The 72,089-nt window shown below is 36.8% G+C and overlaps 2 protein-coding genes, 1 long non-coding RNA gene and 1 other non-coding gene across 4 annotated transcripts; 3 read left to right on the top strand and 1 right to left on the bottom strand.

The window, feature by feature from the left end:
* The first annotated feature begins 8,541 nt into the window (after positions 1 to 8,541).
* Positions 8,542 to 10,322, top strand: LOC113311378. The gene is made up of 3 exons (XM_026560217.1): positions 8,542 to 8,908; positions 10,140 to 10,177; positions 10,296 to 10,322. Exons 1-3 carry the CDS (start codon positions 8,542 to 8,544, stop codon positions 10,320 to 10,322), a joined length of 432 nt encoding a protein of 143 aa, XP_026416002.1.
* A 24,179-nt stretch (positions 10,323 to 34,501) lies between these two features.
* On the top strand, positions 34,502 to 37,273 carry LOC113307608. The gene is made up of 5 exons (XR_003339210.1): positions 34,502 to 34,883; positions 35,559 to 35,629; positions 35,724 to 35,918; positions 36,086 to 36,123; positions 36,758 to 37,273. It is a non-coding gene; the product is annotated as an uncharacterized LOC113307608 (long non-coding RNA).
* A 9,421-nt stretch (positions 37,274 to 46,694) lies between these two features.
* Positions 46,695 to 51,001, bottom strand: LOC113314200 (type I inositol polyphosphate 5-phosphatase 8-like). The gene is made up of 10 exons (XM_026562979.1): positions 50,341 to 51,001; positions 50,160 to 50,244; positions 49,962 to 50,021; positions 49,687 to 49,780; positions 48,991 to 49,095; positions 48,427 to 48,883; positions 48,112 to 48,314; positions 47,918 to 48,026; positions 47,642 to 47,796; positions 46,695 to 47,504 (listed from the first exon to the last, which is right to left on the bottom strand). The coding sequence occupies exons 1-10, from the start codon at positions 50,374 to 50,376 to the stop codon at positions 47,129 to 47,131; spliced, it is 1,680 nt and encodes a 559-aa protein (XP_026418764.1). The 5' UTR covers positions 50,377 to 51,001; the 3' UTR covers positions 46,695 to 47,128.
* A 10,430-nt stretch (positions 51,002 to 61,431) lies between these two features.
* TRNAK-UUU lies at positions 61,432 to 61,503 on the top strand. Its single transcript has one exon. It is a non-coding gene; the product is annotated as a tRNA-Lys (tRNA).
* Positions 61,504 to 72,089: the final 10,586 nt, after the last annotated feature.

Genomic DNA, 72,089 nt, shown 5'->3' with positions numbered 1-72,089 from the left:
AATTTTAAAAGTGGTAAATAAGATGTTTGTCATTCGAACTTGTGAAGATTGATTTTTTGACTTAATTTTTAAAACTAAGAATAAAATCTAAATAAAAGTTGATTCCAGAATTGTTGGGAGGACTGGGGCTAAGGATTCCACCGAAAACCAAAATTAAGAGATTTAATTTAAAATAAATTGTGTAACTCTGGGGCTCAAGTTGATCTTAATCTTTCCTTAGATAATTTAATTTTCAAAGTTTTAATCGTAGATCTTAAGAATCGAACATAAAAAATCCATAGACCAAGCATGTACAATCAAATTAAATTAAATCATGACTAATCAATAAAAATCATAGAAATAAATTAACATAAATATTAAAAATAATGCCTCTTTGTTATGAAAATTCGGCTTCCTCTGTCGTCCTGGAAGTTGGACTTTAGCTCTTCATTATTACAAAGAATGAAAGCTAAAAAGAATAAAGAAAAAAATAAATTAAATTCTAAGATAATTTCCCTCCATACTAGATAGCTACCTCCGGTTTTCATCTTCTTCCACCACTATTTATATAGCATTTGAAGGTAACCACTTTCTTTTTCCATATCCACTACCACATTATCATTTAATGAGAATGTGCCACGCATCAAATAATATAAACCACATGCAGTCAAAATATTCTTTATTTGGGAAATATATCACTCTTTATTAATTCCAACCATAAAGAATAATATTTGTCCATAATCTTGAATTCCTTCTTTTTTTTGCTGATTTTCTTCATTAAACCAAATATCCTGAAATATTGTTTTATCATAATTAATATTTTGCAAATGGTTTCCAGTTTTCTACACACGACGCGACATGCTTGCCACAATCCTATGATGTCCAAATAATTGAGCCAATAAAATAATTCTTCATGTTTGTTTTTTTGGTCCTAGCCCGTTAAATCAGTATATTTCCTCCATTTACTAGCGAAATTCTGCATTTTAGCCCTTAGAGCTTTATTTCCTAAAAACTGCAAAAATAACAAAAATTATCAAATATGTAAAACAATAGAGAGCTAATAAATAGGTAACAATTAAGCACTTATCATATGGGTATCACGTGTTAAGATCAAGGAAAACGACTTTGCTACTGATTCTCAACTCAACGTAAAGAATCCGTGAATTAAGGTTTTTAAAATAAATTGGGAAGTTGATTAGTAATGGATAAGAAGAAATTAGAGGATGGGTTTTGTTGATTTGACGACTTGAATGGATGTCTTGTGATCGAGTAAAAGGTAAAGGAATTTGGGAATTATTTTTGGGTTTGACTGAGTGTTAATAGTAAAAATGAAGATTGTTGATTAATGGTTGAATTGAACTGATGGGTAGGATTTCTTAAGGTAAATTAAATGGTAGAGATCTGAAGAAGAAGATTACTGAAATTTGTGTGAGGGAATTGAGATGAGTTGCATGTGAAAAACATGAATGAGTTGTTGATGCTTAAGTAAGCCTTTAAATTGTTATAATTGTGGTAATTTGAATTACATTGTTCAAATTGTTGAGTTTATTTGATGGTAAATGAAATGGGATTGTGTTGTATACCTTCTGTAAAGGGCTACCATGTAGTCTGCTTTTATCTTAGAGCTGAGTGCCTCAGTAAGTTAGCTAGGTTAATAATTGGTTAAGTATTAGACCGTTGATTTGTCTCCACGTGTCAGTCATGGATTGAGTGAGATTATGGTTCATTATTTGTTATTAAGTTGTAAGAAGAGTCCATCTCTTCAGTACCTGAACTTTGTTGTTAATGAAATCTCATTTGACTGCGCTTCTGTGCACAGTTTGGCTTGAATCTTCGATTCAAGAGGTGATTCCCATCTTCCTTGTGTGTTAATTATTGTAAGGATACAACAATTGGCATCAGAGCCGTTCTTTTCCACTCAATTCCACCCAATTTTTTTTCCAATGACAATTAAAGATGATAAGGTGGAAGCAAACACTGCTGGCATTGCTAAGTTACAAGAAAACTTCAACAACTTCTCATCCGATCTGACTTCTAAATTCGATTTACTGATTAAGAAATTGGGTACAATACCGGAGACATCTAGTACTTCTCATACAAAAACTAATGGAGACCAGTGATTTTCAAATCCACATCAAAATTATTATCAACATCATCGTCTTCCTAAGCTGGATTTCCCAAGATTCGACGGTGAGAACCCTAGGGCATGGATACAGAATAGTGAAACATGTTTTGATTTGAATGATATTGAAGAACACAAGAAGGTGAATATTGCTGCCATCTATCTTGAGGGTAAGACTGAAACCTGGTTTTTAAATTTTCAGGTCAATAGACATAGAATCACTTGGAAAGATTGAGCTACCCACCTCTGTGCACGCTTTGAAAATCCTATTGAATAAAACTTTGTTGGTATTTTTAATAAATTAGTACAAACTTCATCTGTGGATGACTATTATGAAGAATTTGAGTTGCTCAAAACATTAATGTTGAAAATGAACCCATCTCTTAGTGAAGAATACTTTGTTATGAGTTTCCTTAGTGGATTGAAGGATGATATAGGCAAATTTGTCTCTATGTTTCACCCAAAAACTTAAGCAGATGCCTTTTCCCTTGATATATTACAAGAACATAAACTTACTCTAGCAGCAGCTGCCATTAAATCCTTTATAAAGTCATTCAATTCTAACATGCAATACTCTTATTGTAATTTTCCACCCAAACCCAATTTAACATCTTCTAAATCCTCTTTCACTCTTCCCCACAAACTTAATCCCACACTCCTACCATTAAGAGACTTACACCGGAGGAAATGACTAAAATAAGAGCTTAAGGATTATGTTATAAGTGTGATGAGGTATATAAGGCAAGATACTTTTGTAAAGGAAAACAGAAGATTTTCATGCTTCAGATGGACAATGCTGAATCACCAGATACTAAGGAAGAGGAAGAAGTTTTTGAGAAGACTACTGAATCTCCAGTACATTCTAATGTGGAAATATCAGTACATGCTCTTATAGGGGATACTACTGGTAACACAATTAGAATTCCTGGTATTCTCCATAACCAGAAAGCCTCCATTATGATTGATCCAGGCAGTACTACAAGCTTTATTGATAATGTTAGCAATTTCACTTCAATGCCACATTGAGCCCACTGATCCAATGATAGTCACAGTTGCAAATGGAGAGAGGACAGTAAGTACTAGCATTTGTCCACAGCTTACATGGAGCATGCATGGCTACCAATTTATGGAAATCCTCATGGTATCGCCATTAGAAGGTTGTGACATTTCACTTGGTGCATATTGTATGAGAACTTAGGTGAGGTACTTTTTAACTTCTCCACATTGTCCATTTCTTTTAAGTACAAAGCTAAGAAGATTACACTGCAAGGTACATCTCCAAACTCTTCCTTGTTAATGATGAGTGGTGAGGCAGTCAAGATATTTTTTGCAAGAAATTCTCATGGCCTAGTGGGTCATCTGTTTTCCATTTTTACACCTCCTACACCACCCTCAACACCTCCTAAGATACTTCCTCTACTTCAAGAATTTAATGACATCTTTGCAGAACCAAATAAGCTACCTCCTCAGAGGATTTTAGATCACACAATTCCCTTACAAACAAACTCCACTCCTGTGAATCCAAGATCCTACAAATGCCCCTATATCCAGAAAGGAGTAGTAGAAAAGCTTGTCAGGGAGATGCTAGACACTGTCATCATCCAACCTAGCCATAGTCCTTTTGCTTCACCTATACTCTTAGTCAAAAAGAAAGAAAACACATGGAGATTTTGTGTTGACTATAGAAAGTTGAACAACATTACAGTGAAAGACAAATTTCTAATACCCATTATTGAGAAAATATTGGATGAGTTAAATGGAGCTACTGTCTTCACCAGAATTGATTTGAGACCTGGATACAATCAAATCAGAGTACATGTTTTTGACATTTTCAAGACATCCTTCAGAGTACATCAAGGCCATTATGAGTTTAAAGTAATTCCATTTGGCCTCACTAATGCTCCATATACATTTTAGGCATTAATGAATGAGGTATTTCAACCAGCATTGAGAAAATTTATTCTGGTCTTTTTTGATGATATCTTAATCTATAGCAAGAACATGTCGGAGCACTTGGAGCATCTCAAGTTTACCTTCTCCTTACTCAGACAACACCAACTTTATGCTAAGATATCTAAATGCTCTTTTTGGAAATCAACCTTGGAGTATTTAGGACACATAATCTCAGTTGCGGGAGATTGTCCTGATCTAAATAAAATAGCTTGCATGCAGTGTTGGCCACAACCCACCACTCTCAAAGAATTAAGAGGTTTTCTTGGCCTTACAGTAGGAAATTTGTCAAAAATTATGGAGCCATCAGTAAGCCACTAACTGATCTTTTTAAGAAGAACTCATTTCTTTGGAATTCAGCTGCCACAACAGCTTTTGAACAGCTCAAAATTGCCATGTCAAGCACACCCATCTTAGCTTTACCAGATTTCATTAAACCATTTTTGGTTGAGAGTGATGCTAGTGACCTGTGTATTAGAGCTATATTACTTCAAGAGGGTAAGCCCATTGCTTATTTTAGCAATCCACTAGGCCCAAAATCCAGAGCATTATCCACTTATGAGAAGGAGTTTCTGGCCATTGTCATGGAAGTATAAAGATGGAGACATTACTTGCAGGGGGGGAAAATTCATCATTCAAACTTACCATCAAAGCATTAAATACTTCTTGGAGTAGAGAATTACTAATGTACTACAACAAAAGTGGTTGATCAAGATTCTAGGATTTGATTATGATATCAAATACAAGAAAGGAGATGAGAATATTGTAGTTGATGCACTACTTCAACCACCTGCAACTTATTAGCTGCTTCCACACCAGCTTGGGCTCAAGAGATAATCTCTAGTTATACTAATGATGGCAAAGCACACACCATTATTTCTAAACTTATTCTAAGTCCTTCAAGTATTGAGCATTTCACTTACAAGGAGGGAATCTTAAGATACAACACAAAGCTATACATTGGTACTGGAAATGGTATAAGACAAACTCTCTTGTATTCTCTGCATACTTATGTTGTGGGAGGACATTATGGCATTCAAGCTACTTATGCAAGAGCCAAAAGCCATTTCTATTGGTAAGGACTGAAAATATATGTTTATCTTTTTGTGTCTCAATGTGACACTTTCCAAAGAAACAAAGGTGATCACACAAATGCCGCTAACCTGCTGCAACCTCTACCTATCCCTGATCATGCCTGACAACACATTACCATGGATTTCATTGAGGGTCTGCCAAGGAGAAACAAGAAGAGTGTTATTATTGTCATTATAGACAGACTCAATAAATATGCTCACTTATTGTTCTGCAACACCCATTTACATCTTCCTCTGTAGCACAGGTTTTTCACAATCAGGTTTTCAAATTGCATGGCCTTCTTGCATCTATAGTGTATGACAGAGACAAGATGAAAATACGAGGGTACCCAAATATACCTCAATCTAAAACTTTTCCACCTATAAGTCCTTTCTCCGAAAGTGATTGTCTATAGACCGAGTCGAGACAATACAACTAATCGGTTCATACTTCATGTGATCGTCTATGGATACGAGATCGAGACAATACGACAACAAGATAACTTGCGTGATTGACTATGATACAAGATCGAGACAATACAACCACGAAGTATGTTTACTTGATAAATGGTTCGGACTTAACCAAACAAAATATGATTATTGTCAAGTAAATATGAATTAACGTTTGTGTATTTTACTTCTAATTATTATAAAACAATTATAATTGCTGAAATAGAAAAGTAAATGACACAACAAGATTTTGTTAACGAGGAAACCGCAAATGCAGAAAAACCCCGGGACCTTGTCCAAAATTGAATACTCTCAGGATTAAGCCGCTATACAAAATCAAACCAACTTCGTATAGTTGAGACCAAACAACTAAACCTATAGTTCACCTAGTTTCGTCTGTATCCCTGCGCCTCCAACTTGCGATAAGTCACGCACTTGGAACAATTTCTTTGTTTCATATTCCAAACAGTAAAGGAACAACAAATCTGTTCGGTAACAACTCTTTTCAACCAAGTGATATGATTTCGAAAAAAGGCTCTTCCGTTTATCTCAATAAACTCCTTTGTCAGGACCTTAGATCTATCTAATAACAACTACCAAAGTAATTGTCAATATTTTTCAATCAATAATTTTAATCACAAAGAATTGTATTGATGTTGATCTACTGAACTAATCAATCCAATCTATCACAAGGATAAACCGATTATAGTTGGATCCTCTTTACCCGAAATAAGTATTGTGCACACCAAAGATTATGAACCCAAATCAGAAATCTTCTTCGTTTTTAAATATTCTTAGATCTTCAATAAACACCTGCATACAATCAACTTGAATCTCTTGTGATCAATTACACACAGAACGAAGTCTGTTAACAATGGATTATCACAAGACGTCTTTAGATCTACAAACAGTCTAAATATCCCCGTCGAAATTTCGACCTAGTTTGAGTGAATCTTATATCAGAAGAGAAGATTCTCAATCATAAACAAACTAGGTGCAATCAAAGTTCAACAACCGTTAGTCAATTAAATCAATCGTTAACTAATAATAAACCGCAATTATCTAGTTTCCTACCAACGGTACAAATAGAGCTTCTCAATCCCAAAGAAGCCTTTAAACCGAGCGGCCGTAAGAGATTTCGCCTAATTAGGTTACTTTCCTCTCCAAATAAGCGGCTCCACCGGTAACAACACAACTAGGTAGTTTTGTTGGATTTGAGGATTAGTCTGCTCGAAATGCAAACTTTGATATTTATAGACCAAGGAAGTTTGGACACCAAGGAATTTCCAAAACCGAAAATATTCTCAAGATATGCAATATATTTCCAAATTCAGTTTCCATAATTCCTGGAAATGCCTTGTCCAAATATTGACCGAAATCTCTTAGAAAATATCCAACTAGTAAATGCACATTACTAATTTTTATTTTCTAAATATAAAATTAAAAACCTTAATTAAAAATTCTCAATTTATTTTCGATATGAGATTCTCCTTTAGCTATTAAGGAATATCTTTGAACAATAAAAGATAAGCGTTACTGCACATGTTCAAAGTATGTCGACATCTTTACTTTGTAAGTCCTCTTTCATACTTACAATTTTGAAACCAATTTGCCACACTTCCCAACAAGTTTAGAATTGGTTCATCTAACTTTCAAGAACTATGTGGTTGATTATCCTATCAAATCACCAAACATGGGTTTCACGGTTCTACCAAAACAAGTTTCGGTTCTACCTCCATATGGGTCCTAGAATTAGTCACGCTAGTTACCAAAACTTGGTTGACTAGTTACTAGGATCGGTTCCCACATATATATGGTATCTAACTTGTATTTATTGCACATGTCCATAGGATCGGTTCCCAATGTCTAAAAACGTGTTGCACATGTTCATAGGATCGGTTCTCAATAACTAGAAACTTGCTGCACCTCTTACAAGGATGGATTACCCTCTTGTGATTGGTTGCACCTCTTACTAGGATCGGTTCCCCTTTGCCTAGAGTTGGTCATACCAATGACACTAAATCGATCATACCACCTCAGGTGATTACTTAATTAAGATCGGTTTCACTAATAAAAGTCATACCAATACAAAAGTCAGGCCTTGTGAATAGTTTTACCAAGAACATAAGCAAGTCATGAGAGGTTATACTAATCACACATATTGGTAGTTCAAAAGATATAATGAATAACAATACCAATGAGACTAGCGATTTCCCTTTCGATTAACAAAACAAGTTCATGAATTTACTTCCTTTAAACGAATGTAAAACATTGTTTCCTAGGATATAATCTCCACCTCATACCCATACATAATCACAATAGTATTCAAACGATTATGTCGATGTCTTATATACGAAGTTCAAAACATAAGCGTTATACTTCGTATTGTATTCCTTAATACTACGTCTAACTAGAGTATAATCATTCATAGCTTTGCAGTTATGTTTTCACTATGCACGACTTGAAAGATACGTTAGGGAATGAAACAATTCAAGTCGAATATTACTAACCTCAAGTGGAAGGATGATGTCGTCGTTGTAGCTCCTTACTTCTTCACATTCTTCAAGTCTTCACGTAATACTTGTAATGTCTCATATCCTAATACTTTCAAGATAACCTATACGAAGTTGAATCTAGTATATAATCAAGAAACTCTTTAAATGAGTTTTCGTTCACTAAAATATGAAAACCAAACTTGACATACCAACGCTTGGTGGGTTTAACCGAGTTATGCTCTAACACAAGATATTTACAAGTACCTTTTGGCATGATTCATTCAAAGAACTGGGTACCAGCTTAAATTTAAGCATTGCATACCACCCTCAAAGAGATGGCCAAACTGAGAGGGTTAACGCATGCTTGGAAAACTATTTGAGATGTATCACAGGTCAGAAACCAAGCAGTTGGAGCAATTGGTTATCACTGGTAGAATGGTGGTACAACACCAGCTTTCACAGAGGATTAAAAATGTCTCCTTTCCAGGCATTGTATGGCTATTTACCTCCACATTTGTCCTTCCTATCTAATGATACTACTTCTGTTGCTGCTGTTGAGACTTACTTGAAAACAAGGGACTATATGATTGACATTATCGAAGAATCTCTACAGCAAGCTCAAGATAGAATGAAACTTTATGCAGATTCCACAAGAGTTGAAAGATCATTTGCAGAAGGCGATTTGTTCTATATCGATCTCCAACCTTACAGGCAAGCATCACTGTACTTGAGAAAGAATTTCAAGCTGTCAGCTAAATACTATGGATCCTTCAAAGTTCTGCAAAAGATTGGTGCAGTGGTCTACAACTTCAGCTGCCATCTGATGAGTGCCAAATATTGTATATATTTATCCCGTTTTGTTGGCATTTAACTCATCTTTTGCGCATTAATTCTACATTTTATCCCATATTCTGTATTTTCATTGTTTTCAAGAATAAATATTTTTCTTATTTAATTTTGCATTTTTAGGTAATAAATAAAGTCTGGATGAGTCGCGGAGCGAAAAGAGCAGAAAAGTAGTGAAAAGCCGGGAGAAATTACACAAGGAAGCCGCGAAGAATGGTGCGCACAACCTCATTTTCTACACACAAAAGCGCCTCCGTTCTCAGCCATCAGATCATTTCTCAGAAGCATCCGACGGTCGCTCCTTGCTGAGCATCAAAATCTGATGTCTCTGCCAAGCACCACAGCGCTGAAATTTCAAGCCTTCAGATTAGATGGTAGTTAGATCCTACGGTCGCTCCCTCGCTGTGCATCAAAGTTCGATATCTCCAACTAACACTACAACACCTAACCCCATCTAGAGCCGTTAATTTCGTTGTATCACCTCATCCGACGGTATCTACAAGCTCCACTCCATCTCGCCGTCAGATTGTTCTATCCACTCAACATCCCACGGCCTATCCTCGAAGATCATCCAACTTGATATCCCCGCCTCACACCCTAGCAACCAAATTCCCTCTTCCCAACCAAACACTCCCCAATCCAAAATTCATCGATCTCTTCTCTCTTCTCCCCAAACTCCATCTTCCCCAAATTGCAGAGAACTGCTCCACCACCATTCCCTGCCACTGCAGCCACCACCTCCATCACTGCCACCACCATCTCTTCACCCGACAACACCACCATCTCCCTAGCCTAGTTCTTTTACTCATCTCACAGCCACTGAACCCTAGGTTTGGGGTGAATAAAACAACTCGAGTTAGGGAACAATTAGAGCATCATAGGCGTCAATTGGAGCAGGGGGGAGCAGAGAAGGCATGGGTTAAGCATGGGTCGAGCACAGGGGAAACAAATTCAGAGAATCAGTGAGTGTAATTTCCAGAATTTAAAAATTAGGGTTTCCAATTTAGGGTTTCTGAAAATTTGGGTATTTTGTAATACTATAAAAGGGAAGTGTTAGGGATGCAAAAACTCGTTCTTGGACTAGCCAAGTTACCAATTAGGTTTAATTTTAGTTTGTAAAATTTTAATTTCAATTTCAATTTATGCCTGTTACTGTTTTAATTAGTGTTAATTTCTTGTTTGCATTTTGTTTTAATTCCACTGATAATTCCATGTTAATGTTAGTATCAGTTCATGTTAGTTTACTGTTAGTATCAGTTCATGTTAGTTTACTCACTATTAATTCCTGTTAGTATTGCAATGTTAGTTTAGTTTACTGTTGTTAGTTCACTGTCAATTGCTATGTTTCACTACTGTTAATTGTTAATATTGTCATATTAGCTCACTGTTGATGTGTTATTAGTATAATGCTCCTGTTAAGTTTGTAGAGTTGTTAATGTCCATGTTGTGTTAACCTTTGATGCATTATGCTGATTGAGTAGTGGGAAGAATCTAGTGCTCACTTGTGACAATGAGCAAGCTAGTTCTCTTCCCACTCTAATAGACATGCCTTAGTTTAGCTCCATGTTAGGTTGACCATATCTCCTGCCTTAGGCTAATTGCCTTTGTATCATTTTATCTTTGCTTCACTTTGTTTTGTTTTTGCTGTTAGTTTCTCCATTGTGTTTGCCCTGCATTGCTTCTAATTGCTGTTTTCTTGCCATTTCTTGTACATTCTGCTGTGCAGCACTTGCCCTGCTGCATTGCTACTTCTTATTGGCCCTGCTGTGCAGGCCTGCTGTTGCTGCATTTTCTTCACTGCAGCACTGCTACCAGCTGCTGACAGTTCTTCTGTGCTGTTGTCACTGCTTCTGCAGCTGCAAGGCTGCTGCTTTTCTTTTCTTGCAGCTGCTGCTACTTGTGCTGCTGGAGCTGCTGCAGTGGTTGTTGCTGCTGCCACTACCAAGCTGCAACTCCACTCTGCCCTGCCACTTCTTCTCCTGCAAAAGTCCATCTGAGCCCAAAAAGCCAAAGCCTAGTTCTCTGTTAGGCCCAACTCATAGTTGAACTGCTGAGCCCAAAGCTCAAATCAGCTCACTAAATCAGAGCCCAACTTTCAAAGACCAAGCCCATTTTCTAGGACCATAACCAAGCCCAATTGCTGTGAAAGACCATTTCACTGTTCAGGTGAGATTGAGCCCAAAGCTCAATCAAAAGGCCAAAGCCCAATTTACACTTCAAAGTATAGCTGAGCCCAAGGCTCAGTTCAATACATCTCAAGCCCAAGACCTAAAGTATTTCATTATTAGAAACAAACCCATTAAGCCCAACACTTCCAAAGGGCTTCTAAGCCCAAAGCAAAACTAGGAACCCAATTAGCTAAGACACATTTCCGAAACACACCCGATCTCTGTGGATCGACCCGTACTTGCACGAGCTACAACTGACGACCGTGCACTTGCGGTATTACTGTAGGCCCGTTTCCATCGCATCAATTTCTATACACTTTCCGGACCCAACAAGTTTTTGGCGCCGTTGCCGGGGATTGGTGCTGTGTTTTATATGTGTTATTAGCTATTTGTATTTCATTTCATAGCATTTGCATCTGCATCTGCTTCATTTCATTTGCTGTTGGACCTGCTGATTCTGAACCTGTTTTTCCTCTGCTGGGACGCCACCAAGGAAAAGAACCAAAACCCAACTGGGTTTTTGCAACAATATCAGAGCAGCTGGGCTGTGCTACAAAGGTAAGCCTAAACCCATTCATTTGAGAGAACCCAACCTGTGGGATTCCAAATTTATTTAATTGTGGGCTTGTAATAATTAACCCAATTTTTTTGGGATTTTTATTTTTTTTTTTTTCCTATTGTGGGTTTGTAATAATTTATTTTTGGGCTTGTTGTTTAATTTGTGGGCTTGTATTTATTTTGTGTGGGCGTGTTTAAATTCTTCCATTGGACTTATATTTTGGACTCTGGGTTTAGACCCAGCTGAGCTTATAACTGATTGTGGACTTGTGAGTGGACCTCGAAACCAAAGTTTTAAAACATACGTCGGGCCTTAACCAACTGGGCCAAATTAAACTTTCAAAATTAAAACTTGGATTTTCGTAGGCCGCAGCGTCCATTTCATCAGAGGCTTGCACAGTGGGCTTGCTCCCATTCAAAAACCAAAATTTTCTTAATTTTATTTTCTTGAACCAAATTTTATTTTCTTAATTTTATTTTCTTTTTAAAAAAAAAAATAAAAAAAAAAAAAAAATAATAATAATAAAAAATTTTACTTGCTCCCATCTTAAAACCAAAAAAATTTTCTTTTGCTCCCAATTTTGAACCAAATTTTCAAATGTCTCCCACCAAAACCAAAATTTTCCCATAAACCAAATTTTTAAAATTTTCCCATTTAAAACCAAATAGTGGGCTTTGTGTCATTTCAAAATGGACCAACCTCGTGCTCTCCATGAATACATGTATCCATCAATACAAATTCCATTATCATGTATTGTCTTATCTCAAACCAATAACCCTTTTAAAATAAATGCAAGCATGATACAAATACTTCCTATATTTCGAGGGTTCGATTCTGAGAACCCCTATACTCATGTAAGAGAGTTTGAACAAATTTGTCGGACTATGCAACCTGAACATTTGTCCGAAGACTCTCTGAAATTGCGTTTGTTTACATTTTCTTTAAAGGAAAGGGCCAAAACATGGTTTTACGGTTTGAGACCACAATCAATCACCACTTGGGAACAACTCACTAATCAATTTTTCCAGAAATTTTTTCCACACCATAGGACCATCGCTATTCGTCAAAATATCAATTGTTTTGTCCAATTGGATGAGGAAACTGTTTTTCACTATTTTGAACGTTTTAATGATTTGTTGAGTGAATGTCCGCACCATGGAATTGAGAAGTGGAGACTTGTCGTCATCCTCTATGAGGGACTAGACTTTAAATCTCGAACCATGGTTGAATATATGTGTAATGGTGAATTTATTGATAAATCTGTGGATGATGCATGGAATTTTTTAGCCGAGATTGCAGAAAAAACCCATCAATGGGAATCCGTTAGGGAAACAGGAACAACACCACATGATATGAATCATCCCCATGAATTAGAGTTTTATTCTTGTAATAGAACCGACCTTAGGATTGAAAATTATCCTAGATTGCAAAATGCCTACCATGATGATGATGATGATTATGATGTTATTTTAGAAGAACATGTCTATACTAAAAATGTTATGGAACCTCTGGGTTCAAATACATTAGGCTTCTCTGCCCCGACCTTAATGCATGATATTTCTTCTAGTATTCCATGTGATGTTTCCCCTGATGTGCCGATACACGAAAATAAATCTGTTGATGATGTTAATAATTCTGATTGTGAACTTGCTAAATTGATTGATGATTGTGAGCATGATGTGACATGTGTAGATGATTTAGGAGATTTTGATTTGATCGATAATGATATGCCTTTTCTCCTACATGAGTCACAATCTTGTGGCCTTCCACCCAACCTAGATTTGGTTTGCACCAATATTGTAAAACCAATTTTTCTGAAAATTCCTAACCTAGGTTTGGAACTGTGTGCTTCCCAAGTCCTTTTGGACTATTTTGCTTCCAAATATAATACATTTGAGGAACCACAGTTGGAAATAGCATGTTTACCCGTCCCTAGCACAGTTCAGTTCGAGCTAGACCTTTTGCATGATGAACCCCCAAAACTGCGCGATTTTGTTTTCAAAACCTTATCTTCTGTAAAATCCAGGTTTGGGGGTAGCTCATTTTATTTCACAGTTTCACTTGCATTTCTATCATATTATTATTGTGTGAAGCTGTTGAAATGTCTACACTTCGTCTTTTGGGTTGACCATCAACTCTTTAGATTGTTAGTGTATGGTGAATATTTCTGTACATAATCCAGTAGTTAAAATTTTAAAAACCCTTTTGTTCCTTTTGTATATATTTTTCTAATCCAATATGATCTCGGCTGAAATATGTTGGATTTTTGCCTTGAATAAACGGAGTTTTAATTCTGCTTTCGCCGAAATCGGGTATTCTCTCTCCTTTTACTCTACTCAGCATGTCCTTTTCCATATGTTGCATTTTAATTTTTTCCATATTTTGAAACATTGAGGACAATGTTTAGTTTAGGTTTGGGGGTATAGAGTAGATACCACGATAATTTGCCATAATGAAAAACAAACTCCTTCTTCTTTTTGAAAAAAATTCAAAATTCAAAAAAATTAAAAAATTGTGAAAAAATCATAAAAATGGAGCTCATTTACCTTGAAATGTTGACTCTTGTGCAAATATATATTATTATTAGGAGTCTTAGTCTAGATATTTAGGCACCCTGATTCTAGCACAATTCACATAGTGATAAGAAATTTGCACGCGCACGATCTACCAATACATGTATGGCCTCGATCTTCAAGGTGTTGGATAGGAAGTCACGATTGCCAATCACTTTAGAATACTGAACGAAACTGGACTAGCTTGTTCTTTGGTTGGTTGGGATAGAAGATGGAGGTTACATTAAGAAAAACAACCATGGAATTTAACTGGGTGCATCAAAAAGGGCTACCTCTTGCGAAATGTCATGTAATTTGTATTTCTTGTTGTTCTTGTATCAAAAGTGTGTTCATGCTTAAAAAAAAAAAAATAAAAAATAAAAAAAAAAAAAAAAAAAAAAAAAAAAAAAAAAAAAAAAAAAAAAAAAAAAAAAAAAAAAAAAAAAAAAAATCGATGTATATATTCAGAAAGAAATATCAGAAAAATACAAAAAAATCAAGTATTTATCAATTCCATCATCTCTTGTTCCAAAAATAAAAAGAGATTTGTCAATGTAAATAAGAGTCATGTAAATAGTCATCTTTTGTTGTTTCGTTGTAATAAGCAAGGAGGGTGTAAGCCATTGATGTACAACGCGAGAAATTGTGAAATACCTCCAACTCATTCACAGTTCTCGTAAAGTCCGGACAGCTAGCTAGATTTCGACCTCAGTTCTTAGCCTGAGAAACTATCTCTTGGTGATTAGTAGTCATAACTTCAGATCTTTCTTTACACATGTGTAGATACACTTTACACTCTTATCACATGTCCTTATTTGTTATCAGTGCTAGGATTGTGCCTTCGATAGCTAGATTGACATCTCCATTTTGCTGTGAGCTTTAACTGTTTTGCACATATCACATTTGATGGAATCTGAGCTTATATTTTGTCCTTAGGTTTTGTAGGCACACCTCTGGTAAACCTTCACGAGACTTCACTCGTCCACTAGGGACACTTAGTGGTTTAAAAGGCTTAGTGCATACGCTAAATGCATTCGAGAGACCAGCGACAGTGGTATAGTTAGGATTTCCTTAGTTTTGTTTTACTTGAGGACAAGTAAAATTCAGGTTTGGGGGTATTTGATGAGTGCCAAATATTGTATATATTTATCCCGTTTTGTTGGCATTTAACTCATCTTTTGCGCATTAATTCTACATTTTATCCCATATTCTGTATTTTCATTGTTTTCAAGAATAAATATTTTTCTTATTTAATTTTGCATTTTTAGGTAATAAATAAAGTCTGGATGAGTCGCGGAGCGAAAAGAGCAGAAAAGTAGTGAAAAGCCGGGAGAAATTACACAAGGAAGCCGCGAAGAATGGTGCGCACAACCTCATTTTCTACACACAAAAGCGCCTCCGTTCTCAGCCATCAGATCATTTCTCAGAAGCATCCGACGGTCGCTCCTTGCTGAGCATCAAAATCTGATGTCTCTGCCAAGCACCACAGCGCTGAAATTTCAAGCCTTCAGATTAGATGGTAGTTAGATCCTACGGTCGCTCCCTCGCTGTGCATCAAAGTTCGATATCTCCAACTAACACTACAACACCTAACCCCATCTAGAGCCGTTAATTTCGTTGTATCACCTCATCCGACGGTATCTACAAGCTCCACTCCATCTCGCCGTCAGATTGTTCTATCCACTCAACATCCCACGGCCTATCCTCGAAGATCATCCAACTTGATATCCCCGCCTCACACCCTAGCAACCAAATTCCCTCTTCCCAACCAAACACTCCCCAATCCAAAATTCATCGATCTCTTCTCTCTTCTCCCCAAACTCCATCTTCCCCAAATTGCAGAGAACTGCTCCACCACCATTCCCTGCCACTGCAGCCACCACCTCCATCACTGCCACCACCATCTCTTCACCCGACAACACCACCATCTCCCTAGCCTAGTTCTTTTACTCATCTCACAGCCACTGAACCCTAGGTTTGGGGTGAATAAAACAACTCGAGTTAGGGAACAATTAGAGCATCATAGGCGTCAATTGGAGCAGGGGGGAGCAGAGAAGGCATGGGTTAAGCATGGGTCGAGCACAGGGGAAACAAATTCAGAGAATCAGTGAGTGTAATTTCCAGAATTTAAAAATTAGGGTTTCCAATTTAGGGTTTCTGAAAATTTGGGTATTTTGTAATACTATAAAAGGGAAGTGTTAGGGATGCAAAAACTCGTTCTTGGACTAGCCAAGTTACCAATTAGGTTTAATTTTAGTTTGTAAAATTTTAATTTCAATTTCAATTTATGCCTGTTACTGTTTTAATTAGTGTTAATTTCTTGTTTGCATTTTGTTTTAATTCCACTGATAATTCCATGTTAATGTTAGTATCAGTTCATGTTAGTTTACTGTTAGTATCAGTTCATGTTAGTTTACTCACTATTAATTCCTGTTAGTATTGCAATGTTAGTTTAGTTTACTGTTGTTAGTTCACTGTCAATTGCTATGTTTCACTACTGTTAATTGTTAATATTGTCATATTAGCTCACTGTTGATGTGTTATTAGTATAATGCTCCTGTTAAGTTTGTAGAGTTGTTAATGTCCATGTTGTGTTAACCTTTGATGCATTATGCTGATTGAGTAGTGGGAAGAATCTAGTGCTCACTTGTGACAATGAGCAAGCTAGTTCTCTTCCCACTCTAATAGACATGCCTTAGTTTAGCTCCATGTTAGGTTGACCATATCTCCTGCCTTAGGCTAATTGCCTTTGTATCATTTTATCTTTGCTTCACTTTGTTTTGTTTTTGCTGTTAGTTTCTCCATTGTGTTTGCCCTGCATTGCTTCTAATTGCTGTTTTCTTGCCATTTCTTGTACATTCTGCTGTGCAGCACTTGCCCTGCTGCATTGCTACTTCTTATTGGCCCTGCTGTGCAGGCCTGCTGTTGCTGCATTTTCTTCACTGCAGCACTGCTACCAGCTGCTGACAGTTCTTCTGTGCTGTTGTCACTGCTTCTGCAGCTGCAAGGCTGCTGCTTTTCTTTTCTTGCAGCTGCTGCTACTTGTGCTGCTGGAGCTGCTGCAGTGGTTGTTGCTGCTGCCACTACCAAGCTGCAACTCCACTCTGCCCTGCCACTTCTTCTCCTGCAAAAGTCCATCTGAGCCCAAAAAGCCAAAGCCTAGTTCTCTGTTAGGCCCAACTCATAGTTGAACTGCTGAGCCCAAAGCTCAAATCAGCTCACTAAATCAGAGCCCAACTTTCAAAGACCAAGCCCATTTTCTAGGACCATAACCAAGCCCAATTGCTGTGAAAGACCATTTCACTGTTCAGGTGAGATTGAGCCCAAAGCTCAATCAAAAGGCCAAAGCCCAATTTACACTTCAAAGTATAGCTGAGCCCAAGGCTCAGTTCAATACATCTCAAGCCCAAGACCTAAAGTATTTCATTATTAGAAACAAACCCATTAAGCCCAACACTTCCAAAGGGCTTCTAAGCCCAAAGCAAAACTAGGAACCCAATTAGCTAAGACACATTTCCGAAACACACCCGATCTCTGTGGATCGACCCGTACTTGCACGAGCTACAACTGACGACCGTGCACTTGCGGTATTACTGTAGGCCCGTTTCCATCGCATCAATTTCTATACACTTTCCGGACCCAACACCATCTCACTCCAGGATACACCCAGTGTTTCATGTCTCAACTGAAGAAACATATTGGTATGCAGCACACTCCTTCCACTACTCCACATGTTGTTGACCTACATGGTGAGATCATAATGCATCCAGGGAAGGTGTTGAATGAAAGGTCTATCCTCAGAGGCAACAGTCTACTGCGCCAAGTCCTCATCCAATAGACTAACTCTTTTCTAGATGATGTTACATGGGATCACATCACAAATATTACTCACACTATCCTAGATTTGTCCTTGAGGACAAGGATATTTTTCAGGGGTAGGCAATGTTGTATCCCTTCTGTAAAGGGCTACCATGTAGTCTGATTTTATCTTAGTTAGCTGAGTGCCTCAGTAAGTTAGCTAGGTTAATAATTGGTTAAGTGTTGGACCGTTGATTTGTATCCACACGTCAGTCACGGATTGAGTAAGATTATTGTTCAATGATTCGTCATTAAGTTGTAAGAAGATTTCATCTCTTCAGTACCTGAACTTTGTTGTTAATTAATGAATACTCATTTGGTTGCGCCTCTGAGCACAGATTTGGCTTGACTCTTTGATTCAAGAGGTGATTCTTCACCATTTCTTCCCTATGTGTTAATTGTTGTAAGGATACAACAGATTGAAATGGTATAGGTAATTGTAGTTTAGGGTTGGGTCAAAAATTGCGGGAAGGAGGAACTTATGGAATTCTTGCTGAATATTGAATTAACAGCGTGAGATGAATGCTAAGCTATTGTAGGGAAGAATATATGAAGAAGTATAGCTGATGATGGTGGCCTTAACTGGGGTTATAATCGAAGAACTGAAATGCAAGAGGTAATGTTGTGTAGAATGGAAATGATATAATAAAGATATAGGATTTAGGTATAATGGTGGTGATAGTTAGAACTAATGGTGTTGCGGGCCTTCTTGGAATGATGGTGGAGTGGCTGTGTTATGGCTGAGATGATTTCAGAGGATGAGATTTATAATGATGGCGGAATAGTTACGATGTTGACTGAGTCAACCCTGTTTGGACTAGACTTGACTCCTTGACCCTGTTTAACCTTAACTTAGTCTGGACCTGAGTTGATCAACCAGACTCGTTTGATCAGGACTTGACCACTGACATGACTTTGACTCTGTTGATAGTTGACCAAACGTTGACCGTTAGTTGACCCCATTGATCCTTAGTTTGACTGTTAGTTTATCAATGACCTAAGTTGACATTTCTGGCGACTTTCCGGCCTGTTTCCGACCATTTTTTTCCTATCCCTTTGATGACCATTTGTACATAAAACTATTAACGGAAATTTAGCAAAGAAAGAGCAGCGAAATAATATAAAGAACATGGAGATAAAGCAAAGGATATGGACTGGGTTCTGAAAAACCATTTATGTATCATTGTCATGTTAATTCAGATGATAATCACAAGTTCAAGATGATGAGGATGGTGATGAGCAGTATTTCATACTTGTAGATTGGGAATTCTCGAAGTAGACGTGATTTGTCATCAAATAAGGTGGAAACTTATATACCTTTCTTGCGATCATTAAGTTTACTTTCTATTAGTGAACATGATGTGTCTTTGCTATCTGTAAGGATATTGTGTGCAATTAAATGAGCATGCTTTATAATATGTGTTAGTCTAAATTTCCCCACGAGGAATATCTGTGTTTCACCACAGTTCCTTGCTAAGTCATTATTAGTGGGATTGACAATATTATTATTAGCGGAATTGGAAACTTTATTTTATGGTATTTATTTATTAGACGGATTTTCAATATTACTACTAGCATGTGATGCCATGGAAATATTAGATATACAATATTCCTAAGGGGGAGAGATTAAGATATGCATATTATACTTGTTTATTTGATTACTGTATGCTTTATAGTAATTTTAGAATCATGTTGGTATACGGTGTGATGTGTGTGGTATAGTTTCCCCGTGATCAGTGTTTGTGATTTCTCCATAACTACTCGCTAATTATTATTAGCAGGATTTGCAATATTATTAAATAGCGTGGGAGGCCATATGATGTTATCTATAAGATACGAGCGATATTGACAATATTATTATTAGCGGTATTGGCAATATTATACATACAAAATATATATCTGGGGGAACTACTCGTTTGCACGTTATGTCGGTTGTTTGTGTTATGTGCATATTGTTGGATGCAAAATGTGTTTATTGTTTTCTTTTACTTTTGTACTTTAATTATTTGTATGCTAATAGCATGTTGGTGATTCCTTGGAAGATATGTATGTATGCAATGAGCACTTTTTTGGGATGATGTGCTCACTCGTTTTCACTTCAATTTTTCAGTTACCAGAAAAAATGGTGCATGAGACAGCTTTCATTTCCATAACTTAAAGATTTATCGATGTTAGAGATATTATATATATTTTATGTATGCATATTCTGTTTAATAGTGAAACAATACACTATTTTATTTAAATCAGTTGACAAATTTTCATTCATAAATATCAGAGTGTTTAGGTTTAGCACTTTGAATTGCATATGTAATTATGACTCTTAAAATCGATAATCCAGATTTTGATGCTTCAAGTTTATGTTGTAACTGTTGGGAAATTGGCACCCAGAGCGCAACGGAAATCAGGATCACAAAGGGCAATTGGTGATTTGAACCAAACATTGGAGAAATAATAAGAAAGAGACAGAAGATAAACAAACACACAATCACGACACAAGATATACGTGGTTCACCTTTACATGCTACGTCCACGGCCAACACCACCAGAAAAACTTCCATTAAATCAAAGACCATTATATGCTCTTTCAGCAACTCAAGACAAGCCAAAGAGTTAACAAGACATACCCGAGAGCACCATCGAATAAACCATAGAAACCAATTCTCTAACCATTCCTCGAACCAGCCTCATGCCTTCTCTTCTACACTTTCTTCACAGCTGCTATTAACAAATGAGAAACATGGAGGCACTAGAAACTCGGTGTATCACTAGTGGAAAATGGAAGTTAAACCACTGTCAGGATAGGAGGTAATATCATTAAAAACGACTGTGTTCATCAGCTGTAATCTAGGAGTGGTTTTTTCCGAAACGACTGTGTCTCGCAGAAGTGGAATTCTTTCAAAATAACGACTTCCCCCAGCAGTTACCATCATAACACTGACGATCACAGCTGTATATTTATATTATAATTAATAAAAAAAAAAGATTTTATTCTGCTGAATCTAAAGCTGATTCAACTGAATTTAAGCTGGAATCAGAAGTAACAGCAAAACTAAAGATTTAAATTGAAAGATGGATTCAATGTACAAATTCAACCACTTAAACTCACCCAAATTTAAAATGTGAAAATTTCAACAATAAGAACAATGTTAAACTTCACAACCAAAAACTTCAACAATATTCATACAGTTTAGCATTTAACCCGCAAGACTGGGCTATCTATACCAAGTAACATGAGAGAAATAAAACTGAAGAAAGGTACCCAAGAGACTTGTTACATTGGATAATGGTGTGAAGTTCCACTTTGCAGCTAACCACCATGAATCTTGTCTTGCACCAAGCTTTAACTGCTGTAGTTGTAGTTATCGTTCAACAATGACTGAACCCCTTTGTGGTGCATTCCACATAATATGCTTTGCATTGTAATTCTTTGAGTAATCACTGAAAATAACCATCAACCAGGCATTAAGCTACATATTAGGATGCAATTAGGTTAGCTAACATTTCAAAGCTGAGAGAAATTGATGTTGAAATTAGCATGTAAAATGTCTGCAAGAGCCTGGCCATGTTACTTAGGAGACAGTAAGCATCATTCCAGACAGTGGCGGAACCAGGATTTCAGAATGGGAGGGCTAAAAAAATGTCGCACCTCAGTCAATATTCATCACACACGTGGTCTACATGATAACATATAATAAGACCATGGTCAAAACTTGTATAGTTACTACTGAATAGTGAATGAACACATACATGAGAGAATATGAAAATGATCGTGTTGGTGGGTGCATCTATGAAGCTATATCTAGATTATTCATATTCATTTACAATAAGCATTACTTAATAGTAATGGACGAAAAAAAAATGATAGAAGAAACAACATTAACAATGGATACATGCTTCGGCACATACCTCATTAGAAGCTCAGACGTATGTATACATGAACATCAAATCCTCTGCTGGATTTGACCCACCCGCTGGAGATGTCATGCCAGGAACTTGGTAAACAAAATTGTCCAGTTCTGGGCCAGGATAGCACCAGCTAAGTGATCCCTATTGGATCCAGGTTGCGAGAAATTGGCAAGCATTGGGATACCACCCCTTGGCTTGACTGCAACAGCAACCATTATAGGAGATTGTTAATGCGCTAGCATATCAAGTTGCTACTGATGAGTGGAAATGGTAACAACATATAGTCTATAGAAGTACAAAAGTTTCTCTTAGATAATATGTTTACACTATTAAGAATTATTGAGTTGTTTCATTATAGGCTTGCACAATTACGCATATACACAAACAGTGAGGGGTCAGAAACTTCACTCAAACAGAAACTTTTTTTAAGCCCAAGTAAATTGCATTCGAAATAAACCAAACTAAAATAAGTCTCACGCAAGTTCTTAACTTGCAATATTAGAGTTAGCAAACAGATTGAAGATAAATAACATTTCAGTTGAATTCCTTACCTTCAGTTATAACAACTTTGACTTGTGACTTATAATCCTCCAATTCTTGGGGAACATGAACATCAAATCCTCTGCTCATTGGGCTATAAGTCTCCATGTTGATATGCAGTTTTTCCTGGGGTAACCTGCTTCCAGAGATGGGTTAAGCAGGTAAGCTAATACCTATTTTTGTAAACATCATAAGTAATTTGAAAATGAGTTTAGTAGGTAAGCTATTACCTTTTTTTAGTGCTAAGATTGTATAATTTCTGATAGCTGCAAGTTTAACAATCAGAACTACAAGACTGTAGTGTTTCTAGGTGCACTAAATCCATTGTTCTTTCTGTTGTAGATCCACCAACCGAAGAATGCCATTCACTGTGTTAATTTCAAAAAGACAAAAATTAGCACACCACTGCTCGAACTTGACTGAAAACACAAATAACTCATGCCATCCATCTCAAATCAAGATTAGCTATATATTTATAGTTGGAACAACGATATATAACGATTCAGTTACAATGAAAAAAAATCAACCAGACACTACTCTATTCTAGCAACCAATTACATCCCTGCGAGAGAACTTACCCACTCCTTTCAAACAACAATTTTCCGCCAACGCATAATCAGGGATAGGCTAAAAAATACTATGCCCTGATCATCATAAGTCTAATTGAACCTCCTAGCGACTAGTAGCACTGAGCTCAAGGGTTCACCATCTTCACAACAACAACAAAAAAGACACACTCAAATGACTTAAGGAAGACATGCTGTGATATTTGATTTCAGCAAAATAAATAAAATGAATTAGTATAAGCCCTTTTACCAGTTACGCTGTAAGATGCAACCATTTTTTCTTCCCCTTTAACTTCTTGTTCTCCTGCACATCATCACGTAAATGAATTTAAATCCCTGATCATTGTATCCTCATAAAACTGTAAACATATGTAGGCAAAACTTCATAGGAGCACCTCTTCCTCTATAATAAAGTTCGAACTCAGAGTATAATAAATCATATACAGTCTATTGGATCCTTTGAGAGCAAACACTGAAGCATTATAAGTGAATCATAACTCAATACAGAACCTACAATAGCTAGACACTAAGCATAGCAAAACCAAAACACATTGGTCTCCTTTGATGCTGTGAAGAACTTGGCAATGACAGTTAAACAAACATGTACTGTCTCTAAAGAATTAAGATGAGAAAAATTAAAACTCTATAAAGCTAAACATCTTAATACCATTAATGAGCTTCAGCAAGTAAGGGGCATACAATTTAAAACAAATACCAAACTAAAACATAAACCGAATAATATTCAGAAATGATAGAGAAAAATTGAGATTACTACAAGTACAAACCTAAATTAAAAATTAAAACAAACCTTTTACCAACATATGTGGAAAGGGAATCAATAAATTCAGGTTGTCCTCCTTAGAACAATGACATTAGCTTATCCTGCAGAAAAAACAATAAAATCTCAAAATATAATCGAAATCCTTTAATCAAATCTACAAGGAAAGTACTATCCCCCGAGTACCAACAATATTTGTTCGATCATCAACACCCAAGGCTTCAGTAAAACAAAAGTATATCAAGGCTTTCAAATAGGGAAAACATACTCAAACATTCAAAAAAGTGAAGGGTTTTTAAGATTATCATTACCACCAGTAAGAGAAGATTCAATTTCAGATTTAGGGGACTTATTTCTTATACTAGGAGAAGATATCTTCAACCCACTTGAAGACTTGATGAGTTTTTTTGCAGGGAAAAATGTATAAGGAAACACCTTTCTGCAAAAAGGATAGAAGATGAAGAGAAATTAAATCATTAATCATACTAAAAGTCTATCATATTTAGCAAACAAGGACAAGATAATACCTGATGTTTTCAGGAGCAGAAGACGAATCTAGGGTTACGAAGTTTGCTTTAGATTTCTATTGATACATGTTTTTTGATTTTTTGATCTTTGATATGAGAGCGAGATTCAACTTCGATTTCTAACTTTGATTTCTAATTATTGAGAAACAAACTGGATTTTAAATCTAGGGTTAGTGAATTTTTGTTGAATTTGATTATGAGAACGAAATAATGTTAAAATTGAATGGTTGATTATTGAGAAATAAACTGTATTTTAAATCTAGGGTTCTTGAGTTTTTGTTGAATTTGATTATGAGAACGAAATAATGTTAAAATTGAACTGTTGATGGTGTTGAAAGTAAAGAGTATGATTTGGGGACATGATCTGTGGATGAAGAAGAAAGGGATATTATCTTATGAAGATGGGGATAAGGAGCTGGGGATCTCGTTCTGTGAATGAGCTAAGAAACGGAAGAATGAAAGGTGTATGGGTATTGTCGTCTGGAACGGGGGGCCATAGAAACTAGTTGCTCCCACAGTGGTTCTTATACTCGATAAGCGAGCCCTACTTTATTACAAAAATGTCACTAAAATAACGACTGTGACGAAAACATGTTTAATTTTTAACAAGAAAACTACTGTGACTCACAACTCATATAGTTACCACCAGCTGAAGAAAGTCGTATATTTAAATTCCTAGAAGTGGTTAAAAATCTATTCTCCACTAGTGTATGGCAAATCCTTAAACCCTAAACAAACTATAACACCAAAATCCTCTGTCTACAAGTTTTTCTCTCACACCGATATTGACCTTCACGGTAGCACACGATCCTCCCTACCAAAGAGACCAAAAAATTCGAAGCACAAGGATTTACCACTCTTCTAGGCTGGATTGTTTCCACACCTATATTTCTAATCCTTTATATAGAGAAACAAACTTGGCCTTTAAGACAACGTTACTTTGGAAATAAGTTTCCTAACTTGGTCCTTAAGATTTCCCAAACTTTAGGAATAAGCTTTGTGCAAGATAGAGTTTGACTTTTGGTCAAACTTACCACCGACCAAATCCAACAATTCTCCACCTCGGATCATGCTTTCAAGCATGAGACGATCAAACAAAGAATCACCTTTATTTGCCTGCACATCATCTCTATATATACCATTAAAATTACTTTGAAGCTCAAACCCAAACTTCCATCTCCGTAGAACCATCTCTTCGACCAAAACACCATGATGTTGATAAAAGTCTTCAAACCATCTTCTACTAGAAGAACACTTGTGAAATTGATCTTGTTTCACAAACACCATGAAAATCTCCAATCACCATCAACGAATCCTTACACAGACTCAACCATTGATCACCAAGAGAACCATCCAGAAGAATCACCATCAACTTCACCTAACCAGTAAGCTAATTACATATTGAACTCTAATCCAGAAAGGAAGAATTAGATTCAATACCATACTCCAGCACTTTCCATGATTACCGTGTATCTGTAATAAACCATCAGACATCTCCACTGTGATTAATAGGCTTAATCCTTTGAGCAATTCACAAATCCATCACCAATATGACGTACTTTTTTACCACCATCACACCCAATATACTCGCTCAAAATATATATCGTGTGAATGCCCATATTACCGAGGTACATGCTTTCGAGATCGGGAACATTCTTGATATTACGTGCAAGCCATCAAGAATACTTTAAGATAGACTTAAGAACAAAAATCCATAACATCTCGTGCATAACTTCGAAGCTTTGCTGGACTTGCTTCTACATGAGACCTCGTAGCCCATCCTTTCTTCAAGATTTATAATCCATTCTTTATAGTGTATGATTACTAACACTCTTCAAGAAGTAAATACTATTCCACCTCGTTTAATCTTATTCTTCGTCCCATACTACATTACAAAATCAAACAAAGAATATGCACTTCTACCAAGTTGAGCCTCTGATTTGTAAATCACATCACAAATCCATCTTTGTGTAAACACCAGTTGAAACATTATCTTCAAAACATATTTCTCCACCCGAACAATAAACCATCGTTCAATTCCAGTTTCAATCACACCAACCCATCCTTGCTCTGATACCAATTGTTGGGAAAATTGGAACCCCGAGTGCAGCGGAAATCAGGATCACAAAGGCAATTGGTGATTTGAACCAAACATTGGAGAAATAATAAGAAAGAGACAGAAGATAAACAAACACACAACCACGACACAAGATATACGTGGTTCACCTTTCATGCTACGTCCACGGCCAACACCACCAGAAAAACTTTCATTAAATCAAAGACAATTACATGCTCTTTCAGCAACTCAAGACAAGCCAAAGAGTTAACAAGACATACCCGAGAGCGCCATCGAAGAAACCATAGAAATCAACTCTCTAACCATTCCTCGAAACAGCCTCATGCCTTCTCTTCTACACCTTCTTCACAGCTGCTATTAACAAAGGAGAAACACGGAGGCACTAGAAACTTGGTGTAGGGAAAATCCTAAACCTTAAACAAACTATACCACCAAAATCCTCTCTCTACAAATTTTTCTCTCACACCGATATTGACCTTCACGGTAGCACATGATCCTCCCTACCAAATAGACCAAAAAAATCCGAAGCACAAGGATTTACCACTCTTCTAGGTTGGATTGTTTCCACACCTATAATTCTAATCCTTTATATAGAGAAACAAACTTGGACCTTAAGACAACATTACTTTGGTAACAAGTTTCATAACTTGGTCCTTAAGATTTCCTAAACTATAGGAATAAGCTTTGTGCAAGATAGAGTTTGACTTTTGATCAAACTCACCACAGACCAAATCCAACAGTAACCTTATTAGATAAGCAGATGATTTAATTGGGACATCAGAGTTACGGAGGATGATAGTAATACTTTAATTAGACAGTAATTCCCCCTATGGTCTGTTTCATTTAGTATCACCAGCCCTCCAGTATCGTATACGTATCCGTAAGGATCCATACGACACTGATACCAGATACACTACGTACCTTGGTCAGCATCACTGGTAGGATCGTATTGTATCTAGATTCATGAAGGCCATGTACAATACAGATACCTCATACGGCGGACGACGTTTCGTACCGTACCGGATATGGCTAACCAGGCCCTGAAAGCGTAAAGTTAGGCCCATGAAATCATACTCAATCTGCCCTGACGTGCTGGTCTCCCACCAACTTATTATGTTGTTAAGCAATGAAAAAAGATCCATAAAATGAAAAGCATTGTTGAATTAATTTTTGTTTTCAAGTATTTGAATTCTTATATTTTTCTATTAATCAAAGTGTCAATTGTCAAATACAAATTCCCACTTAAGGAAAAAGTTTGAATAAATTAGCCACTTAAAACTTTTACAGGAGTTGACCTATCTTTGGGCGGGGATAAAGTGGTCGACCTTTTTAATAAAGGGTGAGTCAGGGTTAGCGATCACAACACTGAACAGTGAACCCACAACACACCAAAACCATCTCTAATGTCGATTTCCGGGTCATCTACGACGAGTCTCCATTTGTCGGACCAACTGCTCCCTCTTTAAGAAGATGCATGACTGGAATTCTCGTGGAATGACAAAATGGGTTGTCGGGGTTATTAAGCGCGCACCAGGTATTGGTTAGGTGCAATTGGTGCTCAGGGGCTGCTCGATTCTAAGTGAAATCTCCACTACATAAACCTAACCCTCAAATGATTTGATTTGGCGGACCAATAGAATGATTCACTAGACTACTTTCAGGTTCATATAGGTAGAGCCTCGAGATTTGGCGGACCAATAGAATGATACCGCCAGTAACATGATATTGGTTTTAAGTTCACATTGCAGATTAAGACTGATATCTTTAAGCATTATTACATATATTTTTCGGAAACTGGGTCATTTGTTCAAATATTTTTAAAACATGATTCAAATTGATGAGTAAAAATTAGTATGGGTGAAATGGATACCAGAAAAATACCAAGGATGAAACTGGATTCATCCTGACTTAAACTTAAAAAATAGCAAGGACGAAACTGGATGAATCCTGACTATTTTTATATTTTTGTCCATTTAAACAGCATCAAAATCTAGATGTCTTTTTCACCCGTAAATTATTGATTTTGGTTTTTTTAACCAAGTTTGTGTATAATTTTTTCCGAATTTAATTAAACACGATTAATTTTAATGACTCGCTGTGGCACCGTTAAAAAGGCGCAATCCCGATTATTTTAAACCTTCTTTCTTTTGGTCCAGTACTTATTGAATATTGACCAGCTAGCAAATCAACAAATTAAATGCTCGAATAAACTAATCCATCCTTAACAGAATGCTCTTGGCAGAATTCGTCAACTTGTTTATTTATTTTTATTTTGGCAAAGGAATCTCGTACATTTTTGTTTCTTGGATATTCTACTTCCTTAAAGACGAAAGATCTTTGCAACCTTTCTTAACCGGTGAATTATAATTAATCTTCTTATTATATGTTCGGAAATTGATGGAACAGTGACGAAAAGTTGAAAGCGAATGTTTACATGCGAACAAGAGCGTGTTTCACGTAAAGACTTCATTTTCAGTTATTGTTTTACTTAGATATTGTGGTGCGCTGCGTTCGTAAGACATTACGTCTCTACTAATATAAGTTATAATCATCACCAACAAATGCGACAGAACTAATAATGCACTCATTAATGGTAGTTGAGCTTTGGTTATGACTATTGATAATATCAAAGGTTATTGTTATTGAATTAGTTAACGTTATTTAATTGCTGATTAGTGGATAGTAAGATAGTTAGTGAAAGATATTTAGATACAATAATATTGACACAGATCCATACGTGTCGACATTATGTTGGTTGACCCGAATAACTACCAAGGTGCATCCAAATTTGGTTAGCCCCTGATCGATGGAATTTGCCGTTTCAATATCTGGCTCAATCCAGAGACCATTTTCACTCTTTTAGTTTTTTTTTTTTTTTTTTTTTTTTCTTTTTTTTGATACATCAGTCTGGGTTAAAGAGACCCAAACCAAACAGGAAAGAAAAAAAAAGAAACAAGAAAACAAACAAACGTAATGTCTAATTAAAACTTACCTTGCTTTATCTGCAACAAAGATTTCTTTGAACTCCAAAGTGAACTCAGCTGCAAAAATCTTCACATAGTTTGAGCTAGGGTATAACCCAACAAGGTAATGAGCATCCCTGTTACTTTCCTTATAACAATGACTTATCTTAACAGAAGAAAATTTTCCAAGAAGCACCTTGACTCTTCTCCATATCTGAATAGTGTCCCAGGAGGCTTGGGATCAGGGTTTTCCAGAAGCAGACAAGTAGACAAAGAGTCTACACACAGGTGTATACATTGAGCTTCAACCTTAAGAGCAATTTTTAAGCCTAGCTCAACCCCTTGCATCCCATGAGCACTGACTGATATAGGATAATTACCACCTGTAGCAGCAATCAACTGATCTCCCAAAGAGTCTCCAATAATGGCTCTAAACCCAGCACCAGTGTCAGATTTTCAAGCATCAGTGTGTACCATAACATCATAATGTTAGCGAGTCACATAAAATTGGTTGTTTAAGAATGAAATCACAGCTTATTATCCATCTTTCCATAAACTGCATGTTAGCATCAAAGGCTTCATCTTTTAGCTTATGGGCATTCAATTTAAGCTACACCTCTTGCACAATAAGAAAGCTCACAGAATCAATGGAATTGTACTTAGCTGTAAAAATTCTGGAGTTTCTTTCTCTCCAAATGTTATAGATGAAGCTATTAAAAATCAGTCTCTTAATCAAAGCAACACAAGATTTTCCCATAAAATGAGAAACACACTATTGAATTCCTCCTGCCAAGTGCTGCAGATGTCTTTAAGGTAGCCCATTTTAAGAATTAATCCTCTCCAGACCTGGCCAGCAAATTCACATCCATGAAATAAAAGATTTTCATTTTCTTCAGCCGCACCACATAACAAGCAAGAAGAAGAAGTGATGACATTCCATTGAAGTAGCTTATCTCTAGTCTTCAACCTACCATGGAGAGTAACCCAAGAAATAAAGGAGTGTCTGGGAATGTTAGAACTAAACCAAACAAGAGAACTCTAAGAAATATGCTCACTATGAGGGAACAAGGCTTTATAAGTCTATTTTACTGAATATTCACCATTCTTACTAACAATCCATATCACCCTGTCTTTCTCCAAAGCACAGAAATCAGCTAAAGCAACCTAATAAAAAACTAAATTTATGCTAGGGTCATAGGAAGAAGTAATGCTCCATTCATTCATATTAATGAAGTCAGGCACTGTACATTCAGCCTTAGGAAAGAACTCATGAATAATAGCTGGATCAATCCAATCAGAAAGTCTGCCATGAGGATGCAACTTGTCATGGAGAAAGCTAGTAGTAACTCTATCTCCTAGAATAATAAAAATCATATCTTTTGCAAGTTGTCTTTGATCTAGAACTCTCCTCCAACACCATGAAGCATCTTGGGGAACAACCAAGGACCAAATGTCTTTACCTTAAATGAGGTTCTTCTTGAGCCAATCATTCTTGACCCAATCATTCCAGATAGAATCTTTATCAGATAACAAATCTCATATATGTCTTAAGTTAGCAGAAACATTGTTAATCTCAATATCTCCCACCCCCAAACCTCCCTCAGTATAAGGATAACAAATAGTAGTCCAGCTGTTAGGACAGTGTTTTCTCCCAAGCTCTCAACCATCCCAAAGAAATCTCTTAAAAATTCTAGTATCACTCTTTTGGAAAGGATAAAACAAGAAAGCCAATAAAAAACCATGCCAGAAAGGACATGTTTTCTCAAAGTCAATCTACCAGCAAAAGATAAATACTTAGGCTTCCAAGATTGAACTTTATCTTTAATATGAGCAATCAAAACCCCCGACAATCATAATAAGAAAGTCTAGTAGAGATCAAGGGAAGACCCAAATACCTCACTGGAAGTTTGTCTTCTTGACAATCCATGATAGAGAGAATATCCTGCAGAATCCTATCACCAACAGCGAAAGCAAATAAAGAAATCTTTTGTTGATTCATTTGAAGGCCAGAGCAGTCACCAAAATCCACAATACCTCTCTTAAGACTAGCAGCTGCTTAACTAGTACCAAAGAATGAGACTAAGAAGCTCCATAACCATAAAAAACAAGTAAGGAGACAAGAGATAACCTTGTCTCAAGGCCTTAGAAGCACCAAAGAACCATAGGGTGAGCCATTGACGAGAATATCAAATTTTGGAGAAGTAATACATTGCTCAACCCATCCTATGAAAAGGTCAGGGAAACCCATTTCCGTCATAGTGCTACTAACAGCCTTCCAACTTACAGTATCATAAGCTTTCCTTAAGTCAATTTTCATGGTGCATCTTGGGCTACGAGATGATGTATGGTAATTCCTGATAATCTCATGTGCCACCATTATATTGTGTTGAATAGATATCCCTGCAATGAAAGCAGACTAGCAGGGATTACTTCAATAACATCTGCATTCTAAGAGATAAGATCTTTGTTATGCATTTATAAACCACCCAACAATAAGCTATGGGTATATAATCCACAATTCCAGAGGGATTTTCTTTTTTAGCTACTAAGTTTAAAAAGGTACTATTCACTTCCATAAGGAGTCTTGAACTTTTAAAGATATTCTGGATTGCAGCAACAAAGTCATCACTAATTATATTCCAACAAACTTTAAAAAAGTGACTGGAGAATCCATCTGGACCAGTAGCTTTGCAAGAGCCTATAGAGGAAAGAGAAGCAACAACTTCATCTCTTGAGACAGGTTTGATAAGATCATTTTTAGATTCTTCGTTTATCACTTTATCAAAATGTAACTCTTCAATTAACTCAACATTAGTATCCACAACCCACTGCTCATCATAATGCTCAGAAAAGAAAGAAATACATTCCAAAGCTATCTCCTTATCATCCACTAGAACATTACCATCTCTTGAAGTGAGACCGAGGATATTATTCCTGGATCTCCTTTCTTTTAAAGAATTATGAAAGAAGTGAGTGTTTGAATCACCAAAATCAAACCACTGAACTCTAGATTTGTTTTTTTCATAGACTCCTCGTACCTTGCTACCTTTGCATAATGTTGCACCGCTTCTTTCTCCCTCCTATCCAGAATATGACAAAGGGGAGAAACTTGCACTTGCTGCTGAACAGAAATCATCTCAGTCTTGGCCTCCATAACATGCTAAGAGAGGTTCTTAAATCTCAATCTTTTCCATTTAATGATAGCAGCCTTAACCTTTCTGAGTTCAGTCATAAAAACAAACATAGGATTACCCCTAACCTTGTTAATCTAAACCTTCCTAACCAGATCAACGAAATCATGCTCTTCAGTCATAAAATTAAAGAATCTGAAAGAAGGAGGACCATGTATCCTTTTTTCAACAATAGAAGCAACTCCAAAGGAGTGATCAGAGATACCAGGAGGAAGAAAATCTGCCTTAGAATCCACAAATTGATCAATCCAGTCCATATTAACCATGATTCTATCAATCTTAGAAAAAATTCTAGTCCCCCCCAAATTGAGTAATTTGTAACACCGAATTGTTACACAAATTAATGTGACAAATATTGTTACACAAATATGTGTTACATCATCAAAAGGTGTAACAATAAATCCTTATTTAATTATATTTTATTTTTAAGTAATTTTGTCATACTAAATAGTGTGACTAATCATCCATCTCAATAAAAAAATTTTGTAAAAATATATTTTCCCTCTCTCGCGTATTTTTCTCCCCCGTTTTAGATCAACCCAGTAACCACGTATCTATACTCGCGGTTATTATACCTACCAGAAAGTAACAGGGGGTTAATCGTGGGAGAGTTCGAGAGATTTTAATGTAATTGGGTTTTCTCCTGTTAGTCCTGAGGGAGTTTGAGGGAGTCTCTCCAAATCCCCGTTAGTCGTGGGGGAGTTTAGAGGAGTCTCCTAAACTCCCTGGAAAACACCTGTTAGTCGCTGGAGAGTTTAAAAAAAGCTCTTGAACTCCCTGTTAGTCATAAAACCCTACAATACTAGGGAGTTGGTTTCTTTGGGGAGTTCGAAGGAGTTTTTAGTGTATTTTGGTCTCACAACAAATCTCTCAAAAGAGTAGAGATTTTAGTGTATTTTGGTCTCACAACCAAATTTGGTTCAAAATCTTTCTTTTCAAATCATACAGATTTCTCAAATCTCACCAACAAAAATGTTGTTCCCAACATGATGAAATGATTGTCAGATGATGGCCATTATGATACGGTGAAACATTTCTAGGAAAATATTAGGATAGTGATCTAGAGTCCATGAAAACGTGTGGATATATAGATTGTTTAGATCAACATATCCCGTAAGATGCACCAACAAAAAAAAATGTAGAAGTCTTCACAATTAGCGCTTCCCTGAGTTGAATTATATTACCACTTCTGCAACCACCGTCAAAACTATTTTCTCACCACTACCATCACCACCTATAACCAACCACTACTCCCTTAACCACCCCAAATAAGAACCCTAATTTTAGAAATAAATAAGATTCAATAAATGCTATAGCTCGGAGAAAAGATTTTGAACCAAATTTTAATTCCATCACAATACGTGACACATTTGGTCGCTCTCGGTGGACAGTTAGTAAAAACTTCAACAGGAAAATGTGGAAAAATGTCCGTGAACAAAGGGAGGAATTGTATGGAGACCGTTAAATTGAAGGGAAACAAAATTATCTCGTTGCACAAAATAACATACTATTGATAACGAGATATGATCATTTTCATTTATTTTTTTTTCTTTTAATTAAAGATCAATGTTATTTGCAAATGAGGGTTTATTGTTTCTTAAAAGAAAATGAGTTAGGAGTCAACTCTCTCAAACTCCCCCAAACTCCCTCTAATAAACTCTCTCAAACTCCCTACACTCCCCCAAACTCCATGAACTCAAAAACACCAAACTCTCTACACTCTCTCAAAATCTCTCAAAATTCCTGAGATTTAAAATACACTCAACTCCCCAGAAATCACTCGAGGACTAACTCCTGTAAAAGATTAGTACTATTTTCCTTGGATCGAGGTAGGCCTTTCTTCAATAGCTTTCCCTAAATCTAATGAATCGTGAAGCTTCCCATATTCCTTTACAGCAAAACTGAAAATGTCCTTCAAAAAATTCTATTGATTTCATTAAGGTTTATACCATTTCCTTCTGGAAGATTTGTATTGTTCTTCTTCAGATAATGAGATTTTGTTACTATTCTGCTACCCTAATTTGTCAGATAAGTTATCAACACAATCGGAATTTCGTTTATTTGCAGATGAAAATTATTGTTAGGGTTTCTATAGATTAATACTGTCTAATCATAATTATTCTTCTTCCCTAATCGCATGATTGAGATCCTGTACTATTCTTTTTCCTTTGTAATTTTACTTATTCATGCCCTAATTTCTGTAATTAGACCATTGCCTTAATTTCTATTGCAGGATAATGAAATATGGTACAACGTTAAGGACTTTGGAATCACATCGATCTGGTGAGTTTCAGATGGCAATACGTCTTAGTGTCCTGTTAGTTTCATACTTTTTTTGGTGTTTATTTGTATGATACCGACTAATTTAACTGGTTTGTGCACAAGTTGCTTGATGAATTGCATGAAAAAAAATATAATTATTCTATACAGTTGTTGTGTTTTCTTAGTTATAGTATGGTAAAGAATTACTCTTTGGTCTAAACATATGAATTTCAACTAACTAAAATCTTAAGAAAATATCTGAATGACGCTCACGCCACCCATAAATGTTACCATTAGGACAATATTTATCCAAAGTTTGAAGCCATTAAACATGATTTTGTACACAGTATTTTGTCACTTCTCCTTTCTTTTTCACACGTGCCACCCCTCCTCTATCTTGGTAGCTAGCTTACATACAATATCAAACCAAAGCGTTCATTAACCGGCCAGACCATGACTGAAAAAATCCATGAACCAGTTCAGGTGGCAGCTCTTTTTACCATGAAATGTTTTTAGAAATGTCTTTGTTAAGAATTGTTCTTTTGTCTCAGTTCACCCACTACTTGTTACGTTTTGTAGGAACAAAGGACCCTTTTATTGGTTGATTTAGTGGTTAATTAATGTCCAAGAATCATTGAGTATGGTGTGGTTCACTGTTCAGTTAAACTTATTGTATTTGAATTGTTGTACTTTCAGGGAGGCCTAGGGGTCGTAGGTACAGCTTGAAGCCTCTTGTGTCTAGACTATACGAGCTCCTTGGACTCAAGGTGAGTTTTCCATAACCTTAACTCCTTAAGTGACCTCGTTAAATGAATTTTGTACCTTGTAAATGTTCTTATATAGTGTTGGACACCTTAACAGGTTGAAATGGCAAATGGTTGTGTCGGGAGAAAGTCCAGGATTTGATTAATGCAATTCCTGTTTGCGAGCAATCTAGCATCTATTGCTGACATTTATGTTAATGCTTGTTTTCTAACTGCTCACGGAACTGATAATTCCTGGGTAGGAGTTACTAAGTTCATAAGGCCGTCTGTGGATGGATTCCTTGTGCTCAAGGTATGCCATTTTATAACTTTTAGTGCGCCTAATATATTGTGACAACATCCATCATCTCTGTTTTTGGTAGCAGTAGTAGTACAGTTAATAATAATTTGTGACAACGCCCATCATCTCCGTTTTCGGTTTGTATGCATTTCTCATAGCTGCTATGTGTGATACTACAGTAAACAAAGGCATCTCTTCCATGGTCGGATCAAAAAAGGTAATGTCTCTTGCGATTTTATGACAATCTCCCCCGCATTAACTTTTGCATCACCGTCTAAGATTAAATTATTTGTTAAATTTGTACTTACATGACGTTTTGTGACCTTTTAACTTCCTTTGGTCTTGCTTTGGTAGTGATATCTAAAAAAATGTTACGTTGATGCATGTCTACCCAAAAAGTCAAATTAGAAGTGGAATTTAAATTGCTTAGGATTGTTGTACATATGGTTAGCCAATCTGTTTCCCGTGTAGATCATAACTTGTTTGTCTAGAAATCATTACTTATCCTTTCATTAATTTCATTTAGTAGATCAATCATCTGTTAATTCAACACATCATGATTCAGTTCAATTTTTTCTGCTCTGTCTGAGTACTTATTATATATGGAGATAACGATAAGTGTCTGCAGTTGTGTTTCTTTGGTGTCGCTACTATTGCTGGTGTGTACTGCCATCGCTACTAATTCAAAGTTAGAATGAACACCATAATACTGTTATTCAACCAGCAGGTATACGGGTAGGTTAACTTCTAGGGTCATATTAAAAATACAAGGTTGTCAAGCAGGTTGGGACAAATTTACACATATTACGTATGATGACTTTATTATTGATTATGTACTTACTGCATTACAGGTCACGACACAGAAAATATCCAATAATCTGAAGGGCCAATCATGGATGATTGTTGCAGTCCTGACTTTGAGTCGAATACTTTTACCAGGAATATGGATGACAAATCAGAACGTGAATGGTAAAGAAGGGAACATACTGGTGACTGGATATGTAGTGAGCGATTTGCAAGGTAAAGTATGTCACCACAGACTTATTCCAAAGAATGAGCGAAGGTTTTTGAAGAATGTGTCTAAAATGCTTCTGCACCAATCTGGGACCCTCCTCAAGGTGATGATTATTGGTTGTGGTTGGGTGATATGGAAGGAATAAGAAGCGGTTGTAATCTGTAAAATAAACTTTGTTTATTATAGTCACAGATAGTTAAGATCAATTCCAAGCGAAGAGTTGATAATTTTAGGAATATTTGTTAGTTTTTTTCTTTATATTTAGGTTTTATGAGTACTTAAGATATATACAAGTTGATGTTTAAACAATTTTTTTTTGTATTAGTTTTATTGCAGCACTATGTTTTTTAAACTTGTTCATGTGGATTGTTGTAGATGTTAATTTTGAAAATATCTCTGATTCTACAGCAGTGAGATGGAATACCCGATGGGGGATAAAAATAATTAATTTTTTTTCTTAAATTACTGCTTAATTTGTTACACTAATATATATAAGAGATTTGACATACTTATTAGTGTGATTTAAATTAATTAAAGTCACACTTATTAGGGTGACCATTAATGTGTAACAAAAGAAAAACACCATATTTATTACACTTATATGTGTCACAATAAATAAGAAGCCACACATATTTGTGTCACAAAATGTCTGTTTTGGTGTAGTCTTGTTTGTTAAACCAAGTGTATAAGCAATCAGAATAAGATAAGTCCATAAGATGAGCATCTTGAATGCAATTACTCATATCCTGATAATGAAAAGGCCAAATCTCAGCACCACCAGTTTTTTTAGTGGGAGACATAATAGAATTAAAGTCCCATAAAACAATCCAAGGCCTAGTATTGGATCGACTGTAGTTACAAATATCCTCCCACAAAGATCTTCTATTAAGATTATTATTTTCACCATAGACAAAAGTAGCCACAAAAGAAAATCCCTGAACAGTGTCAACTAAAACAAAAATGCACTGGGCAGCAGAATGAAGAACACTGAGTTTAACAATGCTAGGATCCCATCCAATCAAAATCCTACCAGAATCATCATTATTATAATTATCTAAAAATTGCCAAGAAGGCATTATTTTATGTCTTATTCTACTAGCATAAATCTCTTGTACATGGGTTTCAACAACACCAATTATTGATAAATTATTCAAGCTAATAAAAGAAGCTACTTCTACTTGTTTTAGAGGGTCATTAAGCCCTCTAATGTTCCAAGCTGCAATTTTAAACATTATGGATTTAGGTAAGATTTGGTTTCTTACCTCTAGTAGATCTCTTAAGATCTAAGCTATTTGAAGCCAATGTCTGCTTTGAAGGACCAACATCAGTAGGTTTAGTAATAAAATAAGCTCTGATGCCTCCACCATCACTAGCACAAAGGGAAGAAGAATTATCAGTACCCTTATCTTCACCACCAGAAGTTTTCTTAGGCTGGGTATGAACAATATTAAGGTCTTGTTCACTTAAACCCTCCAATCTGTTGATAGTCTCAGTAATACCATTACTCATTGCCTTCAGTAAATCAGGAGCAACTTTATTCCTCTCAATCACAGGAATAAGATGTTCAATATCAACAATTTGACAATCCAAACCAGAAGATCCCACACCAGAAGAACCCACACCAGAAGAATCAGTAATAATTGGATGGCCAAAACTTGCACCCTGATTTTATATATTGTCTCTGTGTCTTTTAGAACCTTTGACAACCCGACCTTCCTTATCAGGTACATTCTTCTTCTGAGGTAATGGCACCTGTTGAACTTGGGTAATCACTTTCTTACAAGCAATAGAAGAATGATTAAAAGTCTTGCAATGACTACGCATAGATGTTTCCATGGATACTCAACAGTCACCTCAAAAACAAGAGATCCGTCCAAGTACACAGTAATAGAGCTATGAAAATCACAAGAAGTATCAATCTCAACACATACACGAGCATAGATCATTCTAGTTCTATTCAAAGTCTTCTTATCAAGCATAATAAGAACACCCACACAACTAGCACTACTACTCAGACCTTTTGCATTCCACATATATAGAGGAACCTTTCTAATGTTCATTCAGATAGGAATTATACTTAATTCCTCTAAGTCTTTCTGAAGGTTTCTACTCCAAGCTCTAATGACAAATAATTTGCTTGAGATATGAAAACAACCCCTTTCTAAGACAATTGTTCGGTCTTCTTCAAAAGCAAAATCAAATGCAAAAATAGAATCACTATGAAAAGTCATGTTAAACTCACCTTTAGGCTTCCATTCCCTTGTGAAAACATATTTCACCACTAGGAACGCTGATCTCTTACCCACAAAAGCACCCACCACCAGATCTTGACATTTCTAAATGTCTTCAGAGAAATCTGCTAAGGAATGAGAAAAAACTTTCTTGTCATTCACAATACCAGGGTTCCTAAATTTCAACTCAACCTCTTTTGGTTGAGTTTTCTTCTCAGAGGAAAAATCCGACTAGGTAATTGATCCAAACTTTTGTGTATCTTCATAAAAAAAGTGGGTTATGATTAACCTTCGGTGTACCAGAGACACCAGTTTCAGCACCAGATCGAAGCAAACAATTGAGAAAGCCATTCAGTAGAGGTAGAAAGCCACCCAACACCGTCGACATACCGCCGTCAGGGGCGGAGGGAGGAGGAAACAACCACAAAAAAGCTAAACCTAGAAATCGCCTTCAATCGCACCACCTCAGAGTTTCTCTCTCCTTGCGTGCTCTAAGTAGTTAGTATCTTAATGATCGCATTGGATGTTATTTGCTTGTGAGAGAGGATGAAATTTAATTTTCCTTGCAGGAATAGCAGTGGAGCTTTTATAACATAGGGATACAGTCTAAGTAGAAAATTATTTGGGAACCTAGGAAATTTTTTGACAAATATACGGAACAGAAAAGCTTGCAATAGAAATGATCTTTATAAGGCTTAAACTTGAATTCTATATACCATAAAAAAGGTTATACATAATAGAAAAGCTTGCAATAAAAATGATCTTTATAAGGCTTAAACTTGGATTCTAGACACCATAAAAAAAATTGCATTATATTGGAAGTAACTTTTGGATAAAATTACAAATTTTAGGGACCCCTAAGATTTTGGGCCTGAACATTTATGGGCCTCGGTTTAGATTAAGCGTTTGCACAGAAAATAGGAAGGAAACCTCCTGGATCACGATAAACACGGCATACAAGATCTCGGTAGTTATCACACCACTGCGTACCATGATCTTGGTAGTTTTCATATCAATGACCTACTTATCTTCGTTAGAGGTTCTTAACTCTTGAGGTGTTTGTCATCATCTTCATCACAATCTAATATTACGCTGCTTCTTTTATGCCTTTTGTTTTATGGTCTCTCAGACCCATCGTTGAGGTGGTGGACTCCAATAACCTCAGCTCTGATACTTTGCACCTTGTCACAGAAACCTTCCAGTTGAGGACTACGATTATTAGTTCTCCTTTCCTTAGTTTTCATATCGACTTCTCCATTTTGTCTCAGATTCTCCTTTCCTTTTTCCTATAGGTCTTATAACATTGTTTAATTTAAGGGAAACTTAGGCTCAGGCCCACTCATGGATCACCCATAATATGAGGCCCTTAATTAAAAGAAGTTTAAATCTAGGTCCCGAGTTATTAAAGGACGTTCATACCCTTTTATATATAAAGATTTTTTAGGGACCATGGTTTTTTGAGGGGACCATGGTTTTATTAGGCCACCTTCTCTATAGTTATAAGGGGTGTCCTAAAACATTGAAATGACTAACCTACCCTTAACCTAATTTAATTTAAAACCAATCCAATAACCATCTATATATATATATATATATATATATATATATATATATATATATAACCACCACCTCCTCCCACCACCATCGCCGATTACCACCACCGCCACCTCCGATTATCACCACCACCAACCACCGATTACCACCACCACCTCCGATTATCACCACCACCAAACACCACCACTATATATATATAGCTTAATTTAAAACATCAACAAAGATATTTTCACAAACCCATTACTTGTCATTCGTTTTTGGTTGAATAAATGAGAAGTAATCATTAAAATGAGTTGAAAATGAAAGTTGCAAAGAAGTTTAATGGAGGTTTTTTTCAGAGAAGAGTTCGGTTATCACGAATTAATTTTTTCTTAACCGATTGATTCGCAAAAAAATTCTTTTAACCGAACTCCTTGTATTAGAACAACACAAGTCCATAAGATCGGTTCCTTCGCAAAATAAGGATATCACCGAACTTTAGTTTACGAAAATAATGAGAAGTCCACAAGTTCGATTCGTTCGCAAAAATATTAAGTTTTCTTTGTAACCGAACTCTACCTTTGAAACTTCGTAACCGAACTCTACCTAATTCGCCAAGAAATAAATTTCGTAGTAACCGAACGTTTGCCTAATTGCATATATGCATATATAAGCCCAGTTTGGTTGATTCGCAAAATATGTTGAAGTTTGCGAACCAACCGAACTTCTAACACTAGGTTACTTTTAACCTGCAGTTCGGTTGGGAACTTGGTGGCGTTGAAGTTTGCGAACTAATCGAACATACAAGATGTACCCAAATAAATTATTAAGTTCAAAGTTCGGTTACCTACCATTTTATCCTAGGTAACCGAACATTACACTGTACGACCAAAACCTCCACTAACGAGTGAGTTCGGTAACCTGTATGTTTGGAAAACGTAACCGAACTACACTTTCAGGTGTGTTCGTTACATGTTCTTGACATATGGTAACCGAACTGGCCCAAATCTACATACAAAATTTCATTTTTTTTGAAAGTTTGGAGCAGTTCAACCAACATTATCTAAGTTTGAAGCATACATGGGCACCCAAATATCCTTCCTCTGGTTGTGGTTGGTAAAATCCATCGTTTTTCATGTTTTCCTTCTTCATCTTCTCTAACTTTACTCTCTCAATAATTCTACTTCTTTAAAAAAAAACATCTGATTTTTTAATCTCACTAATTATTTTTTAACTTAATCATCTCACTAATCATTACACTAACTATTATTAACACTAACTAATCATTACCCAAAATTAACCAGGAGGGTAGTTTAGGTATTAATATAAATATCTAGATAAGGGGTGACCTAAATTTACTTCTAATGTCTTTACCCAAAATAAAACCATGGCACCCCCCCAAAAAAACCATGGTCCCCAAAAAATCGTTCTTTATATATTGCCAAGCCCATAATTAAATAAAATTTAAATTTAGGCCCAAAATTGTTAAAATATAGTTTGATGATATTCCCACCACCTCCAACCACCACAACCACCGCCAACCACCTCCGACCACCACCGCCACCAACCACCTCCGACCACCACCGCCTCCTACCACCACCACCGACCACCTCAACCACCTCTAACCACCACCGCCTCTGACCACCACCGCCTCCGACCAGCGCCACCAACCACCACCGCCACCAACCACCTTCGACCACCGCTGACAACCACCACCGACCAACTACCCCCGCCGCCGCCGACCACCACCACCACCTCCGACCACATGCATATTGCAAGTGTATCCAGAAGTTACACATGCATAAAAATTATTACGTATTCAAAAGTGTGTAACTAGAAGTTACACATGCATATGGCATGTGTATCCCAAAGTTACACATGGTATGTGTAATAAGAAGTTACACACGCATATGACATGTGTATCCACAAGTTACACATGCATATGGCACAGTTACACATCAGGAAAAAAAATATACAAAAAAGATATGTATTGCTTTAATATTCATTTACAATAATTTTTTTGTTTATCTATTAATTGGCTGTTATTGAATCAATAAACAACTTTAAACCCTAAATATGTAAAATGAAATCTTAGAAATGAGCCACAAAATCCTCTAATTGAGATTGTTCCTTTCTTTCTTGTCTTCCTCATTACAAAATGCTTCCATATCTATAACAAAATAAACATCCATGAAATTAGATTGGATGAACAAAAAGAATGAAATAATATTATAGAACAACTGCAAGTAGAGGAAATAGGAGTTACACATTCATACGACTAGTGTAACTTGGAGTTACACATTGTCTCATTAGTGCAACTAGAAGTTACACATACGTCTGACTGGTACAATGAGAGTTACACCTTCATAAACTTTATATCCCATCAATTAGCAAGTGTAACTAGAAACTACACATCTAATTTGCATGTGTAACTGGTAGCTACACATCTAATTAGAATGTGTAACTAATAGTTACAGATGCATCTCACTTGTGTAATTAAGAGTTACACATGTATCTAATCAGTATTATCCTACCATTCTGTAATCTGGAGACAATGCATCATTATTATACATTGTTTGAGGCATGTAATTGAGATCTAAAATGTGGTTTTCAAGAATTATCATCTCATATGAAGGACAAATGATTAAGTCAACAGGGTTGAACTTTTACCTCTGAGGTGGCAACGACACACTATTCCCAGAAATATGAATCCCATGATTCTTATGAAACAATTCATCACCCTGAAAATTGCAACACAGTAGTCAGTACCAGACAATACAAGATCCCTAAAATTTTAAAAGTGAAAACCTAAATCAATATCCGAATCTAAAAGCAATTCAGCACAAGAAACATATTCATCAATCTCGCAAATGGAAATCAAAACATGTATGCAACATATAATGCACATCAGAAACTCTTGGCGGCATAATATCCATCAAAATTTAACAACAAAAAGTATATAACAAAGGCATATCCTCACCTTAGCTCCAACTCCAACACAACCACCGGATCCAAAACCTGCACATATACCACCACCGCCACTTATTAACCAGAGGAGATCCTTCATACAAAGAATTTCACTAACACAATAATGCTACTCAAGATGAACACGCTAACGGAAACAGTTGGGTTTCATGGTGCTTAGCAGGTACACATGTAATGGCTTGTGTAAACTGCAGTTACACTTGCATATGGCTTGTATAATCTCCAGTTCCACATCCATATGCTTGTGTACTCAGAGCATATAAATTATCTTCATCAGCGCTAGAAACAGGGATATCACATAGAGCTGCTCAATAAATAAGATAAAATGACACTACAACATATGATGTATCTCAGCTTTAGATTTCTCCTCCTCATTTAGCATTGGAGTCTAATGATTTGGACTTGACTATGCTCCAAAGTCGCTTTTCTGCAGTAGAAACTGCTGAAACATTAAACATAATAAAATCATTAAACTGCAATATCCTCTGCAACCACATGATATCATTTTTGCTCGTCTAATGCCTAATATGTAATAGTTATATTTTCTCATTTCATGTCATACAAGTTTCGTAGAATACGACATAACAAACTTCCAAAAAAATGTACTTGCACGAAGATATGGGACTGAGCAAAGGATAAAACCATCTAGCAAGTGGAAGAATCATAAACTCCATCTTGCAAGTTTTCTTGAGTAATATATGTGGTTTTACAGCATGTGTAACTAGCAGTTACACATCCATATAGCTTGTGTAACTACTAGTTACACATCCATATAACTACTGAAATACAAGCTCAGCAAGACCATTGACAAAGAAAAACAACTAAGCATTACAAAACTATGAAAATAACCCATGTAATCTGGAGACACTCAAAGCTACTACTTATCCAACCAACATAAGCTCAAACAGGAAATTTTATGCTACTAAATTTATTACAACACCATGAAAAGACACCAACTAGAAGACCACTTGTGTTTCAAGAACAACCATGGTACTGAACAAATTTACTTGTTATTACCGAGCTTCAGACACTATATACGCAGAGCAAATAGCAGAAGCCTGACTCATATAGCTTGTGTAAACATCAGTTACACATGCATATGGATTGTGTAACCTGCAGTTCACATCTATATGGCTTGTGTAACTTGCAGTTACACATCCATATGGCTTGTGTAATCAGCAGTTACACATCTATATGCCTTGTGTACTCAGAGCATATATGTTATCTTCATCAGCGTTAGAAACATGAATCAAATACAGCTACTTGCGATTCTTAAACAGTGAAGACTACTCAATAAATAAGATCAAATAACTAGCAGATGCTAGTGCAACTTCTTTTAAATTCTGCGCAACTTAATTTACTAGGTGAAAAAAGACTTTAACCAACACGACAGGTAACTCATGAATCAATGATGTACATTAGACAATGGGTATTTACTACTAAGTCAAACTAAAAACTGCCATGTTTTTCCACATAGACAAGATTTTATCATTCCACACAATGTGTTCACATGTTAGTATGAATAATTACCATCAAATCCTAGAAGAGGGTAAGTCACCACATAATCTCCTGATTTTGCTACAGCTCCAAGAAGAAAAGTCCACTGTATCACATAATAACAACATTAGGCACTTGAACTAGCCTAACCACAAAGATGATAATGATAATATTATCCAATTGACATAACACAAAGGAATTTAGGAAGTTGTACACATACATTTATCTCCGCAACAGAGTTAAAATCATTGAATTTTAATTGTTTCTCCAAATCAGAGTTGTTTTCACTTGTAACTACAAAACCTAGCTTTAGCAACATCTGCTCCTCCTTTACCCTATTAATCAAAGACTTGATAAGTTTCATTCTGAATTGTGAGATAGCATTATATAATATTCAACCTAGAGATATCATATAAAACAAATTTGGATCGAACTTAAAACAATCAATCAATAACAGATAACGCTAGGCATGAGCTCAAATTAGTTTGAAAATCAAAGTCAATAAAATTCGTATCAAATAGATGGGTAACAGAGATATTAATTCACTGATTTTGAATATGAAAACCAATTTTCGATCGAGATAAGAGATTAAAATATAAATCGAACTTTTTTTCAAGAACCCTAAATAAATTCTTATAATTTTTCTTGAAATTTTTTAGTGATTTCTCTCAAAAGTATGATTAAGGTGAGATTATAACAGGATTACTCTGGAAATCAAACTTTCAAGAACATATACAAGTAGATATTTGCTTGAATCGCTTCGAAAATCGAAGTATAAAATTCGTAACAACAAATGAAACTTATCTGCATGTCGATTTGATTCTGTAGATGAATCTTCAGGTGCAGTTGATCTTCTTCATCTTCCATATGATCTCTCTATATCAGATGTGGTTGATTTTCGTAACAACTGAGACTACAGAGAAATCGATGGAGAAGATGAAAAAACGGTGAAAAAAACCTAAAACTACTTCATCTTTGTTGCAGTAGAAGATCTAAAAGCAGAAGATGAAAATGAATCTCATAAGAACCCTAGAAAATTTTTTTCTCTGCAAGCGAGAGAGAAAGAAATTTGGAAAATGAAAATATCTACCGACATTCCTCTTATATTTATTGCAAAGGGTAGTTTTGTCAATAGCAAAATAGATTAAATAATATTATGGGTCAGATCTGAAGAGAATTTGATATTTCGGGCCTAACAATATCATTTTCCTAAAGTATGGAATTGATAGTGGAGGATCCATTTTGTGGGGCTTCTAAATATTGAACCCATATAATTGGGTGGTTCTAGTATTTTTCACTTAATTTAATTACTCTCCACCAAATCCTCACAATTTGGTCTAGATTTCAATAAAAAGTAAAAGTAGTGCAGAATGAAAGGAGAAGAAGAATGTGGGGTTTTTAAGACAATTTCTAGAAAAAAGAAAATCAACTTTTTGGGAAGCCAGGCTTCTGCTTTTGATATCCAAAGGCGCAGAGGATATCAAAGGAGGGGGAATTCAACGGTTACGGGATATGAACTTGGCAAAGTACTGGTAATTGATCTTTTCTACTTAGATATATTGATTTTAGACTCTTTACATTAATCCTTTTCCTAAGCCCTTCATTTTCTTTTAGGCTTTTAGCAGCAAAAATATGATAAAAAATATGAAAACTAAAGCTTCTCCAGAAGCATTTTCTTGACATCAAAATTAACTATACACCACATGAAGCATGCTTGATGTCTTCATGCCCTCCAATAGGTCATGAAAGTTGCTTTTCCACTCAAGTCTTGGCAGCATCATACCTGCAAGCCTCTCATTGTTTTTCATCGCAATCTCTTTGGGGTCTAGTAGATACTCTTTATCGATACTTATCCAGTGAGTGATGCAGAACCAAAATTATGAGACACCACCATATTCAGCACAACATATATTTACAAATTTACCTCCCGTTATAACTGAATCATGTTTCGAGTACCGATTTTAGTCATGGGATGTGCAGAAACCTGAACTGAAAGCATCTTTTGTAATTTTAGGTAGTACCAACAGCTCTTCAGCTTGGATTTTGGCAACGGATGCTGTTGGCAAATGCATTCCCTTTGTAGATGTAGTAGAAGCTGTAGAAGTTGTACTTTTCAAGGAAAAAGAAGTAGGAGTCGTTGTTGTGGTCGTTATTGCAGAAGATGAGGAGCTGGTTGTGGTACTGCTGGTTGATTTCTGCACTTTGTTTCTGTCAATTGGGGAATCGAGCTGTATTGAGAACAACGAGTAGACAGGCCTATGGTCTGAAAATTTGTTCTCGCCTCTTACATACCACATCTGCTTCATTCCTTTGCCTGTCCACAGTATTCTGTCACACCTGCATTGCCCAACCAACAAAGATCAGCTTCCTCGAAACAACCATTATGCAACTAACCAGAGTAGATTCTTTACACTCCTTGTGTTTGAAACACGTAGACCAAGTAGTGCAGAATGAAAAAAGAAGAAGAATTTTACCAGGCAGGTGTTCTCCTCTTCTCTTTTGATTTGGATGTTTGGTTTTGGGCAACGTACTGGTCAGAATTATCAAGGTATTTGTAAGTAGGGGCAAAACATATGCTTCCTTCTTCCCATCCTTTGAACACCCGGCCAGCTCTTTGTTCTATCATGAGCTGCACACACCATTTCTAACCAATTAATCGAAAAACACTAAAAATTTAATGTCGCACAACAACAAAAGTGTGTGCCACATCGTTATTCTATTCTATTTTTTCTCTGTGATAGATCACTCACCTGGTCTTTCTTGAGAAGGGTTTCCCAATCTTTATTTTTCAGAAGTTCATCTGTGTCGCCACCAGGAAAGGCGAGTCGGTAATTCAAGTCTCCAAGCCAAATAGTATGACTGCAAATCATCAAAGAAAGGGAATCTCAGACATTCATCGTGTTATTTCCCCAACAAAATGACCAAAATCTGCATAGACGCTTACTCATGTTCTAAAATGCTAACAGGGGAAGGTGTGAATGGTTGTCCAGATACTCTCTGAGACTGAGAGAACTTCGTTTTCTTCAATATCTCAATAACATCAGAGTTTCTCCGAACCTCGTCACCTTCTTTCTCACCAGAAGTTAAATGGGTGCATATATAGCAAAAGCTTGTTTGATGCAATGTCATACTGATTGAAACCGAACCCTGCAAAAATATACCCCATCACTCATTTCATTAGTATCTTGTCTAACTCGAAAATGTTAACAGTAAAATGCTCTGATTCGAAATCTTTCATTTCACTAGCATCTTGTCTAACCTTATTTCCAAGATAACCCATAATGCCTCTTCCAACACACGAGACTTTCAAATTGCTAACATGTTGGTTAAGATCAGTTCGAACCCACACACACAAGAAGATGCCAACCATTTGTTTACTTGCAGCTAAGCTGTAACGACTACTAGTATTCTTTGGAGATTTACGCCTCATTGAAAAATTAGAGGGTTCATCCTCTATGTCTGAGTTTGGACTCGAAGTTGAATGTCTTTCTAAATCCTCTTTATCCAATTCATCCTCTAATGATATCAGATCAGAGAAGCTAATTCTGGTTTTGAAATTCTTATATTCTTTGCGCCTTGGAGGGTTTTGGGCTAATTCAGTATTCTTATCAGTATTATTCAGAGCTTGGCGTATAAGTGAAAGCCACTTTAAGGCGGGAGCATCGTCCTCTGCACCTAATACATTCCCTGCATTCAGTGGTACAATTTCCTGAAACCTGGCACATGGAAAAACAGACAAACCCGATAAGTATTCAAACTTATCCTATTTATCGAATTCGGCACGTTGAAAAAACACAATTTTTCATGGGTGGCGGAAAATTACCCAAGTACATAAATGTCTGCAGGAACTGGGGTTAGTAGCCAATCCTTTAAATTCAACCCTTCGTGGGGACATTTTCCTCCAACATTCCATGTACCCACAAACATCCTGTAGTCCAAGCAAGCCAAAACAGAAGTTGGTGAGTTACTAAATTCAAATACAGAAAAATGCAAGTTGGCACACGGCTGCTTCACTGTCAGTTCCTTATCAGATTGCAAACCCATGACTAAACTTTGTGAAGCTGTCCTAATCAAGTCGCAATCCACCGCGTGGGCGGTGGGTTCTGACATTCAATTTGCAAAAGTTGTAGCTCAATTTATTTCATGATGCAACAACTCAAATCCACAAACCAACTAATCTTGCAATTCATATCTATCATCAATAACTAGTAATTTTTAGAAAATTTTCCATTACAGCAAAAACTCCTAATTGCAATTAATTTGCCGATTCTTGCAGTGAGGGAGGCCTACTCGACGAAGAAAACAGTAAAATTAGGTAGACATGGCTGCAATTTTTTCAAGTAAATGCTCTTAATTTCACATGTATTAATGGCTACTGCTAGAAATTTGATTCAGTCTTTGGTTGAAAAAATGGCCAAAGTTTGAAACAACAACAGGAACAGAACAAAACAGAACCAAACAAAACACACAAAAAAATCAGCAAGTCAACAAAGACTGACTTTCATTGACCGAAGGGTACCTTTGATTTAGGGGGTCTGAAACAGGTGGTGGTGAGTCTGATTCAATCCTTGGACGCTTCAAACTCTCTGGAGCAGTCTCAGTCAGCCATTTTTCTGAATCATCATGAGATTAAGACATCCAATTAGAAGAAAAATTTGCATGTAATTATCAAATTATCAGCAAATTGGTGAACCCACCAACACCATCCATCATTCATCCGATGGATGAAATCGGAAGTGTAACGCCATAGGTAGTGATAATCATCAAAATGAGTGAACAAAATGATTTTCTTACCTGGTGATTCTTCATTTAAGAAACCATAATGATCTTCCACTGAATTTGTTCCACCCATTTCTACAAAATAAAAATCCATCCATTACAATTCAAAACCCAAATTCAATGAATTAGTTGGTCTTAGATTCCGCTTTAAAATCATATCAATTAGTAGAGGTTTTACCGTCAGATATTAAAATCTCAGACCCAAGAAATTACCTGAAACTTTATAATCTGAATGAAACTCTTTAGCTCCACTCTGAATGTTTAACCATTTCCTCACAACCTGTTTTGGCCAAGATGACTAAAACAAGACCCAGATCAACAAACACCCAATTGAGTTACAATTTCTTCAAGAAATGTGCTAAATTGAATCACTGAAAGTTAAGAAATTTCATACCTTATAATTCATAGTATTACCAGACTCTGTTCTCATTGCTCAAAAAATTGTATCAGAAACAGAGAGAGGTCTTAATTTCTCTGTTTTAGAGAAGAAGATCCCACTTCCTTCTTCTTCCTCTTCTTCTTATTTGTACAACGTTAAAATTGAACAAGTATAAGTAAGCCCGGAAACAATGCAAGTAAAAACAAACCGATTTTGCAATAAACAATTAATTTATGTCTCTGTTTTTAAAACAGTAACAAATATCAAGATCTATTGTTTTCTTAATTACAAATACTTGCAAGTTGTTGGGAATTTGACAGCAAAAGATAATATTTGATATTAATAATATAAAACTAGTTTAAAAGATATTTCAAATTTTTTGATTTGTTAGGTTTTTTCTTTAACTTGAAGTAATTATCGAAGGTTTTTCAAGTAATGGGGTTTGAATCAAAAAACAGAGGAATTTGGAATGAGTTACAGAGGAAAGGATGTGAAAAGATTATTGAGATGAAACTAACATGGCAATGGAGAGACACACAAGGAAATCATGAAACTGAAATGAGAAGAAATGGAAAAGTAGTAGTTTGAAAATTCTGTTTATTAGCTTTTCTGATCTCTGTTTTTGTTGTCCTTTTTGTGTACTTTCCTGGAGGGTGCAGTTCAAAGACTAAGGAAAATTCAAAGTTTTTGTGAAATGGACAGATCAGTTAAGAAGAGAGAGTGTAGAAGGGGATGAATTATGTGGAGAAGATCAGAGGGAAGCCTTAGAAAATGAGGTTGGTTTTTATGTTTGTGTTTAAAATGGCAAGTGGTTGTTTCATTGTTGGTGAGGTCACTTAGTGAGGTGCATTTTCTTTTGAAATGGGGCATGAATAGGGCTGCACATGGGAGGGGACGGTACGGATTTTTGCCTAGCTCAGTACTTGTACCTCCCTATGGCCGGTACTTGTACCTTGTACTTGTACATGTACCTTGTACCTGTTTGGTACGGTACAGTACGGGACCTGTACCTGTTTAATTCGGTACGGAACGAGACCGGTTTTTTACCTGTAGCATATCTGCATAATGCATATGTAAAAAAAAAAAACAAGAAAGCAAAGCAAAAAATCTTGAGAGTTCAAAGTTTAAAAACTTTAACTGTTAAGACTTTCTTAAGACCTGAATTCATACATACTTTAAGAATTTTTTTTAAACTTCTAAGTTTAATAACATTAACTGTTTAAGAGTTCAACTAGAAAAACCAGAAAGCAAAGCAAAAAAAATAGCATTTCGTTTTGGCAATTGACCACTTTCATAAGTTTGGTGCGACAAAAAACGAACTCCATCTCCAAGCATCAAGCATCCAAGACCTCTGACAATTGAACCACGCCCAAGATGTCTGCAACAACAATTTATATTTCAGTTTATGCATAAAAGGCATGAGTCGAAATCTAACAACAGGCACATATAACCAGCAATCTCTGTTAAAGGATAATAATAAAAAAAATACATTGACATTCTAAGCATTATCAGGTGAGAATGAGGGTCTTTGATTGTCAGTGAATAACATAAGGCATGTAGAGTAAGACTTAAAACCCAATGGTAATATTCTTGTTCAGAAAGAAGAGGGAGTAATCAGCAAGGTATTATCGAACAAATACATGAATACATTGTACCCATACCTCATCTAATTTTATAAAATCCTTCCAAGCTTTTGAAGTGGATTTCGGATTCTTGGCTACATCAACAACAGGAGTTGTAGCTTCATTTGGATCTCCTTGTACAACTTGCTTTGCATCAGCAGAAGGTGCAGGTACAAATGTAGGGTTAATAGAGGAACCAACTTCAGTTGCATCTTGACTTTGAGTTGCATTTGCATCCATCTGAAATGAAAAAAAAAAGTTAAGTGTTAAACTGAGAGCTCATCAATACAGATTATTGCATTTGCATAAGAAATGGTTTGAAAAATAAAATTCATTCAAAAATACAGATTTACTGACACAAATTACAGATTTACTTCACATCAATGTTTCTAGAAACTTGACATTATGTGAAGTATATAAACGAATTCACACCTTTTGATGCCAATATGAGAGTTTCAAGCAGAAATTAAACCAATATGAGAGTTTCAAGCAGAAACGAATTCACACCTTTTCACAGGACACTACACAATTTACCAAGTCCACACCAAATTAAACCCAAAACAGCTTGCTAACATGAATTTCAAGCAGAACCCACAAACACATACAAATTTAAGAAAAATAAAACACCTGCAGGTTCTACACAGTTACACAGATGCATCAATGAAAGTACCAAAAATGCAGGGAGATATGAATACACCCTGATATTCCCTATTTATCCATATCTCATTTGCAATTGCACAAATCTATACATCAAATTACACGATTTGAACCCTTTCAATTAAATCATTAGACAAGTAAATAACAACACTATGTAAAGCCAACCAGGATACATGAATAAAAACAAAATGAAATTATCGAAAATGTCAGGGTTTGTTAATTATACCTGAAGAAGATGTACCAGGATGACAAACTTGCAGCAAATAGAAAACGAGCTGGTTTGTTAATTATATCGAAAATGTTAGGGTTTGTTAATAACGAGAATGAGCTTGTTTGATTTCTAGGGTTAAACTTGTAGTAAATAGAAAACGAAAATGGTGGTGCGGTGGCTTAGAAGATGGTGTGGTGATGATGATTATAACTTAGAACTGGTGATGATGATTATAACATGGTGGTGACTGGGGCGTCGACGGCCTTTACTCTCCTCTTCTCTGAGAGGAAACAAAAATGAAGAGAATACGATAGAGAAAGGGTTTAACCCCTACTATCAACGGCTAGGATTTAACCCCTAATTTCAACTGATATAGATCCTCGGTACCACGGGACGGGACGGGAATACCATAGGACCGTTACTCGTACCTCCTCTAGGCACGGTATCAGTTTTAGTACTTGTACCTGTCCCATCTGACTGCGGTTCCGGGATGGTACCGGTACGGTTCCTGCAATTCCGGGACGGTTCCATGGGACGAGACGGTTCCTGTGCAGCCCTAGGCATGAATGATATCCTTGATATGCCAATAATTTACTCTCATTTTTTCAGTGCATGAAGTTATCTTTTTACAGGCTTTATCAAAAAGATTTAAAGTCATTTTGTTTTTATAGGGGTGCCCTATAGCATTGAGATTATAGAAATATCAAATTTATCACTATCAAAAATCATACCCAATGTTATTTTGCGAAATCAATTTGCTTCTTGTAGAGTAAAAGTCAATAACACAAATAAGAAATAATTATGGTTTTATTGATGCGTGAAAGGAATAGTTCTACGTCATAAATTTCGCATAATTAACTTAAATATAATATGGAAGGGCCACTTTCCTCATTGCCAACTGGTTTTGAGTTGGATTCCCACCACCTACATGATGTCTTTGTTTTTAAAATCGTAAGATTGTGTATCAAACTTTCAGAACACCGTGTTGGATAAATGTGTAAATTGGGTTGTGCCAGCACGAGCACAGCCTAGCACAACAGGATAAAACTTGAGCACAACCCAGCTCAGCAGATGACTTAACCCAGCACGGCACAACACGTTAATTAAATAGGACGTGCTGGGTTTGACTAATCGGCAGAGTAGCCCAGCCCAGCACGCGACACGGATTAGCACGTGGCACGATACAACACAACACGTTAAGAAAGCACGTCATAATAGGTATAAAATACTACAAAACATGGCACATTACATCACATTTTGTGTATATTTCACAAAAAAAGTCTTCATTCTAGCCAATTATTGACATTTTATTATCATTATGTTGATTTATTTTCATAATAACACATATAATACCTAAATATTCAGAAAACATTTATATTGGAAAATATGAAATAAATGTGCCAGCACGAGCACAACCTAGCACAGCACGACACATCACGTTTATTTTTCTGGCACATCCCAACACAACACGCTTTTTAGCACGGGAAAACACTGCACGTCATAATAGCACGTGATTTCGTGGGTTGTGTTGTGCTGGTACGGCACGTTTTACGCCTCTAGTGTTGGACTACAATTCAAAGCATCATCTAGCTATGTTACCATACCACCTGGTTTGACTAGGTAGCAATAAGTGACTAATAGCTAACATTTAAACTAGGGAAGCCTCGAGCGGAAATGAAGAGATATGGAACCATTAATGACTTGACACCCATAACCAAAGCGGAAGTGATTTATACCGTGCGGGTTGTCCAACTGAGAGAGTGGGGTGGGTCCCATCCTAAACCCACCCGTGCTAAACCGCTGAGTCAGAGACGGTTATCACCCACTCTCTCTGTCGGGACAACACGTTGGAGTCAATTCGCTGGATGTGTATCATTCCCGTAACCAAAGCCAACTTTTTTCTTTTTTGTTGATACAAATGCAGGACAAGGAAGAGTAGGACCATCAAAAACAACATCCCCCGAAGAAGTAGAAGCAGTAGGTCTTCTACGAGCAACAAAATAGGAAAAGGAGCTTAATCTTTCTAACTACAGCATATAAGGCGATTGCAAGAATCTTTTTGACCATCTCAATGATATCCATCCATCCATCTCCCGGAGAAACCAAACAACAATGGAAAAAGAAAAATTGGTAGTTAGTGACTGTCAAAATTTTCTAGGCACTTCCCTAGTCCCTAGAACGACAAATAGTGCAACAAATATTTTGGCAAAAAAAAACAAAACACTTTCATGTAATTTAAATTGGGATCTTATTTCCCCGCTTGCATTTCCAATGCTTTAGAAGTAGATAAATCTAATATAAGGAAGACACTCACTGCTTCCTCACTAGATGGATCTACTCTTTCTGTAAACTGGGTTGCTAACCCCTTGTATTAGCCTTCTTTAATATATTTTCATTTTGCAAAAAGGGAAAAAGAAATAAATCATTAAGAGATGTTACATGTGACTTCAGTTACCTGGCGAGATTGGAGTATACCCAGATTAATTGGGGTATACCCAGATTTATATGGACATAATGCCCTTAATAAGGGGAGGCCAAATATGGGTGAAGTTACAATACTACCCTTACCCTTTATAATTCTAATTACCCTAAATAAGTTTTATTCTTTTCATTCCATCTTCTCTTCTTGTTCTCCTCCACAACCATACTGGCTCTCCATCACACCACCATCAAAACTCGTCGATTAATTCGTCGTAATCGTCGATTCGAAAATTCCGATTAATCTTCAAACATGGAGCCACCACGGTCGAAACCTAGTCGTACGAAAATCACAAATAGAAAACCCAATGAATACAACCCTGGATTTGCTTTGTTAATTCAAAAGAAAGAGAAGAAAAAAACGGTTGAAGAAGAAAGCGAAGCCGCTAAAAAAATAGAAATGACGCGATTAAGAAAGTAAGGGCCTACTTAAACTCACTCTAGTACTTCAATTTCATGTTTGCATGTCAAATTAGGTCAGAAAATCGCATCTTTGAATTTGTTGTTATTTAGCCTGCAAGGTGTTTGTTTCACGACCTTGCCGACTTTCATAGATAGGTTTAGTGGCAAGCTCTTAGGTTGAAGATCTTGCCGGTTGTTTAGTATCTGTAACTTCTACTTGCAGGGTCGGCAATGTATTCAACCTAAGACCCTCCCGGCGTCAGTTTTTTTTAGTCGGGTGGGTTATAAATTTTTACCTTGCCGGCTGTATTTCAATTTTTTAGTATATCCTGATGCCTTGAATTTTGAAAGTTGGAATGGTATTTGAATACCACCCTGCCGGCTTTATGTTGGCCGGCATTGTTTTGATTATAGATCTTGCCATACTTTAGTCGGCATGTAGTTTAGATATCGACCCTTCTGACTTTTGTATAGCCGGCAAGGTTATATTTGTCGACCCTGCCGACTTATGAATTTTTTCTTAATTGTTCTTGTTCAGGTTGCAAAAGGCAAAGAATAAAACTGCTACTCCTCCTTCAAGACCTCCTCATGTTGGTGAAAAACTCTTGACTGCAACACATCAAGGGGAGTTTGTTGAGCCGGGGACGCTCAAGATCCGTGTACAGAATGATTCTCAACCACCATCGGAACCAAGTGATTCGGATGAAACTCCAGATGAAGACCAATCAATTTCATCTGGTAGAAGAGGTGATGATGATGATGTTGATGAAAGAACTCCGGCTGCTGGAGGAGGTAATAATGATGATGATGATACTGATCAGGACATGCTACCTGTTGGAGGAGGTAATGATGATGATGATGATGGTAATGGAGATAAAGATAAGAATGTCGAAGATGAAATTGTTGAAGAGGTAGTGGAAGAAGAAGAATAAGAAGAAGAAGGATAACAAACTCAAGCTAATGTTCAACAAACCAAAGATTCAACTGAAACCGGGAAGAAGAAGATGGTTATCACTAAACCAGCTGATTCCCACATCCCTCCCCCTCACTTGATGGTTAGACAGAAACCAGGTGAGCCTCCAAAGGGGACCCCATCAGATGGTGAAGATGTTCTTTTTGGATACAAAGACTCATGGGAATGTCAAATCCATAATACTATCGTAAGTAATCTCAATCCGTCTTTGTTTTTTATTTTAGTGTATCTATCTTAAATTTGCGGCAAGTGTTTGTATTTCTTTTCATGTTCTTTTTTTGGTATTTAGGATCACAAGCATGCCATCCTTCTCATGAGGCGCCAAGCTTCATGTTCAGTGACTAAGAATTGGGATCTTGAGGGTAATGTGACGAGGTGAAAATGATTGTCAATAACTCCAGGTTGTGGCCTGCGGTGGAGAGTTCGAATATTGAGCATGATAGAGTTACCGTATCCGCATTCTGTGAGAGGTTCTACGGAGAGACTTATACAATGTTATTCCCATTCAGTGAGATGGCGATAACTCCCGATGATGCTCATCAAATTCTAGGCATCGAGGTTGAGGGAAAAGCAACCAGTGATGGCTTCGATCATAAAATTTCTTGGGAGGGTATCTTCAAATTGAGCAAGAAATTTTTTGGTTGGAATCAGATTGAGACGGAGTCTATGCTTGTGATGAAGGATGGCCATCTAAGCAAGAGGTTTAATCTGAAGAGTTTGAGGGACACATTATCTGGGACCAAGAAAATCTTTGATAAGGAAGGAAGGGTGAACTAGGTGAGAATCAATGCTATCGCGTCAGCTTATTGGCTATACGTCCTGGGCAAATGTATCTTCCCCGATAGTTCCGGAAGCTTGGTCGACGTCAGGTATATGCAACTATTGGATCCCTTATATCAAATGCATGAGTATTCTTGGGGTATTTCGGTGGTCGCCTTCTTGAACAATGAGTTGACAAAGGGTTCAATGGCACTCACTACGCAAGTTAACGGAAATATATGTCTCTTCCAGGTAATTATATTTTCTAAATCATTTATATTTGCAAAATTCTAGTAAAATAAGATTCTTACTAAACTTTGTGTTTGCATAGGTTTGGACATATGCGAAATTCCCTACTTTGGTGAAAGCCAACTCCTACTCAAAGTGGATGAGAATGTTGCGATTGATAAGCCAAGAGGGCAAAGATACAATTTTAAGGGTGGTCAGGATAAGGAAATGCCGCAACAGCTTATCAAAATCCAAATCGCCATCGACAAATTGACTGCGGATGAGGTAATATTTGATCCGTATCGAGATGCTAGAAATCAAGGTTTAATCCAAAGGAGATATGATGTTGCATTATACTACGGTCCCTTGTTGTGCACCCATGGATATTCAATGTATGATCCACATCGGGTAATGCAACAATTGGGTTACGTCCAAGAAGAACCCCATTTCGATGCTGAGACGGACTTTAAATTGCTAAGGGAAGACTGCACCACGTCCCAAAAATCTATTAACGTCGCTTACGCTCCACCTCCAGTTAAAGATCATTGGAACGATAGACGTGGCCGTAAAGTCGATATGAGTCTTTTGGACGAGGTGACCGAAGGTCATGAAGCTAATGAGAAATACATGACGTGGTACTTGGTTTAGGCTCGTCCTACTGTGATTAGGGAAATGACTGCTGAAGAATTGGTTCGTAAGAGGAAGATGGCATCGAAAGACCCAACAACAAGTCTTAAGTTTTTTGTAAGTATTTTAGAGTTGCTCTTACTATTTTAACATTACATTATCGAATCATTTTATTAATTGTTTGTTGTTTAATTGAAAATAGAAGGAGCATTTGAAGACCTTTGTGAAGGTGACGTGTTGCGCGAGAGACAAAGGAGAGTCTTTGTCGATTGAAGAGCAAACCAAACACATTGACTACGCTAGCAATGTTGACAATGAGGATGCCTATGAATTGTTCAAGAAAGCTGATGCTGAAGTAAATAGGGAAGAAAAATCCAGGAGGGAAGCACAATCCAAGGTAAATGCTAACAAAAAGAGGGTTCGTTCCCGTGGTGGTGAAGGTAGTAGTAGTGGTGGTGTTCCTAAATGGGGCCGTGGCCGTGGTCGTGAATGAATGCTTTCTTAGTTTATTTCTTTATGTTGTGGTAGACAAATGTTAAATTTAACGGTTGGACAAATGTTTTTTTTTAAGGTTTATGGGACATGCTTTCGTATTTTGGACAAAAAGTGTTGAATTTCTAGTTGTTGAATGAATAGTTTGTTTAGCTATGTAAAGTTTCAATAGTTCTGCCGGCATGCTTTTGTTAAGTTACATTACCGACTTTCCCAGGGCCGGCAAGGTTGTGAATTGTCAGACTGTCGGCCCTGCCAGCAGAAATTATGTGCATACCGAGGTCGGCAAGGTAATCAAGTTCATAGCAAGCCGGCTGTTTTATAGCCGGCGATGTATTATGTTATCGACCCTGCCGACTATGTGTTGCAGAAAAAACCTTCTCCTGATGCCTAAAATCATAATAAAGTAGGCATGGTTATGAAATATAACGTTGCCGGCTGAATCATAGCCGGATCGCTTTTGACCAAATACCATTCCGACGGTTAAACAGAAGAAAATGAACTCCTAATGCCTAAAATCATAATAAGGTCGGCATGGTTATAAAATATTACCTCGCCGACTATACTGTAGCCGGCACGCTAATGACCAAATACCATTCCGACGGTTAAACAAAAGAAAATGAATTCCTGATGCCTAAACTCATAATAAGGTCGGCAGGGTAAGAAAATAAAGACCCTGCCGGCCAGTCTTAGTCGGTATATTGGGAAACAAAATACGTGCCGGAGAATTCAAAATTCAAATTTTTTGCAAGTACAATTGCAAATTGACTTGTACTTGGGCACTATAACGGCCAAATTTGGGAAACATCCTATAAATACACTACTTCTCTCTACAAAATAACACACAACTATTTGCATATACTCTCCAAAGCTCATATCATTACACTCCATCTAACTCACCCAATAGCTCACTACATTCAACAATGGCTTCATTTGATTCAAATGAAGATTTGGCAATCACCAAAGCGTGGTACGCGGAAACTCGAGTTAGACATCAGTCCTCCGTGAGGGTGGATGCCGTAACCTTTTGGGCTAGGGTACACAACAAATTTAGGCAAGAGTTCGGGAATCCTAACGGAAGAAGTGTTCAACAAGTCCATGATAGGCACCTAGTCATCGAAAATGCCATACTTGCTTTTTTAGCTCTCCAACCCCGGATTTTCAACGCTACCAACTTCAACTTGTCCATTGAACAATTTGTAAGTGTTTTTTTGGTTTATTTTACGTGATCCATGTTGTTTGATCTTCCTACTAAACACCACTAACAAAGTAAATTTGTGTTTTGTTTTTGTAGCATGAAGTCGTGAAAGCGCGCTACTTGGAGGAAAAGGGGAAAGCATTCGCATTCGATGCAAGCTATGAATTCATGGTCTCCAAAATCCCGGAGTAGCCCCGGACTTCATGCAGGCCGGAGATGAATGGGATTTCTCCGACGAAGATTGATGGTTTTAGTGTAGGTTTTGTGGGTAGATCTCTATGAATGGGAAGCACATGCTAAATGCATTCGTTTTTTCGTCAACAAGGAGTTAGGTTTTATGTTTCAATCAATGTAGTAACCAAAATTGCATGAATAAAACATCTTCCCATATTCTGTTTTCTGTTGGGTATAACTACATGCCAACAAGGTTAGAAATCATTAGCATGCCGACAATAGGTCAGCCGACAGTGTTAAAAATTGTTTGCATGCCGACTATATGATAGACGGCATGGTAGGAAATATTTACATGCTGACCATAAGATTGCTGGCGCAAGATAGTCTTCATTCAAAGACTCTTCCGGCCAAAAAATGGTCGGCGTGTTATTCATTTGCGGACCATGCCGGCTAGACTTGGTCGGCATTTTATTCAAACGTCGACCAAGCCGGCGGATCTTAGTCGACACCTTATTCAAACCTGGACCTTGCCGACCTTTCATATTTTCAAAACTAATTTTTTGATCGAAATCGAACTCATAAGACAGATAAAAGGTTTAATCTACTGAATTCTCATTTTCAAAATTTTAATCTAAACCCAATTAATTAACCTAATCAGAATTTTTAGTGTTAATTAAACAAGGGCATATTAGCAATTTAGAAAATACAAGGTTAAGGGGTGACTTCTTTTACTTCAAAATGTCTTGGGTTTTGTCTCATTAGGTATATCCCAATCAAGCCAGGTTAAGTGAAACTATAGCGTTTTCAGCGTCAAATTATCTGGGGATTAAAAAACATGGTTTGTTCCTTTCAACGGATTTGCGGATCTAGCTTACCCTACTCATGTGTTCTAGTTCAACTCATTCAAACTTTCTTTTCCTTTCGTACAATTTCGTACTGGCCGAAAATGTAGAGCACCCGAAGTGTCTAGACTATTCTTTATATCCAAAGAGAACTACGAAAACACCACATAGAATTTTCTTCATACGTTTGGAAGTCGGAGAAAACTAAAACCACAATCGGTGGGAATGTGACTGTTTTGTCTGTCAACTTGGAAAACCCATATTCTAGGTTTGAAATTAGAGAAGAAAATGGATACAGCGCATGAAAGCGTAACATAATCATCAGTAGAGTTATGGATATTCAAATGGTGGTGCATTGATGGATATTAGTTGGTAATGTAGCTAGTGTTTAATCTTAGGAACACCTCAAGAAATTAATTAATAGAAATATATTAGCAGAAGTTGCCGACTTAGCTCAGTGGTAGAGCGCGTGACTTTTAATCCCGTGGTCAAGGGTTCGATCCCCTTAGTCGGCGTTAGGCCAATGGTTCTTTTTTAGGGCAAATTTTTTTTTATTTAGGACATTCTTATGGGGATATGTATTTAAGAATACAAATACAGAAACATAACCGTCGAAAACCGTGATTATTTAGGACTTGAATCATTACTATTACTATTAGTCTAGGAAGTAGTAGTAACTATCCTTTTTTAAGACTTGAATAATGTAACATCCCATCCCATCTTATTGGCTGTCAGATGTGTAGCACATAACTAAATATATGCTAGTGATTAGTGATCTTTATCATTACGAACCTTTCTTGCGATCTTTTAACCTGCAGGATAATGCTAGACTGCATGGCTTCACCACCCTAAAGAAGCAGACTGCCTGCCATTGATTAACGCCGCCAACACTCGTGTTGTTTGTGTAACGTCTAATTGTGTATGTGCTGCCATGCCATGCCATGCACTCATGAATATGTCTAGCTTTTCAATTTTTTAACAGAGAAGTGTGGACTTCACTATTTACGGAAGATTCAATGTCAATCTATCCATCTGCTAAAAGTATGAATCTACCTCTTCATGAACAGCTATTCTATTTTACTATCTTAAGTCAAACATGTTTATTTTGAAGTAAATAGTCGGTAGACTCTCAGTACAAAGTACGCATAGGCATAGCTGCTCAGACAGACGGCTCTGGTGGAAACAACAGCTGAAGTAAGTACTGTCAGAAACTCAGGATCATGAAGCTTGTCATGCTGAATTACGTGTTAGGTTGGGGAGTGAAGAAGATCAAATCTCCTCTTTTTACTGTTTTTTTTCTTTCTGGATTTACTTTCAACCATATCTTACTCTTATTAATTACTATGAATAGACTATCTTTACTCCAACTGACCAAAATTTCCCATTTCAAATACTATATATATATATATTTCTTAATTTTATCTGGTTGATAAAGATGCCAACTCAAATGGCAGCCGAGTAAGGTGCTTTCTTCCCCATCCGCAAATTACCAAAAAGGCAAAAACGAAACATAAAAAAATGAACAAGTTGTCTATTTTTTATGGTTTCGGAAAGAAAAAAATGTGGATGAAAATTAACCACCTGAATCTTCAATGCAAGTTGAAGCCATTCAAGTGTATTATATGTCTGATATTATCTCTTGATTTCGCATTGAGGTGGAAACGCGTCCAAGCATAGCGTAAAACATCAATCCATAATTATCTTTTTTTCTTTTTCCATTTGCAAAATGTTAATCCTAACGGGGCCAATCAGTTTTGGTTGTTCATTCAAATGTATTTATTGAATGATTACGTATATGATTAATTACGGAAAATTAAATAGTATTATAGCAACCATAATGTGATAATCACATGTGAATTTTTAGTACAAACTGCCAAACACAACTAATCCAACACCCTATACAGATATACTAGTACTACTGTACTACTAAGTCACACTCACATAATTAACAAAAATCTGTAGTTGCGTAGTTAGTTCTACTTGTCCTTCTGACTTAATTAAAAACCTCCGTCCAGCCAATAGTGTTATATCTTTTGTTGCTAAGACACCCAATCAATAACTGGTCGTATGGTGTAGTGCAGATGGATACGCCTACCTTGTGCTTCGTTTAGCTGTTTGCAGTAGGCCAGGTGGATTAGTAGTTCTTTTTGGAGATAACGTAGCAGCCACATTTTGCCAATTTTATGTCACTCCATTCGGAAGTCAACTGAATTTATTGCTAAAATTATTTAGTAAAGTTTATGCTTCAAAAATAAATAAATAAATAAGTTTAGTTTACACTTATTTTTTCTTTTCTTTTTGGCCTTTATTTGGAGATAACAATTCTAAGAGCATCCACAGTCACGACCAAATTTGGGGACTATACCCAAATTTGGTCTCAAAACCAGCCGTAATGGAACGGACTAAAACTATATTTAGTCGAGATAATTAGGGTTTGGGACCAAATCTGGTCGCCGACCCAGACTAAAATCAGTTATAGTGGGACGGGGTTATTATGAGCGTATGAATCCAGACGGGAGTATAGTGAGCGCTTCATACCGGGCGTATGTATAAAGAACGCATGATATTGGGACGGATGTATAAAGAGCGTACGAATGAGGCGTATTTATAAACACCGCCGGACCAAACGGATGTAATACGTACGCCCCAGACCGAGCGTAATTGTATTATAAGTCCCAATAGGACGCTGTTTTAATGTGCGCCTGGTTGGGGCGCTGTTTTAATGTGCGCCTAGTTGGGACGCTGTTTTAATGTGTGTCTGTTCTAAACACTTTAGCAATTTGTTCTAAACACTTTAACAAATTGTTCTAAACACTTTAGTCAATGAACTGTGGGGCATTACATGATTATACCTAATAACATTTTAGCAATTACTAATCAAACCCACTAATTAAACACATCTCACCAGGTGCATTTTGTATCTCCGTCCCACCCAGACGCACTTTATATCTCCGTCCCATCCAGACGCAATTTCTATCTCCGTCCCACCAAACGCACTTTCCATCTCCGTTCCTTGTCCGGCGTAAATTATACCTACGTCTCAATCAAGCGCGCATTATACCTCCGTTTCATTCAGACGCATATTATAAACACGCTTCATCAAGAAACGTGGATATAAGTTCCGTCCCGCATCAAGCGTGGGTATAAGTTACGCTTCACCAAATTTTGGTCTACTCCCATTGTGCTTGAACACACAGAATACCAAATTTTTTTGGCTTTTAGTCTGGCTTTTGGTATTTGGCCCGTTTCATGACTGTGGTTGCTCTAAAACAATAACTTTCGGAATTTGTTGCAAACAAAATCTCCTTCTCAATCCTCTGATTCAATCCATTATAAATTGATAACTTCCAAAACAAAGAAAAAAATACTAAGCCAAAGTAGTGATCCACAATGTTGTTTGCCGGATTACTTTTCTTAGATGGCAAAATGTGTTTGCCAAATTATTTTTCTCGAGTATTTAGTTGATGGTGAAATCAAAATACAAGATAATTCTTAATTCAAGTGACGCCAGACTACTAAGATGTACAAAAAGAAAGAAAAGAAACCGTGAATCGTCACTTGCAACAGCAACAGTGTTAATAAATTTTTGTGGTGGCAGTTTAATCAATCAAATTAAACTACTAATCAATAACAATTTGTGCTCTAAGTAGTCAAACAATTATTCAAAGTCTAGTGCTAATGAAACTTGTGCTTACTCACCTTCCGTGACTTGTAAGACAACCAACTGGAATAATATATACCAACTAGTGCTAATGAAACTTGTGCTTACTGGTGCAAAATCTACACGATTGCCTATAGCATATCTCGCATGTCTGACTCTTTTTCATATTTCATTTCCAGTGCGACAGTGCTTATGATCTGATAGTTTAAGTTTGTATATTAAACTTTTAAGCGTCTCTTAAATATAACGAACGGGATTCCTTGACAAAAGGTTTTAACAAAACCATTTGACAAAACATAATAGCCATTGAATCTATAATATCCGACGGTTCAGCCCGCTGATGATATGGCATATTAATTACTTTTGGTTCGTGTTTGGTCGCCACTCGCTTTAGAAATGTAAACTGAATATATCAGTAAGCTTCTCCTATCAACATCTATGCTCTCCTCGTCTACTGCTTATAATCATGAGGAGAAACTAGTTGAAGTTCTTAACTGAACCCTGCATCCTTAATCTTAACTGAACCCTGCATCATTAATCTTAAATGCAACAGCCTACTCTCGAGAGCCACCACCATCACCGCTGCCAAATCCACAACCAGAAGACCACCAACTCATCCACTGACATAGCCTAGCCTTCACCACTATTATCAGTCTCCTTCCAAATAAATCAACAAACAGACAGACCAATTTTGTTGGTCATTAATCAACATTTCTGTATCAAATTTTTTGCACCTTATATTTGATTTGAGGCTTGACAAAATTTTCACCGCCAATATTTAGTATGAATCCATTCGATCCTGCTACTCAATTCAGTAACTTATTTTAATAACTTAGGAATTTGATCAGTAGTAAAGTTCTAAATACTGCTGGCAAATCATATTTTCCAAGTTTGATGAAAGCATATACCGTATTCTCGGATCTGTTTTTGGTGATTAAACCAAACGCATCCTAAAATCATATTGTTAGTTGTTACATTAATTAGATCTGACGGTTATAATGGTTTTCAGAGAGTTTTGTGAAAATCTTTTGTTATTAGATTCCGACCCTAAATATAATCCTTACACCGTAAGTAGTAAAGCGGCGCCTAAAAGTGCTATATGGCCTGCACTACTTAATCAGGTATATAGAGATGTAAATTGGGACGGGTCACCAAGTTTATGACACAACACGTTAAAATTCGAGCACAACACGACATAACACGTGATCGGTCCAACAGGGGCACAACGCGTTTATTTAATGTGTTGTGTTGTGTCAGATAAATAGGCACAACACAACACAGCACGCGACACTTGTTAGAATGCGGCACAACACAATACATCACATTTGATGCATATTTCACAAAAAAAAATCATTGTTTTAGCCAATTTCTGACATTTTATTTTCGTTATGCTAATTTATTTCTGTAATAATAGATGCACTAACTAAAATATCTCAAAAATATTTATTTTGGAGAACATAAAATAAGTGTGCTAGCATAGCACAACACGACATAACACGTGACAGGCCCAGCACGGGCACAACGCGTTTGTTTAAGGTGCTGTGCTGTGCCAGACAAATAGGCACATCGGCACAGCACAACATGCGGCACAACACAACACATCACGCGAAGAAAGCACGCCACGTCATGCGTAAAATACTACACAATACATCACATTTGATGCATATTTCACAAAAAAATCATTGTTTTAGCTAATTTCTGACATTTTGTTTTCGTTATGCTAATTTATTTCTGTAATAATACATGTACTAACTAAAATATCTCAAAAATATTTATTTTGGAGAACATAAATAAGTGTGCTAACACAGCATAACACGACACAACACGTTTATTTTTCTGGCACAGCACAGCACGACACGTCATTTAGCACAACACAGCACGTCTGAATATCTGGCACAGCCTAGCACAACACGCATCTCGCTAAGCACGTGACTTCATGGGCAGGACCGTGCCGGGCCGGCATGTTTTACACCAGATTAGTCATATCAGCTAAACGATAATTAGTTACGTTTGCAAACGAAAATCATAATTAGTACGAATCATCATGATTAAGCTTTATTGAGTGCCATAATCATTCACCCCATAATTGAGATAGGACCCTAAATTGCTTGTTGATCCTACATAAGAACTTGGGTGCTATGATCAATATCTTCCAACACTCTGTGAATACTCCATGTGGGACTTTTCTTTTATGAATATTCTCATAAAGGATCCTGATATTCCTATAAACTAATCACCCTCAATAAAATAGGTACGTTCTAAACCAAATATTGACCTCTTTTCTTGTTTAAATTTTTTCTTATGTTTTGTTAGGGGAATGGGAAGATCATTCAATTAAGAAAGCGACTTGAAATGGATTTTTTTTTCAAATGATGATTAATCCATGCTTATATGACTTTTTCCTCACTAATCATGGGCTACATTTAAGTGCAGCCATCACTGGATGTTTATAAATGTATTTCATATTATAAATCTACATGGAGCGATATCCGAATGTGCGAGATTTTTTGAACCGTCAGGTCTCATAATGGCTTGTTTTAGAGTTTAATATTTGGCTTATCCCGAAGATTTGTTTCTCCGAAAAACTCACGCCTTCTCGAGCTAAACAACATGACGCGCCTTAATCTCTGGTATAACATAACATGGCACGCAACATGTTAAATACGTGACTTCGTGGACTGGATTGTGCTAGGCCGGCACGTTATGTACCTCTACCACTTATACTGCATTATAGAATCAAGGTTGGCAATCACCCACACTGAACCCCTCAACCCGCTAAAACTATCTAGGGTCAATTTGCGGGTGAACCATTGCCCCCTCTTATGATCTATGCTTTGCTTGGTTAAATTTCACTAGATGGCAAATCTTTTACGACGAAATGGTTGGTCAAGGTTATTAAGCATCGTGTATGGACTAGCTGGGTCCCTGTTGTTGCTCGAGGGCTGCTCGATTGTAAGTGATAATCTCAATCGAAATTTAATTTATCTGTTAAACCTAACCCTCAAATGATTTGCTAAATTAGGAAGACTAATAGAATTAATTCAGGCCACCACTAGACTACTTTCCGGTTCATATAGGTAGAGCCTAGAGATTTGCTGTCGTAAGTAAACATGATGGCTCACATTGCAGATTAAGACCGATCTCTTTATGCAATATATATATATATATACTTATTTGAACTTAATTAAGCACGGATTAACTTTAATTAATGGCACCGTCTGTAGGGGTAAAATATCACACAGGTAACTATCACGCGAAGCGGTAGCATTATAAGGGGGCGAATTTACTCGCACACATCATATTTTGGATGAAGAAACTGATGACGTCATTAAATCACGAGTAAAGTGTGGAAGTTGTGCGAAGTTAAAGAACACATGCGAAAAGATCCAACATAAGCGTGCGAGAACATCACACGTCAGATCCGAAAATAGGGGCTTTATTAGCTATCCTCCACTATATAAAACTCATATATATAGGACCAACCACCATTATGTTGGGAGAGAGATTTTTTGGAGAGTTGAGATAGAACTTTAGGAGAGAGAAAGTTATTTGTTCCCCAAGTAAGGGTTTTATCTTCTTTCTTTGTATTGATTTCTAAACTTAATAAAATTGTTATAAGTGTTCTTCATCATGGTTTCATAGTTTAGTTTATAGATTATTCAAGGGGTGTAGTTGTGGGATTCCCTGCAACTACATTTTGGCGCTAGAATACAGCTCGGGGAAGGATTTCACCTGTTCGTGAAAGTTTTTTTAATAGATTTTCAATATTCTTTAAGAAAAATTGTTTTCAAGAAACATTTGTGGATTGTTTTCGCTAAGTTTCAATAGTTTAAACAAAACCTGAAGTTTTCATCTGAGAAAGAACATTCTATTAATTTAAATATGTAAGGAAAGTGCTATTTCAGGAACCGAAAATGGTGAGACAGGCATCAATAGGGGAAAATACAACACTTGTCAGGAGGAGTAAAAGGATTGCAGGTAGAAGATGAGGCGAAATCGAAGAGACATCAAGAATGGGAGAGAGGAACAACATATCTCGACCGGTCAGATCTCAGATCCAGCAGGAATCAAGGGAGAACGATCAAAGAAACTATGATGAATACATATACTGCAGAAGAGGATGAAGGGAGAACTCGGGAGGAAGGAACAGTAGGAGAAAATGAGGAGAACATGACTATTCAAGAACTCAGACAGAGGTTGGTCGATGAAAGAAGGAGAGAAGAGGAAATGCATGCGGATTTGATACGCCAAAACGATGAACTAAGAGAGGAGAACCACAGATTACAGGAACAACACGTGCGACCTCAAGATCAAGAACAACACGTGCGAGCTAAAGATCAAGAACAAGTAGAAGTACCTCCAGGAAAATCAGATCTGATCACAGAGGGGATGAACATAGACAATTTTTAGATAATAATTTGGATAATAATCTTCAGGTAGGCGACAACATACATGAGGATCGCGAACTCAATCAAATAGAAGATCGATACGTACAGGTGGGTAAGAATGAACCCAAGAGAGGACGTCGCAGAGAAGATAGACCGGAGCGAAATGGAGAGTAAAGGAATGGATACACCCACTGCACTTGATACCTAAAAAAAAAAATTAGCTAAGCTCCAACACGTATCTCTGATGTCAAATCAATCACCAACTACCGACTTCATCATTGCCAGGGAAAAAGAAAAACTTAAGAAGAACAAATTAGGTGAGCTCCAACACATATCTCTGATGGAAAATCAATCACCAACACCGTACAATACGATTCCTTTTCTTTGTCTTTTAGATAGAATACAAGCTTACAGTGGCAATTATCCTTCCTCGTACGAGTCTTGTATACCCTATTAGTCTTCTTTGGATATACATAACCCTTTCTCTTATGGATATCCTTCTTCTTGTATTGCCCACTTCTCTCGCAAACCATCTCAAAACGATTATCGGAACGTTGGGCATTCCTCACCAACACACACATGTTCTTAAGAGCCGTCTGTTCTGCCCAAGCAATTGCTTCCTCTGGATATTTTATTCCCTACATTAGGAAAACAATGGAAGATTATGAGGTTCATTACAAGCAGTCCCCACATAAAGTTCTAAAAACTAGGTGAAAAATATTGTTTGGTAACATACCAGAGGCATTTTATAGCATTCGGACGTATCCGGACCAAGCGATTTGGAATTTGTTGGATCAATGTATGTCACAATCTAAGGAATGAATGAAAAGAAAATTGAATTAGTTCAAAAAAAAATTAAATTACTATGTCGGGTACTATTTCCGGCATGCCCGACGACAGTTCCGCAAAAACAACCAAAGCCGGAAACAAGTTCCGGCATTCCATAATAATGTTCCGGTATTTCGGAACTGCACTTGAAAAAGAGGACCTAAATGTTTTTCTAGTGGTACCGGCATGCTCGATATGTAAGGTTTCAAGCTGGTATTTTGTGTCGGCTTTGTCCATAATTTATAAACCACGCCGGTATTCAGTGCCGGCGTGCTCGATAATTTATATACCACGCCGGTATTTAAGTTCAAAAATCTTTAACTCCTGGATGTTTTTCTTGTGGTACCGACATGGTAAAGTTAGGAGTGAACCATACCAGTTTGGATATTCCATGGAATATTCGGTGGTAGGTAAAAAGTTAACTGCGTGCCGCCATGGATGTTTTTGGTTGAAGGCCACGCCGGCAATTGTTTCAAAATGGGGGATATTTTTCGCCGGCATGGAAATAGTATGAATACCGTGCCAGTTCTGTTGGTGCCAGCGTGGTATTCATACTACGAGTACGCCGACACCAAGCTTTTTCAGAGAACAAATGGCGGTTTCAAAAAAAAAAAGTCAAATTTTCGACCTCTTAGCAGCATTACCTGTGTGTTGGGGATGCTTGTATGTTGAACTTGTTTACTTTCTTGGGTTGGTTCTTCAAAAAACACTTCATGCTCACGAAAATCATGATCCAAGGGTGTTGGTTCATCATATAATTCAATTGTGAGTTATTATCATTAACCGAAGATAGAAGATATGATTGTTGTTGTAGTTGAGCTAAAGATTCAGCAGCTCCAATTCTCTCCTCACAATCATCTTCCATTTTCACAAAAACAATTCCACTCAAAAATATTTTTCCCTCCTTCTACTCTCACCTCACTCACACAAATTCAAATAAAAACACACACTAATCTATCCTCCAGATTATACTTAAAATTTTACTAATTATTATTAACCACTAAACCTGATTAGTGAGGGCTAGATTAGGAATTAAAAAAATAATTACATAAGGGGTGATCCAGATTTGATATTTGGATCCAGTTTTTGTCATTTAGCTATATCCCCCAATTATTTTCCATATCCCCCAATCTCGTGTTCTTTGAAAAATCTATTTATTTGGTCTCTGTTTTTGTTGTCATTTTTTATGTATACTTTTGTAGGTGCCGTTCAAAGACTAGGAAAAACAGAGGAAAGTCCACGTTTTTGTGAAATGGACAGATGAATTACAAGAGAGAGTGTAGAAGGGGAGAGATTGTTGAGATGAAACTGTTGGGAAAATTGGCACCCCGAGCACAGCGGAAATCAGGATCACAAAGAGCAATTGGTGATTTAAACCAAATATGAGAGAAATAATAAGAAAGAGACAAAAGATAAAGAGGCACACAACCACAACACAAGATATATGTGGTTCACCTTTACAGGCTACATCCACGGCCAACACCACCAGAAAAACTTCCATTAAATCAAAGACCATTACATGCTCTTTACGCAACTCAAGACAAACCCGAAAGAGTTAACAAGACATACCCGAGAACACCATCGAAGAAGCCATAGAAACCAATTCTCTAACCATTCCTCAAACCAGCCTCGTGTCTTCTCTTCTACACCGTCTTCACCGTTGCTAGTAACAAAGGAGAAACATAGAAACACTAGAAACTAGGTTTAGGGCAAAGCCCCAAATCCTAAATACTAGAACACCAAAATCCCCTCTCTACAAGTTTTTTTCTCACACCGATATTGACCTTCACGGTAGCACACAACCCTCCCTAACAAAGAGATCAAAATCCAACGCAAAAGAATTTACCACTCTTCTAGACTGGATTGTTTAATTACAAACCTACAATTCTAGTCCTATATAGAGAACATAAACTTAGCCCTCAAAAAACTTAGCTTTAGGAACACGTTAGGTTTCCTAACTTGGCTCTCAAATTAATTCCTAAACTTTAGGAACAAGTTTTGCACAAGACAAAGTTTGACCAAAAGTCAAACTTTAACGACCCACTAACATAAACTAACATGGAAATGGAGAGACACACAAGGAATTCATGAAACTGAAATGAAAAGAAATGGAAAAGTATGTTTGAAAATTCTGTTTTTTCGGCTTTTCTGATCTCTGTTTTTGTTGTCCGTTTTGTGTACTTTCCTGTAGGTGCAGTTCAAAGACTTAGAAAAACAGAGAAAA

Source organism: Papaver somniferum, chromosome 9, assembly GCF_003573695.1.
Source record: "Papaver somniferum cultivar HN1 chromosome 9, ASM357369v1, whole genome shotgun sequence".
NCBI classification, from domain to species: Eukaryota; Viridiplantae; Streptophyta; class Magnoliopsida; order Ranunculales; family Papaveraceae; genus Papaver; species Papaver somniferum.
Note: the sequence above shows the minus strand (reverse complement) of the source record. Positions and strands in the feature narration are given on the sequence as shown.

Excerpts from the sequence above, each read along its gene's own strand:
- LOC113311378 (XM_026560217.1), top strand. The coding sequence starts at position 8,542 with ATGTCTCCTTTCCAGGCATTGTATGGCTATTTACCTCCACATTTGTCC. Across the intron at positions 8,909-10,139 it reads TCTGATGAGTGCCAAATATT|TATCAGTTCATGTTAGTTTA; the intron begins GTATATATTTAT and ends TGTTAATGTTAG. Across the intron at positions 10,178-10,295 it reads TACTGTTAGTATCAGTTCAT|CTCACTGTTGATGTGTTATT; the intron begins GTTAGTTTACTC and ends TTGTCATATTAG.
- LOC113314200 (XM_026562979.1), bottom strand. The coding sequence starts at position 50,376 with ATGAGAACAGAGTCTGGTAATACTATGAATTATAAG. Across the intron at positions 48,884-48,990 it reads GCAGACATTTATGTACTTGG|GTTTCAGGAAATTGTACCAC; the intron begins GTAATTTTCCGC and ends TCCATGTGCCAG. Across the intron at positions 48,027-48,111 it reads GTTAGCATTTTAGAACATGA|TCATACTATTTGGCTTGGAG; the intron begins GTAAGCGTCTAT and ends GATGATTTGCAG.